Below are 69,797 nucleotides of genomic sequence, written 5' to 3'. Positions count from 1 at the left end.
ATTTGGTCTGTCACTCTCAATATTGACACAGCCAGCGCCCCCTTCGCCTTCACTCCATTTTCTCCAACATCCCCATTTCCTGCCTGGTAATAAGCACCTGAATACATAAAAGATGACGCTCAAGTCCTTCCTGTTTATATTAATGTTTTATTTAGTGTTTTGTATTATCATAATCAAAGTTCCAATAAAAATAACAAAGTAGAATAAAATATACATATCAAGTGACAGCCTAGTTCCGTAACCTGTCCCGTGTGGAATCTTGATGTTATGTTAACAAACAAATTAGCATTTAAATGAGTCCTGCATTTTATCCTTCAAGGTTATGGTGTTATGGATATTAAATTAGAGTGTGCGGATTTGCTTGTGCGCGCACTTGGGTGTGTGTGTGTGTGTGTGAGTGTGTGCGTGCGTGAGAGAGAGAGAGAGGCGGGTGTTTGTATTTGCCTGTGTGTGGTCCGTAAGCTGCCAACCGACACGTCCCCCAGAGAGGTGTTACAGCAGGTTTGTGTAGGATTGGCTTGGGAGAGCCGAGTGAAAATGTGCACGTTCCGGTGTGCACGTGGGTTCGGGTCTGTTCGCTCTCAATGGAAAAGCAGTCCGAAGGCTGTCTCGAACTAATTTGATATGCTTCTCTCCTGGCGTGAAAAAAAAAACAAAACTACAAAACTACCGCAGATAAAAGTTTCCGTCTGGCTACTGTAGATGCCCAATATTTCATTTCTCCAACCAGATCGGAGTCGGCACACTGGTTTCATTCATTGCCTGCCTTGGATTGTGATCTTCAACGGCCATAGATTACAGCGAGGATGCCCCACACACGGCACCTGGGCAAAAATGCCAACATCAAATAAATCAACACTGTACCTGCCAGACTGCTCCACTGCATGTTTGTAATGTCAATTTAAAAACAGATGCCCCAGGGGCCCTTTGGTTTCTCAGGTAGAGCAGGTGACACATGCACCGGGTATCAGACCCTTTCTGCATGGGCCCACTCTTGGCTGCGGTTGGAATGCAGCTGTCACAACAAAATTAAGTGTAACTGATACACTGAATCAGGATAAAGATGTTCTTCATCAGCAGCTTTTCCTTACTGTAAATACGGTGGAACAGTTTACAGACGTGGTCAAACTAAACATGTACGTATGTATGTATGTACATACATACACTACCGTTCCTATCGTAACATATCGAACTTGTGTCACTGATATGGAATGTGTTTTTTTAAGTATATGCCCTGAGATTATGTTTATTTTCCCTTATCTGAAACAACTTTTGGATGCCATGTGGTAAATGGTGCTGGTTTGCTTTATGGATGATTTTTAACGGTTTTGAGGTCGACCAACTCCTTGATTTTTAGTTTATTCAGTTTTTAGTTTATTTGATGAACAGTGGGTTTGTTTGTTCTCAGTAGGTGGTTTTATTCACAATTGTTATTGGTCTTTTTTGAAGTGTGAATATTGATATTATGAATATAATATAGATTTGTCAATTCAATGATCTGCATCATTCTGCATCTGGCAGGAGGAGCCGTAGTCCTAACCACAAAACTTTAAAGAAACTGGTTAAAGTTTAGAAAGCAGTGACTAAGACGCACGTCACCGCTACACTTGCCGACGCAACAAATCAACCATCTACAGTTTCTCCATACATGGTGTATTTGCTTGGAGGTTTCATCAAGTCACACCTTCAGCAGGCTGATGATATTGTACCAAGTGCAACCTCTACTACAAACTAATCTCTTTAATATAATAGATTTGCAAACATGCTCAGATACATGTTTTTAATCTACCCCTTGTCAGCTCAGCAACTACAGTAAAACGTGGATTAATTTGTAAGCTAGGTGATATGTGGATGCCACTCCTTCCCCCATATAGGATTCTTATGGCACAATGTCTCCTTCAGTTCGGTAGTGAATATGTATGCTAATACAGTTGCTCATAAAATCTTTTTTTTTTTTTTTTTAAGAAAGAAACATCTGTCTGTGGTATTAAAAAGCAGAAAAGCTCGTATTCAAGAAAACAGACACAGTTTCACGTGTTATTAAATAGACGTGGCGATGACTTTGCCTGAGGTGAGTTTAGTGCTTGAGTATCAAATACATTAAGCGCCTACATGACTTTCCTTTCTGTCGTTTACATCATTTTCAAGGTAAAGCCCAGTTAGGACTGTCTTGAAGTTGTTGCAGGTGTTGGAGGAGACGATTCACAAAAGTCACTTTATTTAAAAACAACTCAAACATTAATTTAACTTCATCTTAACAAGAGTTATTTCAGATTTTTTTTCTCTTCAGCTTTATGAAAGCGGTTTCACTGAAAAGTGAGGACTAGGGTTCACCAGTAGATTAAGGCCGTACAGGGCACACTTGGACCACTCGGGTCTATTTTTACTTCGTTATCGTTGACTGCAGATCAAGATTTGGGTATTTCAAAGCACATTGATCCATCACAGCGCCCGTTAACCTGGAAGCACTCAGCGCCCAGAGCGAACCATTTCCTGACGGCCCCTACCTTCACCAATTGCCCATGTCAGACATCATTTATTTATTCTAGCCTTTCTTACCCCGTGTAGTTCTGGACCATGAGAAAACTAATTAGTAAATTTATGGAGCCTGGTTTCAAGCGCGGGCCTATGTGGCCGTGTGTCTGATATGTTTTTGTGGGTTTGTGACAGGAAGTGAAGATTTACAAACGGAATTCGCTTTAAGACGTTCCAGAGTTAGGTGGAGCGCTGTTACTTCGAGGTCAAAAAAATTTAAATTCCTACTCCGCCCCTTTAAACATCCAGCAAGCCCTTGTGTACCTTTTAAAAATCAGAGTAAGGGCTCTGCTGCATTTTCTATGTTATTAACACCCTTGAAACGTTACACAGCATTTTGATGCAATATGCAGAAAAATCTTTTATGCGCTTCAAAAGGTCTGGCAGTGTCAGACAGACACAGACAAATGCAAATTACATTTTTTTTGTATTATTAAGAAAACAAAACAACAACCTGATCCTTGCACCTGCTTGCAATGGACGTGTTGCTGTAACATCCAGCTTTGACCTGAATGGAACAGTGCATGTGCATAAGGGAGCACAAGGGTTAATGGGAGTGACCGTACTCAAGAAAATTGCACTTGATAACTAAAGAGTGTCTCTTAATGCGATAAATCACAAATGCACGCACATTGTGTGCAAAAAAACTTTTTCCACCACTGCATTTTAAAAGATCCATAAAAAAAACTTGACAGAAAGAACAACTGGCAGAAAGAGTGATCCGACTCTTATGTCATTCCCAGCGTTGTTTTCAGTAAAAGTGGTAAAAGTTTTTACAACACTTTTACTACCCTTTTTTATATTTGCATTATGTTCTTCTTGAGCAAAACGGCAACAGAGGGTGGAAGCAATCTGAGAATGAACGCCGGCCACCATATACACACAAAAATGTGCGAGCGCTCAGCTCAGAGGCGTTCACTCATCATTGAAATGCAAAGGATCCTTTTTGAATGCGCGCTGAGGAAAAAGGCACACCTCCTCCTGTTGGATCTTTCAAACCCATGTTTTGGTCGCCCACCGCCGCCCCCCCCCCCCCCCTGCTCCCAGCTCCCCATCACACATGCATAAAGCACTACGGCGGGACTTTAAAGGCCTGTTTGAGGTGTTTGAACTCATCATTACCGGCTGAAGCCTGGGGAGCCGCTCAACCCGGCAGCCTTGTTGATAGATTGTAACTGCACGCTGCCAATTGATTGACCGCCCTGCACTCAATGTAATATGCATTTGTTGGAGGTTACAGGTAAAAAGGTAAAGCCAGTAATGACTTCCCTTCTTGTCCTTTGGCAACTGACCCTGTGCAAAAGCTGACGGACACTTAAAACCCACACCGAAGCAGCCGAGCGGGATAGTTGTGCATTCCTCTCTTAATATTCCGCTTACAGGGCGAAAGATGTGGGGTTTTTCCCTTCTTTATAATCAAATAATAATTATTCCAAAAGGAGAGGGACTACACTCCTTTGGGGACACTTTCTCTGTGTGTTCTTTAAAACCGGTATTTTTTTCCTCGGCCGTCACAGGTTTGGCGCAATTAAACCTCCGTCCATGTTCGGAGACAATCAGCGCCTCCTCTCGCCTCACTCTTTCCAGTCTTTGGCCCTCTGTTTTCTAAACGTGTAAATGATTACCACCAAACTGAAAATCAGGTATTCAAGAGTGCGGAAAAATACACATATGGCACGGTCTTTGAAAAAGTGTTGCATTTGAAGTATAAGGAGCAGAAAGAGAAAAAAAAAAAGAGAGGCGGATGAATGGAGTGAGGCTCAACGTACAGTTGCACAGGTGCGGATAATGAAGCTTCTAGAAGAGAAAACAAAATGTACAGCAGAGAGTCAACACCTCTTTTTATTTTATTTCAGAAGCCAAGACTGCGAGAAAAATATATTTTATTGCCAAAGTTGTGTGCACTGGCACGGAAGCACGCGCTGGGAAATATCCGGTCAGTATAGGTCGTTTTATATTGTACAGTACCTCTGTGTGTAATTTATTCAAATTAATTAATCTCACTGAATAATGAAATATAAAATAAATGAATGAATGAATCTGATTAATTGAAATCCCACAAGATCTTTGCTCCACTGTGTCCAATCTGGATTTGGAGATCTCGGTTTAGTAGTCTAAGGGTGTGTTCTTGTTCCACTTAATGACATCTCGCATTTTTGTTCCTGTGTTCTGGACTCTTTTGGCACCATCACCTCGAGTTCTGCTCTGCTGGGGAGAACCCTGACTTTAAAATTGTTGGAGATCTCTGACATGAAGAGGCCCCCGGCGGGACTGAGACCACGCACCTGCTTGTGCGATCAAATGCGAGATTGACTGAGGCTCGCCCACAAGACACATTAAAACAAACACTCATGTTATTGGCGTGAATCCACAAGTTTTGTTTTGGTTTTTTTGTCATTTTACATTTTTTTACTGCCATTGTCAGAGCTTTTTTTGTTGACCTTTCCGCCACTCTCTGCTCCAGCATTTACTCTTGTGTGGTACCTCAGTGCAATAACAACCATCCATCTAGATATAGTGGTGGGCCGGTCATCGTGTGGGGAGCACAGGACACAGGGGAGAGCTCGTGAGTTGAAAGCAATACCTAAAAATATATAGCGATACATTCCTGTTGATTTTTTTTTTTTTTTTCTTTTCATGCCTTTTTGTTGACCTTTTGTCTGCTGGATGGAGAGATTAGTTTCATACCGCCAGCTAACCAAGATATTTTAGCACTTTTTGTTTTGTTATCATAGACTGTCCAACACATATTAGAGGCGTGGCTTATTTGCACATTATTATTTTAAGCCTCAGCCTCTTGTTCCGCGTTGCTTGTCCCAGAGGACGGCCGGCACCGAGTACTAATTGGTTCCAAAGCGAAACATAACACAGGCTTCACCAACGAGTGTCCGCCTTCATCACCACAGGACCGTAACGAGTATTTTGAAAACAACGCAGAGGGGCTGATAAGAGGCCAGGTGGGTAATTGATGTGGTTACTAAGTAGCTCATTTACATTCTCGAACTAAGGAATCAGAAAGAGAGGAGGGGAATTAGACAAAGTTGTGGGGGGGGCTACAGACAAAAATGACAAAATGAAGGAGAATTCAGAGTGCAAAGAACTCTGAAGGTAACTAAGTGGGAAGGTTTATGGACAAATTTCTGAAGAAATTTTTTCTTTTCAAATTAATGTGTAAAGTCCAATACCAAAAGCTATTAGACCATCAACGTAACAATCCACATCATCTTTTTCATGTTGTGTCCACACAGGCTGGTGCTGCCAATCAGAAGGCTCTGAGCTGATGTAGCCACTTTCGTTGTAGCCTCACCCAAATCTTAAATGTTCCGGTTACTATACAAAATGAAAATTGGGAAGTTGATGGAGAAGAAAAACCTTTTAAATGATACCAGACTTTGTGTTCTGACTCACGGTGTCCATCACTTTCATCACATCCCTAAACATCCAATTATTCTGCTTGCAGGCCCCGTTTGGACCAAAGCTACCAAGTGTATTGTTACAGTATATACCAGCATGGTGCAGCGCCACATACACTGTTCAAAAAGTAAGGGAACGGTGCCACAGAGGTGCCCCTCTCTCCTTTTCTTTTTTTTAATAACTTTTTTCAAAAAACAAAAAGGCCATCTGCACCAGATGCTAGCTGGAATCATTAGACCATGAGCTAAATGAGTGGTGCCATCCCAAACAGGAGGGCTTTGTGCAAAGCCCACCTGCCCTGGGACAAGATTCTCTCTGGGACTCTTGAGCTCAAGGCAAAAGAGTGGCAAGGCTCACTCTCCCAGATGAAGCTAAATAGACCCGTGGTTATTTATCAGTGCTGGAGCCACTCAACTTGTCACTCCTCACTCTGCTTCCTCTCCGTTCGACCATTCATTCATCGAAGCATGTCAGCCCGGACAAAGGGAAACGGGTTCATCAATCAGGACAAGTAGCCTGGGTGAAAGAGGCCAAAATTGCATGTCCAGCTGGCCGATAAGGCAGATTAGAATACAGCGTCGGGTGCCACTTTAGGGGTCGTCTCGTGACTTTGGCTGTACTTTGGATTATGTTGAGACTCAAAAACTTTAGAAGCAATGACACAAGGTTGCAGGTTGTTGCTGCTTATAAAAGGCATTTCCATTCAGACAAACATTTGAAGGCAATGCAGGCCAAGGCTGTTAAAAACTATATAGCAACATCTTTGTGAACCATCCAACTGCTGCTTTCCAGGAAAGCTTGTGAATTTTGCTTGGACAAATGGACCAAACACAAACTGCTTTATCAACAGTGTCCCTGGTTCTCCCTGACCCAACAAAACGGATGAATCAAAAGCCGGTTCGTCTGGACCCGCCACCAAGCCTTATGACCCACGTACCATGTGACCTTGCCCACCATCGTTCTTTGTGCTGGATGTGAAGAAACACAGGCGGCATGTGGAATTCTTTCTTCTCCACACGTTGCCAATAGCAGGACTTGTTTGCAGCAACTTAACTAGATTTACAATGTAGCGTGCTGCAGTGCTGTGTACGACGCCTGTAAGGACGCACAGAGATCTTTTAAAAAATCAATTTTCAAAATGTAGGAATCGTTCATAATCGTAGAGGATTAGAATCGCGATTCTTCCTTAAATTGATGTTTTTCCCCAACCCTAGTATAAACTCCCTCTCCCCCCCAGGCTACGGGCTAAAATTACAAGCTTTAGAATTCAAGCATTACTTGTTTGTAAACATTCTTAGAATTCTCACGTTTAGGTGGCTGAATCCAAAAATAGCACTGAACAATTGAGAAACAACAGAATTCATGCGAGAAGCATTATTATTCTGCACAAGGATGACATTAGTTGTAGCAGTGAGTGTGGGGGCGATCGGTGCATTATCCATCTCACAGACCAGCTGAACGTCTTCATTTGTGGCCTCAGGCCATTGCCTCAGGTCAACTTTGCAGGTTGTGCTTAAGTGATAGTGAGTCATAATTTGGCATCATATAATGAACGCTTTGGTTAGGGAGCCACGGCATAAATTGTTTCTAGCGTCTAATGAAGGTTTTTTTTTTTTTTTTTTTTTTTTTTTATGTGATAATACAGGTTATATAATCAATAGATGCTAACAGAGATGCGCTCTTCGCTTAATGTTCTTAGAGGTGCAATTTAAAACACAGTCATTAGCGGCAGGCATTTCCTTTAATCAGATTTTAGCCTCCTTCAAGTGAGGGATCCCTTTTGGACACTTGATTGGCAGGCGCTGCAGCGTGTTCTGCCTACTGAAGCTGAATTAGTATTAATAATACTATTATATAATAGTATTTTGTGTTCTGTATTACATTCACCGTTGAGCATATCAGGAGAATTATGAAGTATAACTGAGTGCATTCTGTTTTTTAAAAAAAAAGTATTTTATTCATTTTTACTAATTTATTTATTTATATCATTGGCGTTTTAGAGAGACTTTGCTCTTTTCATTCTTTGTTTTTATACAGCATTTTGTTTCAATGGTAGTTAGAGTTCCTCATAATAATGCTGAAAAAAATGATTATTTCTATTTACAATTCAAAATTATGTGTCTTCATACAACTTCATTTTTAAATTATCAAAATAAGAAGGTTTTTTGCAGGCAGGATGGGATGGGTTTTTTTTAACATATAAATTCTTACCATTTCAGAGGGGGTTAACACCGGGGATAACAGATCCTTTCAAAATGATGTTCAGATGCCCACTTTGACCTTCTTCAGCTGACAAGCAGCACTTCAAACGGCACAAACACTCATCATCGCATTGTTACTGCTGAACAACCGGCCGCAGTGATTATACAGAAAAACACTTAATAAAACCTCCTCCTTCATCAAGTGTCTAAATTACGTTTGTACAGCTCAGTGATTACTGACCATAGGAGGGTTCTGGAGCTGTAAAGAATATGGAGGCTCGTAAACGGCCCCATCGAATGGGTGACCACTCACTGGATGAATCACGTCCTAATAATTAAATTGTATGGCATGCCGAGAGTGTTAACTTTAGTGGATGCAGTTTTGACTACTCAATGGGCTTTTAAAGAAATTAAGTGATGGACTTAAGACATAATTTCTCTTTTCCAGGACACTGATTGTCTCTTCTTTTTTTTTCTGCTTTTCTTGGCTCTGCCGGCAGAACTGCCTTCTCCATTTGAGATGTACATCAGGCACATCTCTCATTACTAATATTGTCTCAGGTCCAAAAGCAAGTACGGATGAGTTTAAGACACATTCACCTACACTATTCACACATGTTAAAAGGTTAATTGATTTTTTTCCCTCACTAAATTCGCTACAAGTGATTCGCTCGATGAAGAGCTGAGATGAAGACAACTCAGAGCAAAAACCGAGACAAAAAATATGTACATGTCTATATATACATAGCTATAGTTGAAGACATAATTATATAGTTATAGAGTAAAGACAACTCACATGAAGAGACACAGAAAGGCTTATTTTAACATTTGCCACTTAATTTCAACATTTACATTTCATTTAATTGATTCCAAATGGTACAACTTACACTTACTTCCTGCAAAAGAAAAATAAAACCATCTGCCTATAGTAATTGGAAACCAGTCACCAAAGGGCAGGTGAGTTGCCAGAATATGAACAGTAACACACTGAAACACATAAGAAAGCCATTAGAGAGATTTTTTTTCTTCTCATTACACCCAAATTTGTCTTCCACCTTTGACCTCACTTAATTTCTGTTAACGTGCAGACATGCATCCACAGATAGCCTCAAGATTTTTTGTAACAGAAGGGGTTCTTGTGCTGCAGACTTCATTCAACTACCTGAATCCTTTTAAAGTTTTTTTTTCACTTCACAAAGCTGCTGGAAATTCATAGCAATCTCAGTAAATTAACATCTGCACTCTACCGCTGCCTTTGCATGGCCGTCTCTGGAAAACTAGAGGACAGACGCTTCCTTTTTTCTTTCACTGAAATTTTTTTCAGCTATCAAAATGGGGTTAGACATCAAGCTTATTCCGGATCGATGAACATAACTGTAGGCTAGTGCCATTTATTACACTAAAAATGGCCTACCTGTCTCTTCTGAAGAGTGATAGATGCATGCAGTCCAATCTAAAATTACTCATAAAGAGTAATTGGGTCCACATCAAAACTTTCCTCTTCTGAATCTTGTACATATCATCAAAAAAAGACTGCCTGGAGTCGAGCCGCCGCATGATAGACGAGCATTTCTAAGTATGGGGCCACAGCATTGTGCGTGCCATGAAGCTTATTTTATAGGGTCCATGATAGATGTTGTTTAGAACGATTTAAACGGCCCTTATGCTGGTGTCAGCATCTGACCCCTCCGCAGTGATAAAGCTATCAGAAAAAGAAAGTAGAACCACAAGTGAAATATGGAGGGAGGGCTGCGTGTGCCAGATAAACCCCGGCAAACTGGGCAGCCGCCCAGCTCCAGGAGGGGGAAGCCTACCGTCTGATCTGCATGAAGTGCAAAGAACAGAGGTGAGGGGATCTGTGGGCAAACGCAAAAAGTGGCCTCAGCTGAATTACCTGCGACGTCCACTTGGGCGAGGAATATCAAGATGGTTCAAGTCGCAACTAAATGCAGGTCTGACACCCGAACCCTCTTCAACGTGGCTCAAAAGTTGCAGAAATGTCAGCGTTTCTGATCACGTGTTGAAGACTCCCGGAGATGCAAGACTGCAAGTATCACAATGCAAAGACGTGCGACCTCGCCTGCAGTTCTAACACGCTGACTGTGTCACTAGTGTCAGTGCTGTGATGTGAATCTGACGCCGGGCAAAGTAAAATGGTCTAGTGATTAAGGTTATTACAAGGTTTTGCATTTTAATATATTTTAAAAACCACCAACCGCAAGCCGGATATACACCCACTGAGTCATGCACTTTTATTGAAATCCTCATTGACGTGACCATTTTACTGTAAAACCACAGGCTGTGGGTTTTTTTTCCACAGCAAAGTTTCAGGAAAAATATCTTACTTCGTATGTATGGTTTGTCCAAGTGGGAAATTGTGTATCACTCGTCTCCTCAAAGTCACACTCTTTTTCATATAGAAATAAAAGACACTACGACGACTGAAAGAAACTCCTTTGATCTTGAAGAGACAAAGAGTTGAGGAAATTGCAAAAGGTGAGAGGAAGGAACATCGGTGGAGGAAAGGGTTTTACTCCTGCTCCACTCAGTCCACTATTCTCCATCATAAAGACACTACATGGTCCAACTGAGAGAACGGTGGTGCCAAATGAAAGTCAGATCTGCTATAATCTGGATGTGCAGTGTATCAGACCTCTTCAAGCAACGAAATAGAGAAACATGAGGGGGGAAAAGTCCCTCACTGGTGTGAAAGAGAAATAGAGACCATGGGTGAGACATGGAAGCCTCGGATCTGACGGACTGTCCAGGTTATGATGACATTTATGGACTCGTGAGTTAACTCAGTTCATATAATACACTTGCGCCACCTAGTGGCAATAGTCTGTACAGCAGTCATGGTACAAACCTACCGGTAACTGTAACAGCGCAACAGCACAGACCCCACATCTTCAAACAGACTTGGGGAGAGACAAATGGTAAAAGACGTGTGTGACGAGGATAAACATTTCAGTGGATGTATGTGTGGATCTAATACTCATCAATGTAAACATTAGCCCTAAAGACTGGCCCACAATTAATAAAATCAAACTATGCTTGAAAATACAGAGGATTGTTTTGCACCTTACAATGCACGAGTTATGTAATAAATGTGTTCAATAATGTTGAATAAACTGATTTTGACTAGTGTCACATCAGTCATAGTCAATATTAGTTATTACTTCACACTATCATGTTTTTGACCGTTTAAACAGAGATTGAATATTATATTGAATGGGGAAAATGTATTGTTTCAAAGTATAGTTATAGAGTGTAGCACAAAGAAAGAGTTAGAGTTAAAAGCAGCTGTAATGTAAAGATGAAAACAGAGAGTAGTGATAAAATGGTAAATAACATCTGACCAAAACTCTGTATTGCACAGTTTTATATTAAAAAAAAAAAAAAAAAAAAAAAAAAAAACCTTAATAATAAACCTTAGATAACCCTAGAAACTAAAATCTATTTCCACAAAAAATGTCTACACGAGTCAGGTTCAATGTGGGTCAACAACGCCATCTAGTGGGTAACACAGCAAAACAAGTCTAAAAACCCTGTCAAAGCAATGAAACTACACAGGCAGGGCGGCCAACAGTAGCATGTGTAATACATGCACCCTCACACAAATAGCCTGACTTAAACCAGGGCAAATACACACCATAAAGGGTCTCCACAGCCATTAGCCTGCCACCATCCAACCCCCTCATCCTCTGCATCCTTTTCTCTACCACCAGCTCACTTCATGTCCTCTTTCCCTACGTCCATGAATCTCCTCTTTGCTCTTCCTCTCAACCTGACATTCCCAACCTTAGCATCCTTCTGCCAATACATTCACTGTCCCTCCTCTGGACATGTCCAAACCATCTCAGTCAGGCCTCTCCAGCTTTATCACCCAAACATTTATGATGCACTGTCCTTCTGACGGCCTCACTCCTGATTCCCACCCAAAGAGAAGCTCAACATGCTTCTCTTTGGTGGTAGCATAGCTACCACCAGCTTTGCCTCATGTCTTTTCCTCAGTGCCACAAAATTTTACAAAACCGAGTAATACTTTATTTTGAAAAACAAATGGACACAGGATGTGGCTTTTTTATGGCTTTTTTTGGCTTTATTGTGTAGCTTTACAAAGAGGAAGACAAGAGCAACAAGACATAAATAAAGACGGGAAAACCAGAGCCGTGCTGGATTACAGATTTCTCGACTTGGCCACTTTCCAGAACTGAAGTCATCATAAAACTAGTGGCAAAACTAGTGAACTAGTGGAATGTTGCTATTTGTTGACACCAGTTCCTTGTAGCAACATTGCAACCGCCATGAGCTGGGCTGATGTGAGTCCTCGTCTGACTCACAGAGCTCTGGTGGTCACAGCAGATTGCATCATGCATGCCAACAACTTAAATTTATTTATTGCATTTCTTTAGCACAGCTACATAGCAGGAGGAAGTCATTTTCTGGCCATTTTGCCCCCTGAGAAAGACAACTTGGGACTGACACAATGCTTTCAGAATTCTGAGGATATAATAAAACAAACACACGTGCGGGCACACACAAACACGCCACATTCTTTCATCAATAAATCATCTAAATAAATTAAAAGGCTCAGTTAGTAAAATAATCAATTGCTGCAGCCCTTCATCACAATTCTGGAAATACTGGACTCAGACCTTTTGACTTTTTGCAGCAGCAACAATGCCTAGAGTAGGATGGTTAATTCCAAAATATTACACCCTGGACAAGTGACCACACCTAAATGTATTTTCCAACGTGTCTGTTGTTGGATAGTTGGTCAGCCATCAGAATGGATTTGCAGCTCAGAGCTGTCGTTGAGATTGGCAGCGCTGGGTAGGCTGAAAGCTAACTCAATCTGCTGACTGATGATTTCAGCCTGTGGTTTCTTGCCTAGTGAAGTCTGTATTACAGACTGATCTCTGATAGTGTCGAGTCCCATGATGATTGTGTCTCTGAAGCATAAATAAATATGAGTCCTTGTCAATGCAAGACCATTACTTTCAATCAGAAATTATTCTCTTGCATTTCTTTGTTTCACTGTTTTGTGATCAGTGAGATAGAACACAAGCAAAATCCCAGCCTGAATGGACAGCCTATTTTAAAAAGAGACATAAATTTGCTAATTCCGCATATATGCATGCAACACACTAACTTTAACTCTCTGACATTCATTTATGCCTGCTTTACGGAATGTGGTATATCCAGCAAATTTCAAAGACAGACTAATCCACAGTTCAAAACTCTAAAGAATTAGCCTGGTGTCCTTGGGTTAAAATTTCAATTGACAGGACAGTGGCAACAGGCACAGCCAGCGGGCCAAAGCATGGGATGCAGGCAGTGCAATTATCCATCTAGAATAACCTGACACCCACCGCACGCACAAGACACACAGCTGCAACTGGTTTTATTTCTGCAAACTACAGTGTGAGGGGATTTGACACCAGTCTCGTGCAAATAAGTTTGCTAAGTGAGATGTGAGCCTGGCTGCGCAAATTGGGTGGCAAGTTTCAGCAAACTGGGGTATCTCCACGTGCATCGTTTCAACATCTCCACTGGAAAATGTGTGCGCAGAATACAAAATGTGTCATGCAGCGTCTCTCGTCACCTCACTAAGCAGAACTCAGGGCGGGTAAATAACTCACATTGGCTGTCAAACTGTGCTCTTAACACACACAGTTGCAGTTTCTTTCTGAACCTTTAATGCTATTCTGGCACTTTACAGTAAGCCAGGGGTACAAGTGTAGTATTATTTAAAATAGCTATGATCTAAACTTGGAAAGGAACTGGAGTATATTAGGGTTTGGAGGGGAATATATACAACATATGGAGCCAAAGGAGAGAAAATATCACTCTGCTTCCGCTTGGCTTATAGGCGACAGTTTCCATGCATTCACGTATTTGAACATTTCATAACATTTAAGTAGGTTTTTTCCAAGCAGGATGCAAAGAAGGGAATCTCTCAGTTGCCATGGCGACAGCTATGTCATGGTTCCAATAGAGTTTAAAGGTGGCACAGCATTTGGTGTAGCCTGCATTGGGAGTGGGCAACTGATGGTTCCTTGGCCTAAACGACTCAGTCGGATTAAAATATGTCTGTCCTACGCCAAAAGTAAGTAGGAATTGGAGTTTAAAAAAAAAAAAAAAGAATAAAAATAAATAAATAAATAAATAAAAGTAAGAAATATAGAGAACGCTGTGTGGCTAAATAGAGCCATTTTTGCAGTGTCATAATTCTAACAACAAGCATCCAGTACAGAGGAGCATTTATAATCAGGACAGAAATGTGCAAATACAGCACTACAACAATCCATGCACAAGCCACCTGAGCAACAATTGGGAATCTGCAGAGCAGCGCAAGTGTTTCGGATGCACTTGTGACCGTGTTTGCCTGTGGACCTTTGAGTGTTGCCACCAAACGAAATAAACAGCAATAGCTTGAAACAGTAATTTACCACTTTGTTTGGGGAAACGGACGTCAGCTGCCAAACGGACAAGGGATAACCCAAATCTCCCAGCAGGCTGTCGGACATGCTTAACGGTAACAACTGGAGAAGTCTTACCCTCGCGCCGCTTGGTTGGTCGAATCCATCGCCAAACAAATTTCAGCTTTGTTTCCCGACAAGAAAATGTAGTGCTTAGTCGGCCTTTGTCATCCGTCCTGTCGTTCTGGAAGCTGTTTTAGCCTTCCTCGTTACTTCAATTGGGTTACTTTCTCCGGTTACTGTGCCATAACTGTAAGTGTTTGTCGCAGACTTTTCCATTCGCACACCTCTTTCTGATTGTTTCTTAATTGTGCCGCGCGCCGGTAGAAGCGCCACCATGTGGCAAGAGTGCAGTCCAAGGACTCTCTTTTTCCCAGCAGCCGGCTTTAGTGCGTTCCAAAAGTGAAGACAACAGTGGTAGGAGTCTCGTCTCGGTGCCTTTTCTTTCTCTTTGTGTCTTTCGCTTTCAGAAAAGTCTCAGCCTTGGAAATCCCCCATACTGTTGTCAAATATGTGTGCTTCTCTGAGGTTTAACGTGAAGAAAACTGCTCTGAACTTTTACGTAGTAGATGTTTAGTAGACGGGTGTTTTTTACTGCCTAATCGGTATTGATTAATTTATCATGTAAACACACAGAACGATTCTTTCAGTCCTTCTCAGCCTGGATTGTTTGGACCAAATAAATACTTGTGACTCAAAATGTTCCCTATTCTACTTGTGTGAAAATGTGATGTTGATCTGTGAAGAATCACAGAACCAATGAACTGTTCCAGTTTCATTATGTGTCCTGGTGTAAATCCTATGCAGTCACAGATTTCTAGTTTTTGAGTCAGAGTTACTCTCTGTTTATGTCTTCAACTCGGGTGTTGATTTTTTTTTATTATTATTATTAATTATTGATTAGGTAGAAATTATTTTGATAGCGAAATCAGTCAAATCTAGTGTGGTAACTGAGCAATTTTCCTTTATCCTAGTTCTTCTAACCGATACATGGTGCAACTCTGAATTGAAATAAATAGGGGGAGGGGGGATCATAGGTACTAAATAAATTCAAATGTATTCGTAAATATGATTCACTAATCAAAACCCTCTCAGCAGATTCCAGTTAAAATCCGAAAGGAAGGATGGATTCCTTTCCCGCAAATTTATTGACTGACTCTTGACATCAAAGGATGCAAAAATTTGTCCTCTGCATTTGACCCATCATCTCCTGAGGGGGCGGTGGGCAGCGGCGGTGCCGCGCCTGGGAATCATTGGGTGATCTAACCCCCAAATTCCAACTATGAATACCATGTGCCAAGGAGGGAGGCAATGGGTACCATTTTCACAGTATGACGCGGCCAGGGATCGAACCCACATCCTACCAGTCTCAGGGCAGATAGTCTATACACGGGATCTCTCAGCTAGTAAATTCAGCATTCAAGACAAAGTACAATTTCAGAGGGCATATTCATAATTTTGTCACTTCAGTATCTGGAAATAGGAGCCATGTTGCTGAATATGTAATAGTGTGAAGCAACTGAACTGAGTTTTCTTTCATTTTTATTTCTTGCTTTCATTGTGTGGTATTGGTCTCCTCCTATGCATCAATCAGAGCTATTCTAGCAAGGCATCCTGGTTTGACAGGTTTCCCCACACTTCTATTAACGACTTTTAATTTATGCAGGACAAAGCAATCGTTTTCAACTTGTAACAGTACTTTTTCGGGTGCTATAAATAGGGTGAACTTCTGAAAAGGTCCATTAAACAGGCAAAAGAGTGATACAGTTTACATTATTGACAAGGACCAAGATGGCAAGTGTCATCTCCCAGGCCTTTACACTGTTGTTGCAATTACTCATCAATAGAAAAGCATTTTGTTAGGTTCAGGATTAACAACTGAGTATATTAACAGTTTAACTTCAAGTCTGTTTTTTAATGAAAATGCATCCAATCAAGCACAAATACATTTACACTGAATCATGGGTAAATTGTGACACACAGGAAGGTCTGTCTATTCTGCATAATGTGCTGAATGTCTTGTGAGCATTTTGCCCTATAATTATGGCATTTTCTGTCGGGGGAAAAAAGTATGCTCAGATACATTTTCTCTCCTATCAACCACTGATTAATTTGTGGAATTGTGGAATGTCTTTCCCAGTAGCTACGTTGTTCAGTAGGTTCTGTTTTCATCAGAATTAAAATGAAGGAATAAACATGAGACCAAGATGCAAATGTATTATGTCAAAGGAGCTCATAAACATCCCTCTCCACGCTTCTGCGTATTATGTTTCATCATTGTAAATTTTCACTTACAGGAGATGTTGTCACCCCCAAGATTACACAGTCACAAATCAATAATTCATGACAATATGCTAAATCAATTACTGGTCACGTTGGGGTGATAACAGTGTCTTTGTGAGACAAATTCAATTATCTGGTGCCAAAGGGCACATGTAAAATGGAAATTGGACAGGCCTTAATTGCTTGTCTATTTTAGCATTTTGGAATAGACAAGTTTACGTTAATAGTCCTTCACAACAGACAGCAGTCATATTGACAGGACATTGCTGGAAGACGTAGACTGAAATCAACAGTTTGTAGAGTGGCAGTTTTAAACCAGTAAACCAACAGGTGCAAGAAAAGCCAATGACATTGTTTGTTTGTGCTTACCTTAATGGAATGGGGTCCACACAGAAAACACCTGTGTTAATTAATACAACTTTTTGGGGGATCGATAAGGTTGCTATTAAAACAACAACAACAAAAACAACTCCAAACATCCAACATTAAATAAAAATAAGGATATAGGAATGCTTTATTAATCACACACTGGGACAATTTGCTTAATTACAGCAGCATGCACAGTGTATGAGATTAAAAAAAAAAAAAAAAAAAGATAAAAAATTTGACATTTCTAATATTTGAATAATACTAAATTTTATTAATGACACCAATTTGTAACCCCGTAGAAATCAATACTATGGTTTCTTAAAAATGTGCCAGTCGGTTCTGAATGTTCTGTGAAGTCACTGAGGCTGGACTCGAGCTCGAGGTTACAGTGGGTCACAGGAAGGGACCGTCTCAGCTGGTGTCTAAACGCAGGCAGGACATCAGGCCTATCCTCTCCCGCTGACAACTTGGGCTGCAGAAGTGCTCCGGCGAGCAGACCATTTGTAACCGGGGACTATTTTTCCTTCTTCTTCTTCTCCGCCGTACACTTGGGCCGGGGTAAACAGCACCGCCCCGACGGCTGTTTGTTCGAAGTGTGGAACGATCTATCGCACAGCGCCGGGCTCGATTGACACTGTCTGCTGATCTGCTACTGCGGATTGCTCAGAATAACAAGGCTGCTCGCTAATTCCCGTCTACCGTACCGGGGCTTTCGCCGAAACAGCGACAGAGTAGGGTCCTCAAAAACAGCAAATAAGGCAGGCAAGAAGGCTGCGCCGGCGGAGTCCGCACCCCAGAATGGCTTCGGGAGACCTTTACGAGGTAGGATAGAAGCTCGTCCGAGAGACGCGCTCTATAATATTGACGAATAATGGAATTAGGAAGTAAAGGGGAGGGCGTCGCGTATGTAAAAAGCGGTGTACTAAGCCCTTTAACAGGGCGAAACTAACCCCCTGGCGAGCTCCGCGGAGACAGCGCCTGTCGGCGTGTGCTTCCGACTTTACGTCGCTTTCTGACACACTTTGGACGCGATTGTTGCCGACTGTTTGGCGAGCAGGCGAGGTGACACGTTCCGGACACACAACAACTCCGCCAGTCGCCGAGTTGGAAGTGGTGGTAAAGTGACAGCGGCGCTGAGCGGGCGACGTGCCGAACGTTCTACGCGCTGGTCGCGGAGGTGCGCGGGCATGCCGAGAGATATCGGTCACCAACGGCCGACAGCGGGGTGGCTGTCCCCGGGCACACAACTCGCGTGCGCGAGCCCGGCTTTTTGTGTGTGTTTGTGCGTGTGGCTGTGGCTGAGAATCCGTGAGAAAAGTTGCTCAAGGTCCCGCCGCCCCTCTTGCGCGACATCATCCTCGTGTGTCTGTGAAGGTTTTCTGTCATCCAGGTCATCTGAAAGTAGAAGGGAACAACTGGACCTGTTCTTGCGATCTTGTGAGGGTCTCAACGTCGCATGAACAAGTCCAAGTCCAAACCCTTCTACCATCGCCTTCGCACACATAGCAGAAAGTCACCAAGTTAACCCACTGTCTTTGGGGTTATATATACATGTGTATATAGTGTCAACGTGTGCGCTTGCTGTCACCTGATGGTGTTCACTTGGGCTGGCAGTGTCTCGCCTCCTAAGGCCAGCCAGTGATAAGAATGTGTCGCGTCTCCCCCCAAAAAAAGCTATTTTTTGCCAAGAGTGTCAAACTTGAAAATCCCCTCTGCGTGTGTCCGACACCAGATAACAGTATCTGCTCACACCACTGACACTGTCAGATGAGTCAGGTAGGATAACTAAACAATGAGCAGTGAGACACAGCCAGCCCCTGCCTTCCTTTACTATTCTTATTATTGTTCTTTGTCACAGACATGTCTTTGATGTCGGGATGGACGTTGAGTTCACAAGTAATCCCGGTTCGTCCTCCCCTTTTTGTTTTGTGTCTCTGACTCCTTTTTAGTTGGTTTCAAGGGAATCGTTTACTGTATTCATGTTTGGCTACCATGCGGCGATTCCATCCTTTTGTTTTCTGGAGTAATTGTTCAGTGGCTAGCACTGTTACATGCCAGCTTTTGTCAGACGTCACAATTTGAATGATGGCAGCCGGTGTCGCAGGTCACTGGCTCATTCTCGTCTGAAACTTGTTTTGTTGTTGGGTTTTTTTTGTTTCTGTCGTTGTGTTTGTAACACTTTGTTGTATGACATGTGCTCACTAATATCTGTGTGGCTCTTGTTAGTGAAATAACCACTAGAAAAAAATCCTTGGACCTGGAAAAGGCACACGTTTATTTGGTGGAGGGCCACAGCAGCAGGTTTTTGAAATCTAATGAAAAGTTAGTAAGCTAACTGAAGTTAAACAATATAAAGTGATTCCTATATGTGGACTAATGAGTTGGCTGAGTTGCTTTTTAGGCCTTTTTGAAAGAAGGTACAGTGGAAAAAGGCGCATTGAGCAATGACTGCATTGTGTCTTCATAGTTAGTACTCCAATGAAAAAGTCCTCCCACTGATGCATATTTAAAAATAGAAGTTTTGGTGAAGACACAACATGATCCTAAGGCCCAAATGCTTCAAAATATATTTGTGTGTACAAAGCCTTAACATTAACTCTATGGATTAGTCATAAAGGTTTATAACTACTGACATTCATGACAGGCCTGTGAATGATAATTTTGCAGAGTACTCCTACGCGGCAATTACGGACGCTAATTGTTAGTCTACTGTGTTATGGGGCTGAGTAGGAAATACTGCGTGAGTCAACGCTCCTTTGTATTAGCTTTGACTTGGAAAATGAGGTAGAGGATTCGTGATGTTTTGGCAATTAAATCCGAAACATGTTGCATCATATTGTCAGATAGACCACATTGGCTGCCCATGACTGCCGTATCCACTACAGCGTTTGTCATATTACGCCGTATAATTATTAGATTAACTGAGGCTCAAGTTCTGTCCCTTGACAACTCTCCAGTGTTGCAATGGCCAATTATGATGTTTCATAAATTACCACATAAGGTGTGTTGAAACCACTCCACATTTTAACGTCATTCTTTACAAATAATGTGTTTACACAAATAGTGTTTGTTTGACTTGACTCATTTGAAAAAAAATCTATACTTTTAGACACTTAATCTATGTAATTGTGTTAAATGGCTAGGTTCATTGTGTTGTGTTTCAGCATCAGGCGTGGCAGGTGGAACAAACTCAATTAGAAAATGAGTTTTAAATAGCAGCAATTAAACAGGGTCATAACAGTTCTAAAACAAAGTAATACAAATAAACGAATACAATTTTTGGTTGCAACTTCTCGCTGCAACCACATTTACTTTCTCTGATTAAACTTTTGTTTTATTTCGCAACATATCTAACCAGTTCTCAGCCTTTTGTATCCATTTATGCCTCTTTTTTTCCCTCAAACCCTGGCCTGTGCCCACTGCTCATGTGACAAACTGGGTGCATGAGATTGGGATCAATTGATAAATTGAAAAATATGAACAGACGATATGAAGTATTGAAATATATGAAGCTGGAGTTCACGTGTGACTCATGAACCTATGTGGACTGCTCCTCCACACAAATGGGCAGAGGCTGGTGAATGAAGCGATGGCAAGCAGCTGTCCTTTTAACACGCCGCTAGTAATCTCGTGGCTTTGAAGTCCCCAGACTTTAAAAAAAGAAAATAAAAGAATACGGCTGAATTTTGAGATTGAAGGAGTCACAGCCTGGGAGGAAATCACTAGCAGTCGGCAGCACTGGTGTCCACAACCAATCGCCAATATTTAATCTCTCCTGCCATGATAGCGTAGCCTCAACTATGTCGGATATATGCATTCACACTTTTGAGATTTCTTTTGAGACTGAGTTCAACAATAATTTTCGAAACATCCGTCCTCTTTCCGAAGCCAAGTGTTTCACTCCTCAACGTCTCTTTCTCTTCTCTAAATGTCTCTCTTCCAACAACAAAAACGCACAATAACAGTGACAGTTTCTCTGTGTAAATCTCACTTTACTAAAGTCAAACAGTGAAGAAAATGCTCATTCATTGCTCACAGAAAGGGAAACGCAAACCCATTAAAGCAAGGTAGTGTGCAGAGGTAAAACATGTAGGATGCTGTATCTAATCTATTTAACTATAAATCATTGAACCTCTGTCTATTTTTTTTTTTTTTTGATCATGCATGGCAGTTGAGCACATTTACATGTCCAAATTGATAAAAGCCAAACTGCTTGCATTTTGTGCCTGAAATGCTGGTGTACATTAATTTGATATATGAGGGGAAATGACCATGTAGAAATGTGAATGACATCATCCTTCCTTGTTCATTGGGAATGATTTTGGATTCTGGTTGAGATACAGTCGGCTGAGCTTGGTCTCAAGTGAGACTGACCTTTAAAACCCCTGACAATAGCCAGTGAGCCTACGCTTTTAACATACATATCTACATATCTTTTTTTTATCCTGTCAGCTAAGTTTAAAGCTTGACAGAGATCTTTCTGAAGAACTGGTGTGTCTGCACTCCCTCTGTAGCAGAGTCACCAGAGTCCCCCCCCCCCCACCCCCCCTCTGCAGCTGCTGATTCATCAACTTTTTGCAATTATTCACAAAGACATTTGTGATTCCCAAAGGACAAAAATCTGAAGTTGTTTGCTGGACCCGAGTGTCTCTCTTTTGAAATATGTTAAAAATGTGCCACCCCAAGGGACCTGAATGGCTTCTCAGTGATTGTGCCCTCATGGGGCCCTGGCAGTAGACTGATTGCTCAGCAGCTACTGACTCACACTGCCACACAGCAACGTGATGTGATGTGATGTGATGTGTGACGCCACATCCGCTTTGTTCTTCTGTCACCTTAAAGTTGGATCAGTTGGACCGAGTGAGGCATTTTAGTTTTTTTCCACTTTGTCACGATCAGGTCGCAACAATTATGCCTGTCTGGGTGTTTTTAAAAATGAGGAGTGTCTACTGGAAAGAAACAAAAAGAACCACTGTTTTCTCACATCCCACTTCATCTCCCACCTTTCTTACACCAGCTCTGAAATCAGAGTCAAGTGACGAAACATGAGCAGGATCCATAGGCTGGTGTCTGGTACGGTGTCGTTGCCCTTTTTACAAGTGGAGCAGCTACTCTTGATAGAATGTTTGATTAGCAGCTTAGAAATCAGCAGCTCACAAAAACACATCTATTTTTTTCTCTACGCTAACAGATCCTTGTAAATATTACAAATTAAACACACACTAAACCTCAGGTCCCCTAAACCTGTGCCCTCATCCTCGTCTTCACACCGTTCTTCCCCTTAGCGCTGCATACTGCGAGCATGGAACTCATAGCGGTGACATCACTGAGCTCAGAAATTACACAAAAATATAGTGAGGTGCAGACTGTGGCACACAGGATTTAAGGATGGGTGTATCATTTACGAGCTTATCTCATTCTTGGGTGTGGTTCCAGGTACAGTGATGACCTAATCATTCAACCAACTGATCACACCAACCATGACCTAATCTAAGAATGATAAAGGATGCATATTCCATGCCTCTCTTGGCTTTCTCAGGAATATAGATTTGGGGTATATGCTAAAGATAAATTTGGCAGTGGGAGAATATGCAATCTTCCTCAGCACAAAGCATTACTAAACCAAAGACATCGGCTCTGTGTGAGCAACTCGGCTTTTCCTTCCCATCTTCTGGTGTCTATCTTTTTAAGGGCCCCCCTTTTCTATCTATCTATCTATCTATCTATCTATCTATAATATCAGGATAATAAAGTCATACGTTAAAATTCTAACAGTAGTTTATTCTACTTTTTAAGTCCTTTTTTTCTGGGAAAAGATCTCATTTCATACTGGCCTGTCCAAAATACGCTTCATTCCTCCGCCACTGACTCTGTAAAATGTAATCGACATTAGGAAAATTCTTTTACAATTCCTAAGTTAGAAAGTCCATTGTGATGCTCCAAACAGGATCAGACACATTTAGGATAGTTTTCTTTGAAAAGTTGTTCAATGAAAAGTGTTTATTGTTAAAAGAAAGCCTGGCCAGTGAGGGCAGATCTTTGCATCCCTATAGTTTAGAAGGTGACCATGGATTACGTCGAATTAGTTTATCTATTCTTGTTCTCCTAAAATCCCTTACCAGGCACAGTCATGAGGGAGACCTGTTCCCTTGTTTCGGCCACACGTACACTGCACATTCAAAAATATGGTGTTTGTTGAGTAAAAAAAACAAATTAAGACGACAAAGTTGCTTTGTATTAATGTTTGGACTTGAAATATGAATTTACTCTCATGCTAATCTGTTGGTTTGTCCGAATGTATACTTGTCATGCGATGAAGCTCAGGTTGGTGCTGTTTGACTCTCAGCCAAGGCTTTAGGAGACCTGTCGCTTTGCGCGCGCACATTTAACCCATCCTGCGCACTTCCTCCTAGTCTCTCCCTGCCTTTTCTTTGCATCCCGGTGAAGTGGCACATTGTTTGGAGCCGCCCGTCGAGTCATTCATCAAAGGCTGTTTACTCAAAGTAGAGCGCACGGCTACAAGCCCTTGTTACCACAGCTTTAGCAGCACTGCTCCCGCTACGGCTGCTACTAAACATTCACACGTTGCACTGAATCCACAATTCAGATAAGACTGGGAAAAGTTTAAAGAAATCACGGCGTTATTGCTGAAAAGCAACGGATGGATGGATGCCTGCACGTTGGTGGAAGTGTTGTGGTATGAAATGGTTTTGTCCGTTCAGTGCGAAAGAAATGTTTGATGAAATGAGGCTTCTTTGGATTTGTCAAAGATTGATGATTAGTCTTATATTCAGGGGTCAAAGGTCAAGGTCGCCAGTCTTACATCAGCCTGAGACTAATGAGCACAGAGTCTTGGAAATTAGTAGGTTGATATCTGATACACGATGAATGGACAGTGACCAGCTGATTTAAATGCGTCAGAGTTTCCTTGGCTAATTCACCTAACCTCTAAGGAAATGTGGTGGCAAGTTAATAATTGAAATCATTACTTACTAAAAAAAAAAAAAGAAGAAGCTTTTTATGGGTGTAACAAACCCATTGGCATCGCTGGAATCTACGTGACACAACAAGACACTGAATTGTATCGGCGTTACATTTTCACATTTACTTTGCTCGCTAATCATTTAGTCTGCGAGTGTAACAACACGTGATAGGCCTCAGACAGTTACGACAGCTCCATTCAGTATTAAATGCAAATAAGTATTGATTAAAAGGAACATTAACAGTCGAGGGGTGGTAGAAAAAAAATAAGGCAAGTTTACAACAGCGGTCGTGAAATGAATTAAACAGATTCCTCAATAGGAATGGTAATTGGTAATGGTAATAAAATGCAAGTCGGGTAGCACAGGGCTACAGCAAAACTGGCCGAAATGTTTCTCTCTGATAACAGCTTGTAAAAATAGCTTACAAAATTTACCATAAAACTTTTATATGCCTCCAATGGGATAGCTAAGTGAAAAAAACACACATTAAATATGCATCTGTCTCTGTGCACTTCAGGTGGAGCGAATTGTGGACAAGAGGCGGAACAAGAAAGGCAAGTGGGAGTACTTGATACGATGGAAGGGCTATGGAAGCAAGGAGGACACGTGGGAACCGGAGAACCACCTGCTGCACTGCGAGGAGTTCATCGACCAGTTCAACAGCTTGAGGCTGCACTCGCAGAGACGGCCCAAAGTTCCGAAAAGTCGACAAGAGTCGCTCATAACCAGTCAGCCATCTGCCGTTGAAAGCTCCCGACCTCGGTCGGAGGCCAGGAAAAAGAAAAGGACTCTCAGTCCGGCTGTAGGGGTGAGAGGCGGAGGAGTGCCGGGGATCGACAAGCCGGGCAAAGTGGGCGTCGGGTCGGGCAAACCCAGCGTACGGCCGAGCAAAGCCATGACTTACAAACCTGTGCCGGGGCTGGGCGGAGCTCTCCTCGACCCAGGAGTCCCTCTCCCGTGTAATGGACTCCAAAACGGAGAGACGGAGCCCCTGGCGTACACGGCAGCGGCAGCGGCGTCCCACAGAGTGCCTTTGCACAGGGCGGATGGAGTTCTAGCAGACGCGGATGCACCCGGGCCGCAGTTTACCAAAGAACTGGGTAAGAAATGAATGAATGGATGGTTTACAACACTGAAATTGTGTGTCAACTGTCAAGTGACAAAAAAGAAAATAGAAAAAAACTGACGAACAAATTTGCACAATATATTCTCTGTAAACAAAAGGAGTTGGCTGAATTTGCCTATCTTGTACAATCTATGACATTATCCAGAATATCAGTAATACAAAGAACATAAAAAACACAAAAAATGCTTGAAATTATTCTTAATTATATCACATTGTCATCATTGTCGTCATCATTTTGCCCTTCAATATTAAAAAAAACACAATTTAATTCCCAGAGAAGAAACATTGGTTCTCACATTATTTAATTCAAAAACGCTCAAACCCCCTAATGTATATTTAATTTCTCTCGGTTTAAAAAAAAAAAACTTGGACTTGGAAAACCCGAAAGTCTGCTGTGCCGGGGCTTTTATGTTTATGAAGCGGTTATGTGTCCTTCAGTTCGGATGGAAACTTCTGAGTGCCTTGTCTCTTAATTTTTGCAAACTCCTCTGTTTTTCCCACGGATCGAGTGGAGCATACAGGCCCACTTTTACACCAGACTAGTGGCGCTCTTCTGTGGACCTTTACTGCAGGAGCAGCTGATAACGCCTTCAAATCTCATCCATGGGTCACAGTCCAGAGCTGTGCCTCTTCAAGTTAATCATTACAGATGTTTGTGTAAACGCATCCTTCGTCAAACAAAACAACTCGTGTCACATTGAAAGTCTTGAGTGTCATGTGACTCTACTGCCTGCAACTGTAGCCAACTGGGGCCCTGTGTGTTGTGGCTACGTTGGCCAATTCTCAAATACGGGATATTTTTGAATGTGCGTATTCAGATCGTTGTTAACTGTGAGAATTTTGACGTGGAACCTCTGTATCATTATATCGTAATGATAGTGTATGAGGAGATGATGGATGCTTGGTGCTTTCACCTCACAGCGTGAAGGTCAAGTGGTCAGTTTACTCACCCAGGGCCCTTCCTGAGTGACAGTCGGCATCTTCTGCCTTTGTCTGCATGGATGGAGACGTGTTTGCGAGGCCAATCAAGAACCCTGAGTTGTCCGTAGCTGTAAATGTTGGTTGATTTTGGTTGACTGTCTCTCTGTGTGGCCCTGCGATGAACTGGCAAGCCCGCCTTCACCTTCCCCAAGACAGCTGGGGGAGGCTGCAGCAAACCTGAAGTCACTGATGATGTTCAAACCATTTTCATTCATTTTCTCTCTGCCGAGGCCTCTGGTAGTCAGACTGCGTTCTGTGTTTTTGTGAACGACTTGTCAACTAACAGGAGTCGTCGGGGGGGGGGGGCACTGTGTGATCGATGCTTTCATAAAGCCAATTACAAACAGCAAAACGACATTACCGCTGCCCCGTCTTTAGCTTCAGACAAGATGCCGCCTCCCTGATTTGGCACTCGGAGAACAAAACAATATCGTTCTAATTTTAAATCCAGGATGTCTCACTGACTCCCCATCAAAGTCAGTAAATGAAGCTACCTCTGTGATGATGATGATGATGATGATGATGATGATGATGATGATGATGATGATGTTGTTGATGATGATGATGATGATGATGATGATATTAGATAAGGGATGCATACGCACCAGTATATGACCCATTTCCACTCCAATACCGCAGTTTGTTTTTTTACGAGAGCAGCAAATGTTATGGTGAGTGAACCATGTTTATCATTTCCATCTGCGGAAATGAAGCTCCATATAGTTTTCCTATATGTCTCTCACAGAACCCAAGATGTTTGTGTATGTGTAATTATTTTCTTTTTTTTTTTCTTTTTTTCATTTTTCATGTTATTAGTCCTTGAGCAGCATGGGTATATGTGGCCTTTATGGAGGATTATCACCGAGCAGGAACACAGTATTCATTTTTGGACAGTCTTCGCACGGCCTTGTTCGCGTCACCTCTACCAACAGCTCCTCGCCGACAGTTAAACGTGGCTAGACACTTTTTCTTATTGGGATTTTTGCAGTGAAAAACTCGACCCTCATTCCGATGATGGTCGTGATGAGGATGGTGTGTCGTGCTGGGACAGTCGTGTCACAAATCTGTGGCAAGGTCTTTCAAAACTTCCATCTGTGTGACGAATTATTCATTTTTGTTCATATGAATAATTTGAAATCTGCTGAAGAAAACAACTAGTTTTGGCACATGTCGTTCTCTCCATTTACACATTTTCGTGCACTGACTGACCAGGAGGGACGAGACGTTCCCTGTCTCGAATGCATTTGTAAAGTATCAGATGCTGCGATGCAGAAACCAGGTGTCTGGGGCTCGCGGACGGTGCGGATGCCAACAAGACAATTGTCAATGGGACGAGGTGCAGTTGGATGCTGACCTTCCGTCTATGGTTTAATGGCATTTGTGTTTTTGCCCCTCTGGCCTTTTTCAGTACTACGGACAGCGACACAAACACCACACTTTTAGCTACAGGTGTGCACCAATCTCACCAACCTCAAAAATACAAACAAGATTATCTATCTATCTATCTATCTATCTATCTATCTATCTATCTATCTATCTGTCTGTCTGTCTGTCTGTCTGTCTGTCCATCTATCTGTCTTGGTTTTCAAAAGTCTCATAAAAAGCAATTCATCAATTCGATGGTTGGAGTCCCACTGCCTCGTCAAATCAGACTCTGTGCTCTCACTGTGAGTTCTTAATACATTTTTTTTTTCTAAGCGTCCATTGAAAGCATCATGTTAAGACTCTTTATGCCTTCTTTGAGTCGGGAGTTGTGTCGATATTAGAGGGGCATCATTGTCTCCGACCAGTGCCTTACTTGCAGTTAGATAAAGCTCTATTGAACTGTGTTTCTATGTCTTGGTCCTTGATCCAGCTGGTACATGAATGAGAGCCACTCACTCGGCTTTCACTGAAGCCATAAAAGTAATAATTATAACAAACTCATGTGAGAAATTAGAAAATTTTTCCAGGTGCTTGTAAGTGGGCCAGAGATCAGGCTCTCATCTGTCAAATTTGTTTATTGTGGAGGCATCTGAGCAATGATGAAAGTAGCTCATTTCAAAGTAAAATTTTGTATTTGGTTTGTGTTTGTTTGTTTGAATTTGAAAATGTTTTTCCCTCAAAGAAAAGAATGTTATTAAAAGCAAAGTTTTTTTTTAACTAACCAAAACAGATATATATTTTCAGAAATGGTATTGTTTAATGAGAAATTAAATGAGATACTTATACCATCATTGCTGCTACTAGGAAACTGTCACAAGAAGTCACAGTTTTCTCAGACGCAGGGGTGCAATAGTACTCCCCAATTTAAACTTATATAATATTTTGTATTGTTTCAACACAATTCAAAAGGCATTTCTTATTTATTTTAAGTATTAGTATTAGACATTGTAAAGTTTTAGCAGGAACTCTACTGATCAAGAACCTTGGCTTTTTGGACCTTGGATTTTTTTAATTTATTTGTTGTTACAATATTCTGAAAGTTGTATTCAACGTGGCCTGAGCCATATCTTCATACCTGCACTTGGAAATGACTAATTGACCAGTTTTGTCATCCCTCCTCGATGTCAGGTTCGTCCCTGGCCAACGGGAAGATGCATCTACACAGCTCAATAAAGCGGAAGCTTGTCGAGGAGAAAGGCTACGTGTTTGACAAGCGGCTCAGATACAACGTGCGACAGAATGAGAGCAACTGTCGATTCCGCGACATCGTGGTCAGGAAGGAGGAGGGCTTCACGCACGTCCTGCTCTCCAGCCAAACCACGGACAACAACGCTCTCACGCCTGAGGTGAGAGGTGGAATAACACACGCATCCATTTTTTCCTTTGATTCCTGAGCTTTTTTGTGGCTTATTTTATGTGTGACCACAGCTGGTGCCGTTGTCCCATCTCTATTTTATGGCGAACAAGATCTTCTTCGAAATCCTTTCAGTTGGTCGATCGCTGTACCCCATTGTCATTTTGTATAAATGGGCCATAACTGCACTGCTGTTCTCAAAAGGCATTTTTACAAGATACGTTTATACCGGGCGGCAGTGAGGGTCACTAACTGGCAGACTTTGGTCCAAGTCTAGATGAGGAGCAAAGTCTCATTCTAGAACAGCAGTACGAGGCTCTGGAGACTTTTACAGTCCGTGACGAGGACACAGAAAGTGAATGAGCTCAAAGGCCCAGTGTGTGTAAACTGGGGATCCTCTCTCTTCTTCCCTCAGCACGGTAGCGGGCATGCGAGAGTGCGCACTGAAAGCTGCGGTGCATTTTGGGACAATGTTAAAAGTCTGCTACAAATAGAATCAAGAAAATGATCTGATGTTTTTGCTTGATATTACCTTTCACCTTCATGACCTTGACTTACAAATGCAGGGCAAGAACAACTCTGGGTGGGATTTGGCTGCAGCTCTCTGTTCTTTTCATCCTATATTTCCCAATGCTGATGGAAAAGTGGATTTCTGCATCATGAAAGAGGGGTGGCCCTGTGTGCAAACCTGCACCAAACAAAGCTCCGACACACAAAAAAAAACGTGTAATAAAAAGCGGCAGATGGAAAGGAACAGTGGCAGTTGAATGGCTCTTTATCCATTTTGTGACCATCCACTCGTAGCGTCAGCGTTTGATTGGTCGCTCATTGCCACACTGCAATCAGCAGAAAGCTGCTCTCAGCGATATACTCAGGAATTTGCTGCCACACTTGAGCAGATTGCGAATATAAATGGATTTTAATCTAAAATCAAACTTTTGTCTTGATTGTCCTTTCGCTGGCTGCTTTGGCATTGTTTCAGAAGTTTGTTAGATTGCAGTTGGCCAACTTCAAGCGGCAACGCATTTTTGACAGCAGCGATAAAATGGCTACGGCTCCCTTGTCCTTCAATTTCATTTACAGCGAGCGTTATTGCACGGAATTCAAGATTGATCTTCTCCAGCTTAAATATAAAAATCCTGGGGATTATTAAGACTTGGTTGGACCTGAGCCTGTGCCATGAGAGGAATCCTTCCCCAAAGTCCCAAAATGTATCTTAAGTTTTGATCCAAGAGCCCATTCAGATCTTTGTAAAAGGAGCAAGAGGTCCATTCAAAATGAACTTGGAAGGTGATGAAACGAACCCTCTCTCTTTCACGTTCAAATGGACCAGTCAGGTATCTGAAGCCCGAGGCTTCCTAGTGGTGTGACACTTTTGGAAGCCGGTCAGGAGCTAAAGGGAAAAACCTGTTTTCCACTGTGGAGTGAATGCCTGTGGTGCCATTCCTGGTTCTTCTTTGTAATATGAAAATGGCAAAACTTATCTGACGGGTAATTCTGGCTACTGCAGCATTCACGCTAATCTCTTTAGCAGCAGCTAGGCCTCACTATTTCCTCTTTGTGTTCCTCTGGGAGCCTCAGTGCCAGCGTGGAAGGAAGCGAGCTGGCAAGTGCATCCCGAGACCCACTTGCAAAATGAAGTAAATAAACACACTTTGTTCAAGGCTGGTAACTTTGATGAGCTCTGAACCAGCCTCCCTGCTCGCTCGACGCTCGGGATCCTTTCGAGTTCACCAAGAGCTTTCGGCAGATTCTGCAGAGGCATCACTATCTTTGCCCTGTAGTTCATCAAAAAAATCTAAACAAACAGGCTATTCCTGCCCTCACACTGCGAGATGACTCTCAGATCTTCGGCCGGCTGCTCCTGGCTTTGATGCAGCTTGCCCGAGAAGCCCTGCGCGCCGCCCGTGCACACGTGTGCGCACTTTCTTGTGCAACGGTAAGCCCGTAAGCTGTGAGCTTATCACACAGCTCTGATAGCTCCCTCGCCGTCTCCCTGCCTTTGAAAGCCGCAGGGACAAGAGAGTGCGCAGAGGAGCTCCAACTGTGGAAGTCATCCAAAAATATTCTTCTGTTCTCCCTCTGAGTGCGCTCAAGCTTTGTGCGTATGTGCTTTTGTTTTGTGGCTTCTTTTTTTTTTTTGCAAGTGGTTTAAACGTCAAAGCAGCACATCGCAACAGAAAAGTATTTAATCTGTTTTTCAGAACAGATTTTTTTTTTAGTAATCTTTTTGTATTTGTATATAGCTAATGTGTTTTGGATAAATATCCTGATTCGTGTAATTCTAAAACTAAACGAGGAAGTTGAAATAAAAAAGAACACTGAACTTAAAGGAGCCATCCATGTGAAATTCAGTTTAGTCGACTTCAGGAATAAATGAACACGTACCGAACTTGTGGTGCTGTGACATCTACATAGAGTGTGTGTGTCGTTTTACTGCTCCCTGTTCACCAGCCATGCTCTTGTACTGTATGTGTGATGATAGTTTTGTATGTAGTTTCTGTACAGTTTTCTTCTACTTGTTCAATCGATGAACAGAGACATACACGGCTATATTAACCCTCAGAGGGAAGTAAAGTCCTGGCAACACTCACCATGGCATCTCAACACAAGAAATCACTTTGATTGCTGCAAGGAGGCAGCTGCATGTCATCGAGTTATGTATGCACAGTACTATGCATTTTAAAGATTGAACGAGCTGCGCCGTGGCAAATATAGTTTTACTTTTTAGCAGGACGACATCAACCTCACAAGGCGTTTCCACCGCAGTCCAACCGAACGTTGACAGCAGCTGTGCACTGGAGCTGTTGCGTTTGAACATGTGTGAATGCAGGGCGGTAAATCTTTATTTTGCGGTAGGAAATTAATTATAGCCTCAACACACGGGAACAGTGCGGCGGCCTTTTGCAAGTTAATATCAGCGACACGTTTGTCAACATCAAGCGGACGTTGTTGGGCTTGTGCAGACAGCTGGCCTAATAAAATCTTGTCTGGATCCCCTACACACTGACACACACACACACACACACACACACACACACACATACACAGAGCCACATCTCTGTCTGCACTCAATCTGCACAACTCCGACAACGTTTTAATCAGATTATCACCTCTGACCCATATTAACCATTCAACCTTATTCCACATGTCTCATCAAGCACATAATCTCTTCCCAGTTGCCACGTGTGTGTGTGTGTGTGTGTGTGTGTGTGTGTGTGTGTGTGTGTGTGTGTGTGTGTGTGTGTGTGTGTGTGTTGCAGTTGTCCTTCCTCAGATCGATTTTGGACCACTGGACCACTGCTACCTCCGTGGCTCCGTGTAGCCAAATGAGATTTGGTTGTGGATAATTTGGAGACTTTAAGCTCTTTGTCACGCTGCCTTAGCGTCGCTGGGCCGTTGTGTGTCGTCACGTGACGGGACACGTTGTCCAGGCCGGGGAATGATGTCATGGGCTTGTGTTGCTGGGGGCCGGGGGGGCGGTTTTTCCAACCCTTGACGTGAAGACGGCATGTACGTGGGAGTCTCTAGCTCCGTGTATTCCGGGCCTTGTCCAAACACACGTGGGATTTTCCTAAAAATGTCATCTTTCACCCAAACGCAAACAGGTTGCCAGGTCTTGGTTTTCAGAAAGCTCTGCTTCACAGAAAATACAGAAAACAGACACCCTCCACCCCATCCAACCCCACCTCCTGTCCCTCCTTTTGCAGCATATTTTGCATGTAACTTTTCTTTATGCAGCTTTATTTTAAGCAACAGCGGATAAAGTAGTGAAAACCGATAAAAAACATAACCCAAATGGTTCCAGTTTTAAACTTTTCAAGTAGATAGACAGTAGAAAATGTCCATATTGCATTTTTTTTGTATCGAAGTACTTTGTTTTCTAATGTAGCGTTAAAACTCAGCATCATTGTCCAGTCATTTCCGTCTGCTCGTCCGTACCAGGATTTGGTCTTATTTATTTTTCTAAACATGCTGTTGTAAATAAACTAATCTAGTTCCTACACTTTTCCTTCCCAGATCATGAAGGAATTGTGCCGAGCTCTGGGCAATGCAGCCACCGACGACAGCAAGCTGCTGTTGCTCAGCTCGGTGGGGACAGTTTTCTGCAACGGCCTGGAGCCGTCCTACCTGATCGGCCGCCTGTCCACCGACCGCAGGAAAGAGAGCAGCCGCATCGCCGACGCCGTACGGTAATGAGACAGACTGAGAGCTGCTTCTCGGGTCTCTCCGCCAGTCCTGACCGAGTTGCTGTCCGTTGCTTCATTGGACCACTTTAGAGAGTTTGTGTCGGCCTTCATCCACTTCAAGAAGCCCATCGTGGTGGCCATAAACGGGCCTGCGCTGGGCTTGGGCGCCTCCATCCTGCCCCTGTGTGACGTGGTGTGGGCCAGCGAGAGGGCCTGGTTCCAGACTCCATGTGCCGCCCTGCACATCACCCCGTCAGGATGCTCCTCCTACACCTTCCCCCAGATCCTGGGCGTGGCCCTGGTGGGTACCGAGCGAGAGCGGCACCACAGCAGCGCGGCTCCTCGAGTCTCGTCCTTTATTTGTAATAGATGACGCTTCTTGACACGCTCAGCCTCTGTCCGGCAGGCAAACGAGATGCTGTTCTGCGGGAGGAAACTGACGGCGCAGGAGGCCTGCAGCCGAGGCCTCGTCTCACAGGTCTTCTGGCCAACCACGTTCAACCAGGAAGTGATGCTGCGCGTGAAGGAAATGGCAGCATGCAACGCAGTGGTGAGTCCCAGGCTGGGCAGTCAATCAATCAATCAGTCAGTCAGTCAGTCAATCAATCAGTCAGTCAGTCAGTCTTTTCATTCATATCATATCAGCTTTTATTTGTACAGCACAAAATCCTCAACGAAAGCTGTCTCCAAGCGCTTTGGACAACTGTAGCTCAGGAGGTAGAGCAGGTTGACCAATGACCGAAAGGTTGGCGGTTCAAATCCCACTCCATCCCAGACTGTCGTTGTTGTTGTCCTTGGGCAAGACACTTAACCTTAAATGGCTAGTTCTCACCAGCTTCCTCCCCACTGTCCAAAAACACCACCATCTTAATGTCATTGATGATACTGAATGACGCTCTCCGTTTGCCCTGGAAGGTTTTGGAAGAGTCGAAATGCCTGATGAGGAGCATCCTCCTGTCGGTGCTGGAGGAGGTCAACGACAAGGAATGTCAGATGCTGAAACAGCTGTGGTGTTCGACCAAGGGACTGGAGGCGCTCTTCAGTTACATGCACAATAAGCCGTGCGAAAAGTGATCACTGCAGCCGGGCGGACACCCAAGTCGATGGAAAGCCTGCACGCGCACACTTTGTTCCCTTCCGTCAGCAGACTGGATTCCACTGGATTCCCTTTGCGCTCGCGTCTGCTGGCCGTTGCCTCGCCATCGTCTTCAGTAAGTGTCGAGGTGTTTCTCGTTTTGAAGTCTGGTCTTTGCTTTGCTTCAGGGGAGGTACAGTGTCTCTGTATGTAATATGAAAGATTTATGTCGTTATGAAATCATCAAAATGTGCAACATTCATGTGTGTAGGAGCACACAGTAAATTGGCGGTAATTTATATATTAATATATATAGAAATATATATATATTTATTGTTGCTTTGTGGACTTAACTTGTTTTAGATTTTGCTTTGGTTTTTTGCTGCTTTGAGTCAAAGTGTAATCCAAAGGTTGCTTCAGGACAGGACCGTTTCTTGCTTCGTACGTGCACATTCCATGCTGCATCCATCATTTCTTTCCAGAATCCTCTCCAGAAAGTCTTTTTGTGCCACATTAAAGACTCCATCCATTTTCTCCATTATCATTATCATAAGCTCCCAATATTTCACCTGTCAACATATATTTTTCTGATATAACATATGTTTCAGGTCTTATTCATCCTATTAATTTCATTTTTTCAGTTTGGATACACTTTGAACTATTTTTGAATCATAAAGATTACGGAAAATGAAGAACACTGGACGTAATGTAAAATCAAGCACTTAATTAGTTCTTTATTGAATGGAATTTTAACTTGACTGCCAACTGAGTTGTTGTTTTTCTTCTTTTGTTTAGTTTTTCATTTGAGCTGAGTAGCTTTACGTGATGGCGCTGTTGGTGGTTCATGTGTGTAATTCTACAGGTGGTCCTGTTGCTTGTATGCAGAGCACACAAACCAAATTTCTTTTGCTCCTCAGGTGATCAAATTGTGACAACAGTAACTGTCAGTGAATGGTATTGTGAAAAATCAACATTTTCTGCATGTGGTGATTTAGCATTGAAAGAGATTTCTGTTGCAATTTATTTATTTTCTAAGGGATCTTTGATGGCCCCCCTCCCCTCCCCACCACCTCCCAAAAAGAAGAGAAAACACATGGAGTCTGTGAATTTTCTTTTGCAAAACTTCAAATACACGTCATCCTTGGCAGATGTACCAATGCTGGAAAATGTGAAGTGTTCCGTGGGACACGTTGCATGTCAAGTGTAATATATTGTACATATAAATGTTGCCTGTCTGCAAAACTTGTGCTGCAGGGTACGTTTTTGTACCTACATTGTAAGTATTGTTTGAAATGGGGCAGTTTATTTTTCTATTTATTTGGGTGGATGTGCTGTGCCATTTGCTGCCTTGAAGCAGCCCACTCCCATTTTGAAATCCCACCACAACTTGAGTGAACAAAATGGGTCAGGAGAGGAGCACATCTATACAGTATGTATATAAGACCAAATGTGTTTACACTTAGGTGTTTGCATATTTTCAGATTGTATGATCCAATTAGTACTTATTTCTGTAAATTATCAAAGGGATGTGAAATACTGTATTATAGTATTGTGCTTTATTGAGCTATAATCTAACATTCAAATAAAATGACCCTTGATGTGTTTCATAATTGTCCATTATTATGCAAATCACTTTAATTGTAATTTATCAATTTAATCATTTAATATAATTCATTCCAGGCCTGTTTGTGGCAACGGCTACCCAGTGGTTGATGTATTCTAACATAATTTCAATATGGAAAGCATTCCAAAGTGTGTTGCCGTGTTAACTGAGAAAGAAGAAACTGATTTGTAAAGTATGTCAAAGATGTTTAGAATTGGACTCTGTCCATATGTAATAGCAACAAATCTCATTATGAATGTCTGCCGGCGACATTTCTTCCCTTAAAACCCAGGTAACTGGCATTTCTTGGAGTTCGTCTCGTGGATGCAGCAGAAATCTCTGCGGTGTTTATGGTTCAAAAGAACAACAACCTGAAACTGAATGGCTGCTAGACGCTGATTCTGAGTAACCTTTTCTGTGTCACATGACCTGGGTGTGACCTTATCTTGTGACCACAGGTAAACAACCAAAAATAGAACTCAGTGAACCACTGCCACCACTAGAGGTCACCATGACTTTAGAGGAGGGGCCAAATGGCACAAGATGACATGACTTTTTTGCCCCAAGAACTTCCTCAACAGCACTTGCTGATTCATCTTGATGGGATGTACAGTAGATAGATGCTCTCCATTTTTTTGGGTTCTCCAGCACCCAGGGTGGGTGGAACCTATCACAGGTGTCACTGGGCAAAGGCGAGGTACACTCCAGTCTTATCACCAGGCCACATACCAGTGGATTTGTGAGTCTTTGAACTTCAAATAAAATTCTTCTGTGGATTTTCAAAAATACTAATAACTAAATGTATATTCAATTCCTCATGAGGTTTAATTTTCTTAAATTAAGAGTAATAGTAATGGAGGGCACAACATGATAGCCCTATAAGCATACAATATAGAATTCCACATTGAAGGACTCAAATAAATTCAAGTCTTTCACTGTCTGTCACACCATTAGTTGCGGTGCATGTCACAATGCACTCTTAAGCAGTTGGGGTTTATTCTGCTCACCAAAGAACTGCATTTAAAAACTATAACTGTTACCCATAGCACACTAAGGGGGAAAATAACGAAGCTGTGAATTTATTCTCTAATGTCTACTTTAAGAAAGATGATTGAACTTTTCAAAAACATTTAATCTGATTCTTGACCTTAGTCAGTTTTACATGAAATCAAAGCAAAAAAGAAGCTTTTACATAAACAGTGAACTTTATTTAGATTACATGAAACGAATCAATATGATTCTGCATTCAGACTTTTAAATAAGAATGACCAAGTGTCACCTGCATGTTGATTACTGTGTTCAGATTGAGTAACACAGCCGCTGCTCTTCCTGGTTTTTATTTATTTTTTTTCCTGCCTGCTTTCATAAATAACCCCGGAACCAAAATATTCCTGAGATGTTCTGTAACTACAGAAGATGAAAGGCTTCTGCTACCATCAGCCTGAATTCCTTTCATGAGGCCTTAGCATAGTTGTAACAGAGGGGAAATGGATGATAATGGCCAGCAGCAATACTCAGTCAAAATGAATAGATGTTATTATGTTAATCCAAATCCAAACTGCCAGAATTTTACGGTAATTTATGTTCTGTGTAGATGATGAAGAAGAAAAAAAACAGTGGTCACCATTACACCCCCCTCACTACATCTGAAAACAGCTGCAGTTGCAGCACACCCTTGTTGCAGCATCCTGCCCAACCTCCCAACAACACAACATGTGAAATATAAAGTTCCAGTGACTGTGTTGCAATTTTGCAAATTTCCCCATCGTGGGATCAATAAAGGTATTTTTCTTCTTAAAGGTCTTCTTCTTCAATGTTCAGAGCTCCTTCCTCGGACCTTCTTTCAGTCTCCTCCTCATCTCTTGCGCATGCTGTTTGCTCCGCTCCCGATGCTCCAGTCTCTGTGAAGTAGAAAAATAACGAAACAAAAAAAAAAAATAAAAATCCATACCCGCGCACATGTATGTAATGTTCAGTGATAGTTTATAACGTTTTGGAATGTTTAATGTGTTTTTTGTATTTAAAAAAACAACAACAACAACAAACCTCTATCTTCAGGCACTGACGCATGGCACGGTCCACGTCATTGCACTTCCCAAAGAACTTCATGACGTTGTGCTACGATAAAAAACAAAACAATGTTCACATTCCTCTGTCGTGCGAATGGGGAACAAGGACGTGCAACAGGGATGCTGGCAGCAACGTACCTCAGTGTGACACTGCCTCAGTTGAGTGATCAGTTCATTACATTTGTCCGAGTGCAGATGTGGAGACAAGTCGGGGTGCATGCTGAGTTAAGGGCTTATTGGAGTGCTGAGGCAATACTGAAAACCACAAACAGGAGTTAATATCTGACAGCTGCACGATTTTCCTTAGTTTTGTCTTGTCAAATTTGAAATGTCAAACGTGTAGCTTGTATAAAAGAGCGGTCTATTCCAAAAATGTAACAAAAAAATATTCACAGTATTACAAATTACAACCGAATCTCACATTTCAAACACACAGTCACACAAAGGCTAACATGTGCTCTGAAGGATACTAATGCCTCCCCATCCCTCTCCTTCCTGAGCTGTCATACTGATGGTGGTAGTTTGTTTTCCCCAGGAAACACTTACCTGCAGAAAGACAGGCACAGGTGCGAACGTTCAACACAACGACAGATGTAGTAGCGTGGCTTTACAAACTAACAAACTGTGTACGCGCCGTGACTCTTCCACACACTCGCTAAAGCACCGACCGGACCAGAGGACTCTGGATTTTTTTTTAGTGTCGCTTCAATAGACTTTGTGTTGACTTTAACCAATGACGTGTGTGAGTGAAAGAGGATGCTACACAGAATAGCCATTGTGAACGAAACAGAAACACATAACTTATATGCCATAAACTTTAGCCAGGCTATTGACAAGCCTTGTCGGCCCACTTAAATTCAATGTGGCTCCCTTACCAATGAATGGAGGTTAAGGCAAGTGAGAAGTTCTCCAGCGAACCTCCCAAGAAAAGTCACGGTAGCTAACGGCGAGCTAGCCTGTAGCGAAGGTTGATTTTGTAACAGCCTCTAAATGGGCAACCTGCAACTACCGTCCTGGGCGTTCCGTCTTTATCTCCAAAACTACATGAAAAATACCTATTTATGCAGACAGCCGTTCTCGCTGCAAAGAGGAATAATCTGAATAACTCACAAACACATCAGGGATTCAGAGGGCACGCTACTGTCGACCTGCTTCATCACGTTCTTTGAATGGTGACAGCGACCTCAGTCAAATACAAATCAGCGTCCGCTGTTGTAGCAGCAAACCAATGATATGGCGAGTCCTTATCAAAAGGCGGGACTTCTAGACAAGCGGAAACAGAACGACATCGGTTTGTTATCTTGCTGGATTGAAAATGATTTACATTAGGAGTGTTATTTTTTATTTTTTTATTTTTTTATCATTTGTTATTGCGTGTATTTTGTCTGTTTTTCATATGAATTTGCCAATGTTTCAGTGGATTCTCTCAGCCAAAGGTCTGCTGCCATTCCACCCCAGCACAGAAGAAGGCGCTAACGAGAGGACGTGTGATTCTTATGGCGACATCTTATTGGTCGATTCGTGTACTCTTCCGTTGGCGGTTTGTTTGGAAATTTTCACTCCTCTTGCCTGGATGCATTTTGTCTCTTAAAGTGTACGGCTTACGTCGCAAACTGATTCCAAATACAACGCGATTTGACTTCATTTTTGGTTACTCGCCGGGAAATGATGGATAACACTATGAAACAATTACTACGACGACTCATTCGACGGATCCCAGCTCAGGCGTTACCCTCGACGCTGGCGAAGTGGGGCCGTCTAACTGCGGCGCAACGCGAATCCATCGACTTTACCCAACCCAAATGGACCTTGGCGGAAAAGTTATTAGATATTTGCGAGGTTTGTTTTGATTTTTTTTTTTTTTTCCCCCAGAAAGAACACATACATAGTTAACCCCTTCTCGTGGCGCTTCTCTTCCCGTCTTTCTGTTTTCGTGTATTAAATCTGACGTGCTTTTGCAGGAAAACGGATGGACAGTCAAACACGTCACCGAGCTCGAGATGACATGTACGCCTAATTTCAATGTTTTCTTTTCATTGGAAGTTGATCTGCATTTGTTAAGGAAGCAAAAATCGCCTTTTAAAAAAAAAATTAAACATGCTGTCCTGTATTTCATTTTCCTTTAGATATTATTGACAACCCAAACCATGGAATGTGGTATGCCTTACAGCTCATGGACCCTGAAGGTATGTTGTTACAACACCTTCATACAAATCATCATAGGTGAATTTGGGAACATGCCTTTACTTAAAAAAAAAAAACAAAACAAAAAAAAAAACATTACTTTTATTGTGTCCCTCACAATTTGTTGACACCCTGTTTTTCAGATGATGCTCAGTCTGTGGAGCTGACACAATTTAAGGAACAATTCAAATCCCACCTCACGGAACTTATGAAACCTGTAAGCACAACATCCACATGGCTTACAAAAACTATACTGCAGTTGTGTAACTTGCAGATCATATTAAAAGTGCATGCTTGATTTTTTTTTTTTTTTTAGGTATCACTGAAAATAAAGAAGCACACAGATGAGGCTGTGTGGATCCGGATTGCATGGGGAGAGAACTTCTCTCGGCCAAACCATCTCAAACCAACATACGTAGTTCACCATCTTCAGACTCCTTATGTCTTTGTGACAAGCCTGACTTCAAAACAGAAACCTCCATTATTTCAGGTAAGAAAAGAGTTTCATATGTTTGTAAGGTGCTTCCCTAACCCTTCCCACTAAACATTAACCCCCTTTTCAGGCCTTGGTTCTGTCAACCAGACATCAAAATGTTAAGGATGCCAACCTCAGTGGAAGGAACCTTACTGCCATTAGAGCTATGCTGATGAGACAGTATCAACAGGTATGTGGTATATGTAAACTTAGTCATTTCTTAAAAGATACTTTAATTTCCAAGGTTCAAGCAAATCAATTAATTACGTGAGGCTAACCTTTAAACATTAAATTCATCAAACTGTTAAAACCGGTCCTCTGTTTACTTTGAAATTTGCTATTTTTATACATCTAATCAGTTATGTTATCAGTGTACCTTTGGTACAATATCTAACAATACAATTACAGTTGATGGAGTTGGAGTTTTTAATTTATCTCATCTCATAGGCGGTTTGTGATGTTTTTTTGTTTAGAAATTGAACACTGAACATATGAACACTGAGTCAAGTGGAAAATATTTATACATTTTCCTACATTTTAATTGCTTTATTCTTATCAGGTGTTCCCTTCAAACCATCCCAGCCCACTTCCAGGAAAAAGTCAAAAATACTCAAGTACGTTAAAATCGTTTAAAGAAATAGTCTTGCCCTTTTAATGTCACTGTAATATTTTGTTGGAATGATTTCTGATCTAATTTGGTTTTTGTCTTAATTTATTTGACCAAATCATCAGTTTGAAAAAAAGCTCCTATATCTGTTTTTCTTGTATGTTTATTTATATTTACAGACCCAAATATAGAGAACGAGCAAGCTGAGCTTGCTGAAAAGAGACTTCACTTGGCCTGCGAAGCCTTTGGTGGTGGGACGTTACCTCAACTACAGTCTGCAACCTACAATGTACCTGAAGCTTGTGTTTATATTGAATAAATACCAAAGTGAAAGATCTTACTGTCTTTGCATCAACTGGAAAGTTTTGTGTGTTTTTCAGCTGGAGACAAAATTTAAAGACCCGACGAACAAGACCATGACAGAACGAGAGGAGCCTCTAAGATGTTTGGTCAGATTTACAAGCACAAATCTTCTGGAGTCATTCCGACAATGTGCATCATCGGGTAAGACTTGGTTATTTTCCTCTCTTAACATGAAAATCATGTTTTCTGAAGGGAACCTGGTGAATATTTATGAAAGTAAGTTTTGTTCTAAAATTGTTTACAGTTCCATCTTTTAACACAAGAGGGCACATTTGTCCTCTAAACAGCCATGCGTTAGTTCAATGTGGATTTGTCATGAAATAATTAATGTTCCTTTGTAATCAAAAATCATTTTCGTTTTATCGATCAGTGTGTTTTTTTAAGTGATTTTTCTTTTCTTTTTTGTTTTCACAGGAATTGCTTCCACACCTGTCACACCGCTGCTGTCATCTATTGTCCTTAAAGGCAGAAATCATTTTGTCATCACAGACAATGGCCCTGGACAGGCCTCGCAAACAAAACTACAGCAAAACTGATTGATGATGCACTGCTTATTCAAAAGATTTTTTTTACGTTGCCTATGTACCATATCTATGGCTTGCTGTCATTATTTATTGTTATAAATTACTCACCATCTTCTCAGACCAGGATGGTACTGTCATTAATCTAAACTGAACGCAAATGCAGGATTTTAAAACTTATTTTCACATTTTGTAACTGTTTTATTTCTTTAAATCCCCACATAAATAAATATTGATAATTTTTTTTTTCCATTTCCTGTTTTTAAGTTGTGTCTCATTTTGTACTTCTGAAGCATTCTTCTAATGCCATGCAAGTCTATGGGGTCAAAAGTCAACTTTCTCCTAGAGACATGGGGCCACTTACAGGTTCATCGGGATCCCTCAAGACACGGCCATGTCAAATTTGGGGCTTCTAGCTGTTGGATCAGAGAATTTTCTTGTGTCGTGCTGCTGATCCGCGTGTTCGTTGAATGAAGAGTCTCAGGAGAAGAATGCCAATTTAAATATGTCTTTAGTAAATAAATCAATTCAGGATATAAATATACAGAGCTCTGGGCCGAGTTCAAAACCCTAGCAACAACAAAGTATTGTCAGGGCATGAAGTCTGACTCCTATCTGTCCCTTGACCCAGTCCTTTTATACAAAAAAAAAAACACATGCAGACGGCTCCCAGATGTTGTCCTCCTCTGACTGGCTTCCCGGTCTCCAGACCCCAGCCGCATTGGATGTTGAGGCAGCCTTTGATCCAAGTGTCTGATTACTGATTGCAACAGCAAACAAGTCCTTCATGAGTTGGGCTTCGTGGATCATGAGTTCTCCCCCCTGTAAATGACCAGGTTATAAAGTTTTATGATGATTGCAGAGTCAGTTAGCTCTCTGTCCATCCTCTGGTCCCCCAGGGTCACCAGTTTGTGAGGAATGTGCCTCCCACTGTTCCTTCTTGAGCTCCCTGCGTGACTCCTGCAACAATGCCTTTTTCCTATGAGTAGGTCAGCTCATGATCTAAACAGTTTATATTAATAATCGTATTATTACAAACAAACATCTAAACTAATGATATTAATCAACACAAACATCTAAACTAATGATATTAATCAACACAAACATCTAAACTACAAATACTAATACCCACAACTAAACATAATAATATCATCATAGCCCATGAGGAACCCCAAAACCCCAACCCTAATTCCAGCCTTATCGCTAACCCTAATGCCATGAATGCAATGAAAAACTTTCTTCCTCCAAGGTGGGGCGTGACAGAGAAAGTTTGAGAACCACTGTTCTAGAGGAAAGATACATTTTTATCATCAACGTTTTAGACGTTTAAATAATGCATTTTGGTTGAATCATCTATTGAGAAACCGATTTAAAACGAAACAAAACATTGGGAATTATAATAAGTCCCTCCATATGCAGTATAATAATTTAAAAAAAAAAAAAAAAGAAGAAGAAGAAATCGAATACTGATACAAAGTCAACCGCGCTGGCTTGATGAAACGGAAGTATCGAACAGGAAGTGACGTTTGCCCAGAAGTCCGCAGTGTCTTGTGGAAGGCGGAGGAACAACCTTCCAGGCAGCGCCGAGGGATCATCGTCCCATGCAGCAGCTGCCGTTGCCGCTGGCGGAGCTCTCCACCCCGGCCGACTCTGGAAGGGCTGTCAACACAGAAACATGGCTGCGTCTGAGGCGGCCACGGACAGAGGTTACACCGCCGCGGACAGCACGAAATGCCGCCAAGTGTCTCTGCCCCAGTCATGGGAAATAATCAAACCCACCATCACGGAGTTGACCAAAGAAGTGAGGACGAACATCCTGTGCACCGTCGAGGGATGTGGGAAGATTCTCCCCAACACGCCCGCTCTGAACATGCATCTGGTCAAGTCACACAGGATCAAGGTAAACGGGATTCTTCTTTCAAGACGCCGACAGGTACCATGCGGATTTTGGACCACGACGGGGAGGAGGGGTCACAAATGTCGACTTTGGCGCTGTGGGAACGTCGACTCCCTGTCACGCAGCAGGGACACACACACACACACACACACACACACACACACACACACACACACACACACACACACACACACACACACACACACACACTCACAAGTCACGACTAATTCGTCGCAGCTAATTTTTGCGTTGCCTAGCCAACACGGAGAGCAAACACAGCTTTGAATGAAGCTTCAGCACTAGCTGTAGCACTAGCCGCCGTAGCACAAATTGGTAAATAACGTGTGCCGTTAGCTTGTAATGCTAGCCAACGCTAAGACTGCCCACTTGCACGTGATAAATTGTTGCCGTGCCTTGTTACATTTTATATTACGTCATACGTGCATCCAAGCGACACCACGTTGTGACACCACCTTGGAATTGGAGCATGAACGCTGGACACATGCAGGCTGACTGACTGAATAGTTGTCAGAGTGGCTCATCTCGGAGATCACATGTGAATTCGAACGCGAGGAGAATAACATAAGAAATGTTTATTTATAGTTATTGTTGAAAACTGCCCTGGAAGTTGGTGTAGGTTTTTTTTTTTTTTTTGGGGGGGGGGGGTTAAAATTGAAAATACATAATTATATTGAAAAGCTTTGTGTTGCATGCACTTTTGCATTCCTGGAAATTCTCCGAGCCTTTTCAATTGCCAATTTAATGTCTTATTTTCAACACTTACGACCTCTATTCAGGGTCTGCTTAACATTCTTATGGCGTGAACTATTTGGACTCAGAAGTCGCAATTGTCAAGTCAGAAGTTGTCGAGTCCTCACAACTAACATCCGAGTTCGGTTGAATGAAATCCTCTCCGGGGAAAACACTCTTTTTGTCAAACGTTATGCTAAGCTCTTTGTTTCACATAGGTGAGGGTGAGAATTTAAATGAGTTGTAAAAAGTAGCCAATGAATCCCAGCTAGTTGAAGCCGTGCTTAGGTGCATGCGTTCGTTGCAAAGTATTTTACTTTTCAAATCAATTGGACCTTAGTGTCCTCTCTGAGAAGTTGAATTTATGCCACAGAGTCGCTGCGGACATTTGGGACACACATGAGCAAATTCATATAGATCCACATGTGACAAGACAATACAACAACTTGTCTACACACAAGAAAAGGCATTTTTGAGTGACACCAAAATAAAATGCACTTTGTGTTTTTGTTTTACTCTATTCAGCCACTTCTGCATGAAACATTTCTTTAGTGCTTGCAGTGTATCCTGTTCAAACATTTTCTGCATCTATTGCATAATTAATGCCGTCTGGCTGCAAGAACAAGAGCTGTGATGAAGGACGCTGCTTCATCTTGTTTGGAATGGACCTCAATCATCCTGCAGCACTTTCGCATTTCTGAAATTCGTGAAATAAATATGTTGATTAGTCCTTGCCTGTGTCTTACTGTCCTTACAGTATAATGACTATGGATGCTTGATTTGAGCTCGCAAGTTAATTGTGTCTGTTCTCAATTGACGTCATCAAACCTCAGAAGAATCTAAATGGCCGAATGCTGTCAATCTAAAGACGTCCATTCTCCTTATGGATCACCCAGCACAGTCCAACAACCCCTTGGGTCAGAGCGTCAGCCCATTTCAGCTTTTTGAGCGTGACTCGGAGGAGTGCCTGAGCGAACGCTTTTTAAAAATAGTCTGTTTATGCCAACTTGTCGTGCTTAGCCAGAGGATGTTTGTCAGCTGTGGTTAAATAAAAGAGCTTGACCAACAGCACGCTGGAGCTGTGTTTAATATGTGGTGTGTGAATCTGTTGTTTTGCTGTTTGTATTTCTCCTTTGAATAAAACATGAGGTCGTGAGAGCAGCTTTGACAAGGTTGCGTAGAAAGGAGACTTTCCACATTGGTGTGGCTCACCATCACTTTGTTGAGATCGCAGTTGTGGATACCACTTGCGTGCGTGTTTGTGTAACCCATCCAGCCATTGTTATACATCAGTTTAAAAGTATTTGCTGAATCAAGTGTCGGTGGTTTCCCCTACGAATGGAAACCTCTCAATTTTTGTGTGTGTGTTGGTCTTAGTAGCACATAGAAATGCAAATGTGCCTCTGCGGCATCTTTTTTTTTTTTTTTGTCTCTGCAACTCACAAGTGTCGTCTTCCTCAGGACGGCCTGGTCAATCCCACGGTCAAAAAGGACATGAAGGGCTTTCAGCAGCTTTACTGCTGTCCTATTGAGGGCTGCCCAAGAGGGCCCAACAGACCCTTCTCACAGTTTTCTCTGGTCAAACAAGTAAGCTTCTCCTCCAGTCACTTGTAATCATCTAAAAGTCAAGTTTAAATTCACAGAATCTCACTGCCGTGGAGCTGCTTAACGTGCTCGTCGCCACTAAATGTTACAATTATTTCTGATGTACAGTTTAAAATTTGCTCTCTGTTGTTCTGTCGAAGCACTTCATGAAAATGCACGCAGAGAAGAAACACAAGTGCTTGAAGTGCAACAATGGCTACAGCACAGAGTGGGACCTGAAGAGACACATAGAAGACTGTGGGAAGACCTACAGATGCACGTGTGGCTGCCCCTACGCCAGCCGGGCGGCTCTTCTCTCCCACGTCTACAGGATGGGTCACGAGATCCCCACGGAACACAGGCACGTGGTGTGATGCTGTCATTTCTATGAACATTAAAGTGTCCGTCTCAAACCGTTATTTAATCATGATGTTGCTGACAGGAACCTAACGCGTTTCTGCCAAGTCTTCTTCAGTGACGGTTGAAACACATTTGTGTTTGGTTGGAGATGCCTGTCAGTGGCATCATTGTTAAATAATTGTTTGAGATGGACACTCGGGTGTTGCTGGCTGTTTTCTTCTATTCTCAAGATGCTTGCAGAAATGATGGTTTGCTTACTTTCTCTTCCTGTCATTTTTTTCAAAAAACAAATAACAGAATCCCTCCGGTAAAAAAGCGAAAGATGGAGAAGCTGTCAAGTAGCTGTGAAAAGGTGAAGCCCAACGAGCCAGGCGGCCAGAACGTCCCAGCGGCCAAAGAGCTGCCGGACACAACATGGTACTCTGATAAAACTGTTCTGGTTCAAGACTCTCTAAATCACAGCTCAGTGCCCCCGAAGGCCCTCCAGAAGCTGCTGCTGCCGAAGCCCAACGTGGCTCTGGTGAGCGTCCCCCTGATGCAGCTCGCCCACCTGCCCGTCCTCCTCCCGTCGGCGGACAGCGGCGCCCTGCGGTCGGTGGTGCTGGCGGTGCAGAGCCACGGCTCGGTCGGCTCGGTCGGCACCCTCCAGCTCCTGCCGCCGGCCGCGGGCGCCATCGTGCCGTCCCAGCCTGACGCCAAGACGGTGGGCTTCAGGGATGGCGCGTCGACCTCGCGCTCCGGCCCGGAGCCTGTCAGCGTCGGGGTCCAGGTCAGCGCCGAGCCGGCCGGCGTGGCTGATGCCGACCCGGCGGCTGCGGCGCTGCAGCGCGGGAGAAGCAGCTCCGCCACCATCCAGACGGACAAGTCCTACCTGTCCAACATGCCCACCGGGACGACGGTGGCCGACGGAATGGTCCTGTGCCCCGCGGGCGAGTCCTCGGTGTCGTCCTGCTCGCAGACGGACATCAGCGTCGGCGCCCAGGTGCTGCTGCCCATCAGCGTGGAGACCCAGACGTTCTCGTCGTGGGTGAGAGCCACGTCCTCCATCGCCGCCCAGACCGACGGCCAGGCGCCCTGCTCCCCGCCGCCCTCCGCGGCTCCCCACAGAACCACGCAGACCCAGACCCAGAGCGAGCAGAACCGGGCCATCACCTGCGCCGACCTGTTCGACGGCGGCGGCGGCGACGGCCTCACCGTCTCCACGCAGACGGCGCTGGACGTGGACGACGACGACGACGACGGCGTGTACGAGGAGACGAAGGCGGCGGGCGCCGTGTGTTTCGGCGTGAAGGCGGACGACATGAGCTCCAGCAGCGTGGCGGACAACCAGACGCAAACCATGACCTTGCTGAGCGACCTGGAGAACATCCTGTCGGACAGCATGTCGGGGCAGCAGGTGGGCTCGGTGCAGGAGCAGAGCGGCGCCATCGACTTCGACTTCGAGGACTTCCTGAGCGCCGTGCACATCCAGACGCAGACGGAGGAGTGCGAGCTGGGCGGCCTGGGCGGCGACGCGCCGCTGGAGTCGCTGGACACCCAGACCCAGACGGACTTCCTGCTCATGGATGGCGGCGAGCAGGGCCGGGGCCCAGCCAGCGACCTGGAGCTGTTCGACATCCAGACCCAGACGGACCTCAACTTCCTGCTGAGCGCCGGCAGCCACATGCCCCTGAGCAGCATCCTGCGGCACCCCAGCTTCTCCGTGAGCACTGAGTCGTCGGACACGGAGACGCAGACGGACCTGCCGCCGTTCGGCGTCCCGGCCGCCCAGGCGCCCGTCGGCGCGAGCGAGCACGCCAGGCCGCAGAGCAGCACGGAGACCCAGACGGTGACCAGCCAGGCCGACAGCCTGGGACACCTCTTCCTGACCAGCATCGAAACCCAGACCGCCATGGATGACTTCCTGTCAGCCGAGCCGGCGTGGAACGTGGTGTCGCATTTCAGCTCGGTGGAAACTCAGACGTGCGAGGAGCTCTGCGCCCTCTTCCAGCAGCCCGACAAGCCCAACAGTTGAAGGAACCTCCCACCCAATGACGCCTGAGCTTCTGCAGTAGTAGGTTTCTCACATTTGCTTCTCTCCCGTGCGGGTGCCCTGGGGGGATTGGGGGGGGGATTAGCTGGCGCTGTCCTCCAGACGTGCACGGTCTTCTTGCGTGCAAAATCTACAGGAAGGTCTGACAACATTCAACTGAAGCGAACGTGTCCGGAGCCTTTCCAAGCATATATCCTGAGAGCAGGCCGCACTTTATGAGCTCCACGGGCATGAGCTATCAGCTACTGTTTACATCTTTATTGCACATATGGTGAGGTAACATGGTCTCTGTGTTTTGTCTTGATTGCCAGTTTGGTTCGATGGCGTAGTGAAAATAAACACTGCGGCTGCTTTCCAATGCCGCGGTCCCAACGGCAGCAGTTCAGCGTTCGCTCGGCAGTCCACCCATGTCCCATCGGTGCTCACTGGAGTCTTTCACAAAAACAGCTGCCGTGTATGCTAGCGTTCAGATGCCAACACTAAGAATCCATCTCAGCTGTTGTCTGTGAATTTATCTCCCTCGTCAGCGACCGCTCTACATTCCCAGATGCATTCTCGAAACGTCGCTCGGCTTCAAAATTAACCCTATAAAGCCGTCGGCCAGCAATTAATCACACAACACTTCGTGAGGAAATGGCACGAGTAGAAATGCAGTGTATCTCGTTGCTTTTATTAAAACGTGATAGTTAATTTATTTCTCGTCCAGGCATTTGTTCAAGTAGGACCTTGGTTGTGGTCCCTGACTTATTTATGAGCTAGGTGTCAGTGTATACAGCAGCAGTACTGTGTGCTCAAAAGAAAAGGCAATGTTACTGTACAGGCAAGGTATAATAGTAGGAGAATTAGCACTAGTTGTTGTGTCTTCATCCATCCATTGTTTTGTGTGTTGCATTTAAAATCACTAAAGTGTAATTCCCCCCCCCCCCCCCCTGAAATAACTAAATGTAATGCTCTAAGTTTCTCGGTTTACTTTGTCACTGACCTCATCCTGAAAAGGCACCACTACAGTGTTTTACTGAAGAACTCTGAGTCTTTTCGTTATGGTTATTATAATTATTGTATAATTGTTGATATTTGTTTGTCATTTTTGGTGCCTTAGCCTGAGTGTTACCTAAATTTGTGTTTAATACTATTTGCTGCTTCATTGAAGTCTTAACAGAACTTTTTTTTTTTTTTTTTTTTTGGCCAGGGTGGGGGAATCAGGATACTGATATTTATGTTGCATGTTTAATTTATTGTGTCTGTGTGTTTCCCAGACTGGAATTTCCTTAATTATTTTTCGTAGGTTCTGTAGGAATGATTTCGGATTTTCACTTGAAAATAATGCTATGCAGTGATAAGAAAACCAATTGAAACAATCTCACTATTTTTCTGGCTTAATGCTCGTAATACGTTGAACACTAGGCACAAGTATAGCTCATTATTATTTTTGCACAATTTCCAGACAAGTCAAGGATAAACCTGTTTCGGTTTGGCCACTGTTGAGTCTTAAGGTTTTTTGTTGTTGAGGTTGTAAATGCTTTGCTCTGAATGGAACCATGTGTCGGAAGCCTTTTGAGTCTCTTGTGTCATTCGCAGTGCTTTATTTTTCTCTTTTCAAAGTGCATGTAATCATGTAAACCAGCACTGGATCTGTTAAAGCGGAATGAGTTTCTGTTGCCTTTGTGTGTGTGTAGAGTTAATGGCTGCCTTGATTAATGTTAAAGCTACACTACATATCTCCCCAATAAAACTACTGGAATGTCTATTTTTTTTTTTTTTTCTTTATCCATGTGCCAAATGGTCGATGTGCTCATCCTCGTTATTTTTTTTGTTTGTTGTCGCTCAATAAAAGCTTTTTGTACATCAGTGCAGTGCAAAAATATTGATCAAATCCACGTTACAAAGCAATGTCATTTTGGAGGAAAAAAAACAGAAAATAGGTTTCAAGAACAAACGCATTTATATAAAAAGTGGGTGCACTTGTCAGGCGACCATATTGCACCATGTATTCCAGAACAGGGACCTGTGCTGTTTTGTTATTTCCACCCTGAATTAAAAGATGAAAATAATCTTTTTTTTTTTTTTTTCAAAAAAAATGTGTGGTACAGCGGGGCATCTGGAAAACTGGGATTAACGTTAAGGTTTGCAATATGTTTTGTTTCCACTAGATGCCACTAAACTGCACACGTTAGATCTTAAAAAATGAAATAAACAAGATCATCTCAAACTTGTCTCGCCTTGGAAACAATATTCTATACCCCTGATATTGCACTAAGCACGATTAAACATTCTATACAATAACCACATTTTTCAATATTAATCTGAGGTATTTAAAATGATGTGTGATAGGGTGGGCACAGATAACGGGCCACACATTATAGTCCATGGTCATGCCAAATGGAACAGTTCACATATACAAACAGGGTGTATTTCTCACATGGTAACGTGCTCTTTTTAAAAACAATATCAATCGTGACATTTAAAAAAAGAAAACTTGGAGGTGCGGCCTTTAAAGTGGTCCATGCAGAATCCTCCACAGGGAGGCATGTGACTTGATGTAAAACCTGCTATATAAAACCAAGTTCAGCCTTAAAGACTGAGTGCATACATAGGAGCTGCGTCGTGTGCTCCGCTGCCAGAGTAAATGGCCCTCTTGCCCATTGAGGCGTGCGTTTGGTTTGAGGACAGAGACACCTGATAGCGACTGGGGATGGAAACACTGAAAGCGGACAGCAGCTGCGAGTTGCACTGAGAGACGTGGAGTTTGGAGTAAAGGCCCGAGTCGGGATTCATGACCGTGTCCACTCTTGTCCCTTTCATTCCGCCCTTCTTGTCCAACGCAAAGCTGTTTTTCTCTGAGGGTTCTCCCTCCAAAGGCCTCTGAGGGTAGATATGCTCGTTCAGCAGCTGAGGACTCAGTTGCAGCTCCTCGATGGGTGGTAAAAAGGTGAACTGTTTGATGGGAACCACCGTGTTGCTGCACCTGTGGATGGATTTTGAAGTCTTGGCCGACTTGCTCTTTGGAGGATGGTCCTTGTGGCTCGCTTTCTTCTTTGGGTTCTCCTCCGGCAACATCTCTGGCATGTTCCTCCAGAAGGCATCGAAAACGGTCGACTCCGAAGCAGCTGCCGCCGCCGCCGCCGCCGCCATGGTGTCGCTCCAGGACGCTGAGGACTGCCTCATCTCCGTGGACTTCTTAGCCGATCTCTCTGCATTGTGCGGCGCTAGGTCAACAGACAGGCGGCCCGGGCTGTCAGCCCGCTTGGTCGTCCGGTTCTTGTTCCTCTTGGGAGAAACAAATATGCTGCTGAGTGGAGCCGCTCTGGTCCAACCTCGGACCTGTTTGAACATCGAAAGTGACGTTAAAGCTATTGGTAATATTTCTGATGATACTTCTTAATCCTTGGCAAAGAATGTCTGATATTTACAGCTGTTAGATTATCACTTAAAAATAACAGGATACAGTCATGTTTTACGGTACTGTTGGAATCATATATTTAGTTTAGATGATTGTGTTGAATAATATAATGAGTTTAGATGTTTGTTTATAATAACATGATTATTAATATAGAACTGTTTAAATCATTTGGCTGACCTACTCATAGGAAAAAGGCATTGTTGCAGGAGTCACACAGGGAGCTCAAGAAAGAAGGGAAGAACATCCCTCACAAACTGGTGACCCTGCGGGACCAGAGGATGGACAGAGAGCTAACTGACTTTGCGACCACCATTAAACTTTATAACCCGTTCATTTACAGGGGGGGAACTTATGATCCATCGGAGGCACGGGGGAGAGGAACCTGTGACCTCAGGCATGTCGTGCACTGTATTATTTCAACAGGTCACACTGGAAACAATGATGGATCATTTGGCTCCCTTCCAAATAAGGACTTGTTTGCTGTTGCAATCAGTAATCAGACACTTGGATCAAAGGCTGCCTCAACATCCAATGGGGCTGGGGTCTGGAGAGCGGGAAGCCAGTCAGAGGAGGACAACATCTGGGAGCGTCTGCATGTGTTTTTTTTGCTATCTGTACCTTGACCCAGTCCTTTTATACAGTCAGACTTCATGCCCTGACAATACTTTGTTGTTGCTAGGGTTTTGAACTCGGCCCAGAGCTCTGTATATTTGTATCCTGAATTGATTTATTTACTAAAGACATATTTAAATTGGCATTCTTCTCCTGAGACTCTTCATTCAACGAACACGCGGATTAGCAGCACGACACAAGAAAATTCTCTGATCCAACAGTACCCAGGGATCGTTTTACACATTGTACATATACAGAAAGCGTGTCGTGTGTGTGTGTGTGTGTGTGTGTGTGTGTGTGTGTGCGTGTGTGTGTGCGCGTGCGGCATAAAAATCACTGTACTGTGCTGTTATATATTTTATCCCGTAAATACCTAAACTTAATGCTTTTGTTTCTCAGTTTTCACTGACCTAACCTTGAAAAGGCATCAGAACATGCAGACTACATCTCTGTGAGTCTTTCTGTCATGGTTACATTTGTTGTTATTTGTTTATCACTTCGGTGCTTTAGTCTTGAGTATTACCTGAATTTTTATTGATTACTGTGTGCGGCTAAATTGTTATCCAAAGTGGAAATGTAGATTAGTATACTTACAGCTTCTTCCCAGCCAGAGTAGGGATGATGCTCATGTGGCTCCAAGTCCTTCAAGAATCCCTCCTCACTGATATCCAGAAGGTTGTCGACGTGCCTCCTGTCTGGTGTCTGGAGAAGCTGCTCCTCAGCTGGACCCCCCTCCGTTGAAGCTTCACTCGCGGCCGTGCGGTCTGCTGATAACCAGGTCGCCATCGGAAGGACTTTTCACTACATGATCTAAAAGAACAAATTTACAACGAAACAAGGTCGTTCAGGTTGACTCGAGTGGACCTAAAATGTTAAAAATAAGAAAATAAATAAAAATAAAATTAAAAATAAAATAAAAACCTTCGAAATCACAGCGTATTCCACAGCCCTAGAAGTCAGTACAGTCAGTCGTCCAACCTTCTAAAGCGCAAATTTCTCACGTTTCTGTATTTTTTTTTTTAGTAATTTTCTTCCTGCTTGCTAGCCTTTTTTGTCGCCCCTTAACAAACTGATTTTCTGTTTGCGTCTCGGTGAATTCCTTCACGGTCAAGCTGTATTGCTGTCGTCATAGTAACGTCTGCTGGCTGGACCGGAAATTGTGACGGGGAGGGGGGGGCTTAACTTTGCTGTGTACATTACTTCTCGGCTCCTGTTATGCCGCACGCTTCAGTTTAAAGCACCATGCACTCGACGTTCAAAAGCACCCCGTAAATGTCGTGGAGACTTTTGGGTGATATGTATAGAATAATATATTATATTACACAATATAATACAGTAATATTGCATGCATTTAAATGATGTTCGAAATGAAATCATTTTTAAACCGCTACATTATTTATGTGGTTGCGGAGGTATGTAGGCACGTTAGAATGCACAAAATAGCCCGAAAGCAAACATTTAATGGTTGCGAAAGAGGCAACTTCCGGTTGGGCGCAACGTTCAATTCGGCACGTAGGCGCCACGCTCCGTGCCACGCTGCTGCTTCTGACGTTCGCACGTTTCCAGCATGCAAACGACAGTCAAGTCTGATGCACGGACACGTTTCTCAATGCAAACGCGACTTGAGGCTTGGACGGTTATTTGTCAGGCGTAATAATTTGCACGTTATTAATTAATCGACCGTGCAGAGAGGAAACCCACGCACTTTGCAGCCCTGCCGCACGTCTTGACCACAGCCTCGCTCATTGGTCCAGAGCTGCACAGCGTCACCCTCTGACGCTGTTATGCCGAGTTCACGACATCCTTTTAGAATTGCATTATCTGGCGGGAGCGCGCAAGAGCAACAACTTCCTTCAACGAACAACAGAAAAAATAGTCCGGGTAAATTTTCATATGTACATAGCCCGTTTATGTGACAATGGTAATGCTTGACAGTATATCCTACACAATGCAGCAATATCATCCCTCTGAATTCAAAGTTTAATAGATTAACAGCCTCGTAAGTCCACCAAATGTCTGTCAGACCGGTGCAGTTTTCCAAGCAGTTTTTTCTTTCTTTCTTTTTTCTTTATTTTAATGTGACTTGATTGCATCAAACCGAATGTAAATCTAGAACTCTTACTTTTCTGCCTCTTTTGGTGAAATAGATGTTTTTGGAACACTTACTAAAGTATTGACTTACTTACAAAAGTAAGTCAATACTTAAGTATTAACTGAATACTAAATCCACGTTTTTAGGGTTCAATCCATCAGAATGTAGCTCTCTCAATGACACTGTTTCTTCGAGGTAGCCACACCTCTGACTTTCATCTTAGAACTCCATGAGCTAAAGTCAGAATTTTGACTTTAAACTCAGAATTCTAGAAAAAAAAAAAAAAATCAGAGGTCAAGATGGGAGATGGTGAAATAATTGAACCTTGTATCACTTAAGTCACACAACAAGAAAGAAAACAGTGGGTCACAGAAATCGTGTTAATGGGAAAGGTCTTCTTATTGACTAGAAAGGTGAAAATAGCTGAGACCTGCTTTAATCCACCAGGTATCAGTGTATGGAAACAGGATAGAGGGCAGCTGGAGGGTGTGGCATTTTACTGGAGTTAATGTGTCATTTTTATTTTTATTCATTGTCTTGTTTGCCATATTTTGTTTTGAAGACTTGAATGCAAAAGTTAAACAACTGGACTGGTTTTTGGTGGCTTGAAGACATTTTGCTTTTCATCTGAATGACTTTCTGAAAGGCAGAGAGAATCAAACCATTCTCATTCCCGTGGTGGATTCTTTTTCACCGATGACGCCTTCTGGGTGAGAGGCAAAATGTCTTCAAGTCACTGGAAACCTGGCCAATTGCCTTAGCTTAACCTGACAATCGAGTTCCTCCATGAACATATACACGTTTCTCTTGCTATGAATGTGAGCGGATTGTGACCTTATGTTACCCATTATGTGTGTCTCTGCTACAACATATTAATCACTCAGAGTTAATTCTTATTTGTATAGTGACCTGTGTAATAAAAAAAAGTATTAAAGAACCGTATAGTGGCAATCTTATAACATACAACATTACAACATAAAGCTTATACAGTAGATCTATGCGATGCCTAGATGCAATCCTTTCAAGTAAGAATAAGAGATTATTTAATATTACAGGAGTAAAATAAACAAAACGGACTCAAAAGCATTCTCAAACACTAGACTTGCTAAAATTAGGTCTTTAGGCCGTATTTGAGCGTTCACTTTTGTGTGCGTGCGCGCGCGCTCCCGCGAGCTGCGCGCCATCATTTTGCGTGCAGCCAGGAGAGGCCATAACACCGGTCCCCGGCATCACGACAGCCACTTGCTTGCTCCGCAGTGCAGACTCTCGCTCCTGACTGCGCCTGGAAGCAGAAGCTGCGCACCCCGCCGCGGTCATGCTGCCTCCGAAGAACTGCCTGCCGAGGAACTACAGCTGCATAGCCGGACTTTTCGGGAGCCTGGCAGCGGCCAACCCGCGGTTCGAGGATGGGGAAGAGTTGGAGCGGATGAACGGCACCTGCGAGCCCACCGAGATGCCGGTGGTGGACGAGCGACCGCGGGGCAGAGAGACCTTCCTCAAGCCCCCGCAGAGCCCCAGCCTGCGCCGCAGGTGCAAGTCGCTCCCCACGCCCACGGAGAGGGCAAAGTTGGAGATCTGCAGGAGCAGGAGTCCGACGAGTCAGAAAAAGGTCCGGTTCGCGGACTCCCTCGGCCTGGAGCTCATCATGGTGAAGCACTTCGACGACGGCGACGAGCCCGAGGTGCCGGAGCGCATCCTGGCCAAACTATCCAAGGGACCCCTCAACTTGAACCACCTGGAGACCAAGTTCCCGCGGCCGCCCGCGCAGTCCGTGTTCATGGAGCTGCAGTTCACCAACCCGGGGACGCTGCCGGGCTTCGAGCACAAGGTGCGCGAAGTCAAAGTCATGCTGGAGAGCGTCGAGGCGGACGAGTTCAGCATGTCCGGGATGGTGCGCGTCCTCAACCTGGCGTTCGAGAAGAGCGTCTCGCTGCGCTACTCGCTCAACAACTGGATCACGCACATGGACAGCCTCGCGTCCTACGTGCCCAGCTCGGGCGACGGCGCCACGGACAGGTTCCGCTTCAAGATCGTCATGCCCACCTACCTGGACAACGGCGGCACGCTGCAGTTCGCCATCAAGTACTGCGTGGGCGGCGAGGAGTTCTGGGACAACAACCACGGCAACAACTACAAAGTGCGGCGCCACCGCTTCAAGATGTCCCCGCCGCGTGAATGGGAGAATGGTTGGATTCACTTTATCTGAGAGTTGTGATCGTGCTGCGGCGGCGGCGCCTTGCTGCATGCGTGTGGTGATGGTGATGAATTTGATGATGATGATGATGATGATGATGATGTTGATGCGCAAACGATTCCCCGGGTACCTTAAAAACACGACTGTAGCCTATTATTATTTTCTGCCATTGTCAGCAACACACGTGGGGGCGACAGATGAGAGTATTTTCTCCCCCAATTCCACTCAGTATGAGAGGTATTTGACGGTTTGGGTGCTGAGGAGCCGCGTTATGGGATGCTGCGAGACAGAATTGTCCTGATGTCAGGGCTCCCTCACAGCCCGGCTGCCCTTTGGGGGCGCATGCTCACGTTATGTAATGTAGAAACACGTGCCGGCGAAAACGTGCACCGGCAACCGGCCACTTCAGGCATCACTGTTCCTGCGGGAGATGCTGCAGGATTTGTCTGATGGCGTCGCTGAGGTGCTCCAAATTGTTCCGATCACTGTGCGAAAACAAACAAACAAACAAAAAAATTGGAGCTAATGGGAATCAAAGAGCATCACGTCCCGGTTTATGCAAGGAAAAACGTGCAGGAGCTGGGAGACATGATGGCAGCCACAAATATCAAGAGGGTCCTTTCATTCCTTTCAGTGCAGAATTTCCCATGAAGTGGGGGTGGGACAAAAAAATGCCTTATTTGAAATTATGGTGTGGAACGTTGTGCATTGAAGTCATCCTATTCCATTTTCTTTCAAGTGATGCCTGCGGGCTCCATCACCTTGTCTGTGTCCTTAACCTGTAGGCTTTCAATCCAGGGAAAAGTTGCATACTTGCATTAGTCATAAGCCTGCTTTTTATCCATCTCTAAATTGAATATTTGATTTAATTATGCAAGCAAAGAGTATTTTTGCAAAAGTATGGAACTTTGGAGATGTCTGACTCAGACAGGAAGAAGCTATGAGTGCATCATGCTCAGCCAAGCAAACTGTCAGAGCCATTTGTCTGCGACACAAATGAGCTCCGACAAAGGCATGCAGTTATTGTCGGCCATTATTGTCTTTACCATTTCCAAAGGACAGAAAAGGACAAACCGATGATCCAGTAGCGATTTGCTATGGCCAATGCTATTCTGATGACTTGGACTCTCCTTCAGGTTGGTAGTTGTAAAACAGAAGCTATTTTCGCAGAAATCGTTTTCAAACAGTAACAGAAACTATTGTATATTTCCGGAGTCAAGTCAGTCATTCGTATCGCTCAAGTTTGCTTTATGTTACTACTAAGATGAAAGCAGCTGTACACACACACAGACATGCCGTTCATCATTGTGCTGCTCGCCGCCCCTCCTCCCCATGACCGAAAGCGGTCGGTGCCACCTGACTCGCCTGTGTTTCCATCCACAAAATGGCTAAATGTGGTCTTTACTGTATTTCTGCACCTTAAGCCTTGACTGATGCTAAACGACCGGTCTGCCCCCTGCAGACAACTTAGCTGATGGTGTTGCATCTGTGCAATACTCCAGCTTTTCTTCCAAAAACGTGTACTATACATTTGGTGTGAATTGCTGTTCATCACTAGAAATGAGTTTAGCTCAGTGCAAAAACCACCTGGATTTTCTCTTGTTATAATTTTTAGTTGTGTGCAGTTAACATGCATGTAAGAGGCTCCAGGCCAGAAGGCCGAGAGGACCAACAAACAGGAGGCGGGGCTTTTAATTCCAGCACTGACTGTAATCCGAAACATCACTTTGCCCTGTGCTTATGCTAGTGCAGCCCAGGAGGGAGGCTCTTCATTTAATGAGGGCATCAGTTTGTGATGTGGAAAAAGTCTATTCCTGTAACCACTTATGTCTTGGAGCAGCTCCACTGTGAGTCCATCAAAAATATTTTCTCAAAGTCTGGGACCATATGTTGTTCCTGATACAGTCAGACTAGTTTTATTTATTATTATTATTTCCCTTTCATTCTACCATATCCTTTGTCACAGTGCATTGAGCAGCATGTTGTATCACCTGTAAAAGTGAAAGGCTGAGCTGATCCTGCTGTGTTCTTTTCAATGCGTAGCACTTTGACGGCCACGTTGCGTTAAGAGTTTTCACAAGTGTCACAACGCCACATTTTTTTCAGCAGGCATTAAGTACTCAGCTGAAATGACTAATGTGGTTAAGTCGGGGACCTATCACCAGGGTCACTGCCAGCACACAATGTGGTTTTGGTTTTGTTTGTTTTTCCCTGCACTTTTTCGCACTGGGCACGATCGCTGTGTGGGGTCACCTATTTATTACATGTTGTGACTGTGACACAAACGAGCATTTAAATGTGATGCACTATCAGTGTTCCATCGACTCTCTGGTTAGCAGCCATGCTGCACACCTTTAGCCAGGTAGCTCCCACAATGCTTTTTTGTCTTTGTTTGTTTTTTTTTATTTTGCTGTCGCGTCCCCATCTTTTAGAAAACCGAAAGGGCTTCAGGTCTGATTCGATTTTCACCTCAGTGTGCGACATGATCTGTCACATTTAGAACTGACTTGTAATTAGACGTCTAGGTAAACGTATTAATGTCTCATACTGAATGTCTTCCTAGTCTGCTGTTTGTCTCTGTTTTTGTTTTTTTTTTTGTTTTTTTTAATATAGCTATAATGAAAGAGGTGATTTTGGTGTGATGAAAGTTTGCCTTGTGACGACGTGTGTGTAGCTGAGAGATAAGATGTGGGCCTCGAAACTGAGTACTGCCAAAAGCACACTTAATATATCTGATAAACAAACTTCTACCTTGGGAGCATTTATCGGCCACTTTATTTGGTATACCAGTTCAACAATGCAAATATCTGATCGGCCAATTATATGGCAGCGAGTCAGTGTATTGAGTCGCCAGCCAGAATGACCCGCTGAAGTTCAAAATGAGCATCAGAATGAGTGTCTTGTGTGAAATGAGGCTCCTTCTTTTTTCTTGGAAACAAAAAAATGAAATATGAACCAAAATTGAGTAGTTCATCAGAAACAATTATGTTGGAAACCGGTTCTTCCCCTGTGCACAACTACGAGTAAAATGTATGCTATTAAAATCAGGCAGAATATATGAAGCTGAATTGAAAACAAGCACTGTGACTGACTGTGGCAGTGGCACATGTGTGGACATGAACTGAACTGTCAAGAAGCACCTTGGTGTGTGTGTGATGGGTTTTGTCGCGAGCGACTCTTGATTGTAGCAGACTAAAGTCGACACAGGATTAAAATGTTCTTTGGCGAACTGTGAGGGGACAGAGTTTGAAAGCTTTGCTGTGGATAGCTGCTAACCAACGTTCTTCTTTCCTCTCACTTTGGGAAACCCGATTTTTGCTTACTTGTCTTATTTGTAAGCATTATCTTGCACCAGATTTTTTATTTTATTTTATTTTGGCCTTACGTAAATCCTATGCAACATCTTTTGTGTTGTAGCACCTTCCATCCGTGTCGACCTGTAACCGTCTTCCATTTCTTTCTCTCGCCATTTGCCGTGAATGTTTATCATGTTTGCACGTACAGCTGTAACAAACCTTTATTTTTATGTTTGGATTTTAATGTAGCCTATATTTTGTTAAATTAATGATTAATAAAGGCATTTGTGAATTAAACCAAATACTCAAGTCTGTCTGAAAGGTAAATTTGAGTTTTTGTCCTCTCAACAGATACTTTTCAGTTTGATATTTTTATGCATCTTCTCCTCCCGTTCAACTGATAAGGACTATGGACCTTGACTCTTGTCATAGTGTTTACGGTTCTGCATAGTACATAATAAGAAACTGCTGTGGAGAATGGGCATACATGCTCACATGAGTCCCCCTAGGTCTCACACTGTGTTTATAAAGAAGAAACACACCCACCCACACACACACCCACACACACACACTCAGCAGGTTCGCACCGTTGTGGACCAGGCTGCGGACGTGCCCTTGAATCGATTAGATTGTGACACCCGCTCTGTTGACTGAGGGAGGGGTGAGAGCCTGAAGCAGCTGCAGCGTCAAGCCAAGGTACCTATAAGCAGGCTGCCACAGAGCATTGCTAAAGGCTGCTGACAGCACAGCACTTCTGGACTTTTGGCGTTTTAACTGCAGCCAATGTATTGGCTACAAAGCAAAGCACCACTTTAACAGCAGGGAAGGTAATAACGATTACATTAAAACTTGTCTGACTTTCCTTCTAATTATCATAAGTATTTTTTTGGGGTGGCAAAGTAAGCACACAGTACTGCAAACAAGAGGACGTCCCCCCTTCATATTTCTTGGATGTCCCACTTGGTATTTCCTCTGTTTTGTTTTGTTTTCCTGTGAATTACAGAAGACGGGCCAAACATTCCAATGCCGGGGAGGAAGAGGAGACTTGATTTGATGAATGAATATGGTGGACAGCCAACCTACAAACAGAGCTGGACAACAACACACAGATGGTCTGTAAAATAACTCTGTGTACAGAAGGTGCCATAGCGACTCTCTTCTGTACATTTGTTTTCCTCGTATTTCGCTCCTTTTAGCTTATAGGTGGTCTGCACATGGAATATCTGTCACTTTGAGGTCTTACAAAGTCAGGTTGATAAAGGGGGCTAACATGGGGTACATTTTGATTCGATAACGTTGTAAACACAGTGTGCTGCGTCGATGTGTACATCCAGCAGCTCTTTGTGCCGTGTTGGGGGGGATTCTGTGTCAGATTAGGAACGCGATCCAGCGTAATCTTCATGTAAACCTTGGGTGGCGTTGACAGAGCAGCCTTGTCAGTAAGTTGGACCCAACCCTGCTTACTTCTTGCTTGTGCTGAAAACATGCCAGGGCTTCCAGCAGCTCTACATTCAGCACTTTCACAGCCGGTGGGTGTGAATCCGCGCAACCACTCAGTAATGCCCTACCGTGGCTGCTAATGAATTCATAGTATGATTCCAGCTGTTCGGCAGCTTGCTTAAAGAGAGCGGAACGATATTCCTTTACACCGAGATTAAAGGAGAATGAAAATATCCAATAACTGTAAGTGGCGAAGCAGGAAAATGAAAGGGCTGCAGTTTGTGCTTTCATTGCAGCAGCAGGGCACATTTCTCACATCTGAGTGTTGAGTGACTGTGACAGATTTCTTTTTCAAAAAAGGCCTCAAAACAGTCCTCTCGCATTCATCAAGCCACAATAAGCTGCTGCTCTTTGTCTGTGTAATTACCAAATGGTAATCAGGGAACATTGTCCTGCTGCATAAAAACAGATGCTTACATAACTGCTGCGTTCATGCAATGTTAATGGTGTGTCTGTGTGTTTATTTTTTCCATTTCACTCCCCTGCCGGCGGCCGGCATTATGATGCCGATATTATCCCAGTCACACGGCTCCTCCCGCCTCAGCTGTGCCCTTCGGCTCTATTAACATGGCCAAGGCAACGCTCACGAATAGGTTTCACAGCTTCTCTTCCAATCATTCATGAGAGAAATGAGAGAAATTGTGTGTCATGGGATTAATCCCGACTCAGCAGCAGACCTGGCTGCGGTGTGAGGTCCGACAATCACTTCAGTCAATGCTGGACCTGAATAACCCATCAGATGCATTTCTATTCATAACTATATGGTACATAAAACTTCTAAATTACCTTCATGGACTGCGAAATGATGCACTGTGAAAATACCATATTAAAGCTGTGGATAGTTTCCAATGTGAACGTTCTACCACATGTAGTTCCTTTCCTCCTTAAAAAACATGTAGTTCCTTCACTATCACAGCGTTAAATCAAAATGCTTGATTTAACACTACTTTTGGTGTATATGAACGATAAACTATTACACATAACTTTGACCATTGGTGTAATTTAAGGGTTTAAGTAACTGAAAAGGCAAAATATTAAAAAAAAAATAAATAAAAAAAAAAGAAGTCAAATCATTCATGAAGATATTGTTGAGATTGAATATGATTTTTTTTTTTTACCAACTTAGATTGGACTTTGTTGACCCCACTTAGAAAAAACTTCTTTGCTACTCTGTGCAGACACAATAACTACTACTACTACTAACAACAACAACCTGCACAAGTCTGGAGTAGCTTTTTAAATCACCCCACATGTTGCTTGTGATGCTATTCATGCTGTCTTTAACAGCAGCAGCAGCATGCTGTCTATTGTCCGCAGCAGTTACATTAAGTTTTCCATTGAGTAAAAATTTTTTTTATTTACTTTCAAAGTACCCTAAAAAGCAGCAAGTCAGGTTTCCGTGTATGAGACATAAATCCGAAACGAAGCTGAGTTGCTCTGTCGGACTATCGGTGCATGATTACAATGCTGCAGACCTTCCCTGACTGCTGTACCTTGTAGCCCTCCGGTAATGAAATAGCCTTTTTTGATGGTCTGCTACAAAGAGGATATGGCTCAGGATAAAAGAGGTACAACGTTACTGCGTCCATTTAACAGAGTGAAGCAACGTTTTTTTTTTTTTTTTCCTCTGTTGCCAATCAGCAAGAAGCCGCCGCATCCACTTGTCAGTATCGAGTCCAGATGAACTCTCGTGACCTCCCCTGGGTTTGGCCTCCGCAAGCCTGCTTTCAACATCTGATAGATGAACGGATTGATTTTTTAAGAATTTATGTTCCACCCATTTTGTGTTTCATTATTCATTCGTTTCTGTCTATTCTATCAGTCATGAAGTGTTTTTCTGTGAAATGACTGCTTCAAAATGTTTAACCTGATTACCTCCTTGACCTTCCACCGTCCCTATATCTTCACTGCCCTTCTGTTTCCTCTCTGTTGAGAGTTTTACTGATGCAAGGAGCGTTCAAGCTGGAGCAGACGCACTAAATTTCCGTCAGTGGCACCAGGAAAGTGCTCTCTGCCAGAGGCACGGTCATAAATAATCCTCAGACGCTGCCTGCATGTATTCTTTCATCATCTCTGCATCAAGTCGGTCTGGCCCAAGATGAATTAAACATCAAGCTGACAAACAGCAGGTCAGAAAAATACTTACAGGTATATACTATATATAAAACCCCGTATCGGACCAAAGTCCCCATAAGCTTCCACAAGGGCTGCATGGTGAGAGGAGATAATCAGCTAAACATTTGGCTTCATCGCTTTCCCACTGACAGGTCCGGTGTTTTAAAAATGGCTTGTCAGTCGCACAACGCGGGGTGACTAATAAAGGACAGGATCAGCTCAGCCTGCGGCCTGTGACGGGGACGTAGACACTTCACAGGCACCGTGGTCGGTGGTCTGATTGGCTGCAGTGTTCTGGTTTTGCAATGGAATTACAAACAGAACAAATTTTTTTAAAAAATGACATAAAAAGTTATTTTTCTCTTACTAATAAGGCAAAGGTGGAGATTAGAAAGGAGAGCAAGACACTGTCCTTCCCCAGTGACTCACTGCTACATTATCTCCCATCTGCAATCACCACTGCAGAACCAACATGCTAGTGAAGGTTCTTCAGTGAATCTCATAGCCCTGAAAACTAGCGACCCAGTGACAGCAACGCTGGGGTTAATTCAGCCACACACGCCATGTTCTTTTTTTTTTTTTTTTTTAATCTCAAGTAACTGCATCCAAAAGAAATAGTTTAAAAAAGATGAGAAGCCTGTCAGTTAAATAGGTGATCACAACTATGTTTAACCAATTGGTAAACTCCCTCGGTTGAATGCTGCCTTCAAAAAAGACAGCATCAGGTTCAATTTGTTGTAAAAATTGATTACTTCTATTGAAACAATCACAATTTAGCAGTTGCGACAAACGCTTGTTAAAACAATTCTTTGGTCCGCTGGGCCATTTCAAACCAGTTAATGAGATTAGTGATCTGGCTCACTGGCCATAAAAGCTCGCTATGTGGTTGAAATCAATAAAGCGTGAGCATTAACAGGGTCACCTTTTACAAGACGGATCATGGCAAAGAAGGTTCGTCCGTCCCTCCGGTTCTCCTGCAGGCAGAGCCGAAACAAAAACACCCGCCTGTCTCTGAGTGCGTCACCTTGGATGCCCATGAGGTGACAGTCGCCCTCCCTCAGCTCCTGAAGGGTGTCATGGGCCCCGCCGTGGTGACTGACTCCCACCCTGAGCCTACATTTTCAACTGAACAGCCCTGTCTGGTGTTTGGAGGACAGCGCGTGCGAGTGATGCAGCAAAAACGTGACTGCTGTCAGAGCGGATATTTGTCAAATCCTTAGGGGGGCGTCTCGTGCCGGCTGCAGAGTGTGTGTATCGAGCATGAGATGTTGTGCCGTCACACGGCAGCACGGCGAAGCGTGCTGTGTGTGGCTTCACCGTTCTCAGCATCGCTTTGCAACCCAGCGGCTGAACCTGCGCGAGGCCTGTTGCCTCGGGGAGCTGGGCACTCACAACAGGTCTCATCAAATAATAATGTAGCTGCACTCTCACACCTTCCGAGTCTGTGTGTGTGTGTGTGTGTGTGTGTGTCTGGCGTCTGTCTCCAATCTCCCAGGCCTCTCAGGTCCTGCCCAGCAGACAGCGGCAGGTCACATGGAGCAAATGTGTGACTGCACTTGATCTGTCAGAGACCCTTGAATCAGCCGCTGACGCAGACGCTAAATAAGGCATCCATCCATCCATCCATCCATCCATCCATCCATCCATCCATCCATCCAGAATCAGTTCAGAAGGGCTACAAATGCATTACAAGTCATGCAAAACATATTGTCTCACATTTTCTCTGACATTCAATCACTGAACTTTTAATTTGTAAAAATCTTTGGTAGGTCTTGTTATTATTAAGAGTATTCTGTCTCAGTAGATGTGTTCAAATTCCACATGGCTATGGTAACGCTGATATGTTATGCAGTTGTGTTTATTTCCATGGGAACAAAAACAAAAAACAATAATAAAACAAGCAAACAAACAGGTTCCCTTTTCCTGCACATGCTTCAGAGCGTGCCAAGCTTGTGTTTTTTCTCTTTTCATATTTTAAGTCACATGTACCATGTGCAGGAGAAGGCGCATCTGCGTGATGAACCGAGGACTCGCTTTTCATGCATGTGTGCACTCACACGCCCCTTTCAACAGATAGGCTTCATAGTTGAGTCTCTGCTGCCCTCCTTTGTTCAGAAGTGATACCACATGGCCGCGACGTCTACAACGGTAGACAAAAGGAACAGTTTCGAGTTTGACACACAAGGTACCACACCTTGATGAATGTGAGTTGAAGTAGGTGATATGAGAGAAGTGTATTTGTCATTTTTGACGAATTAGGTTAAAATTATATGTGTGTGTGGGGCTGATTCATCTGGGATTTATGGCCCAGATGCCTTACAATGGAGAAGAACTCTGAAGTGTAATCTTTGTACCTGTGTTATCATTATTATTATTAATACTACTACTACTACTAATAATAATAATAATGATACTACTACTACTACTACTACTACTACTACTAATAATAATAATGATAATCATTCCATCAAACCTACTTTTGAAGGCATGGACTGTGGCTGAAAATTGCATTAACAGAGGACCTGCAACAGTCTTTAATTCAATTCCAGAGTCTCCTGGTGTGGCATCAAAGAACTGAACCACTGTGTGACACAGAGCAGAGAAGAACCGAGTCATATAGCTACCACACACCCCTCCCCCAACCCAACCCAACACAACACAACTCGCCCCACCCCACTCCACTCCACTCACCTTGTTTTCTAGGCTTGTTCTAAATCTCATTTGTTTCTGTCACGCAGCAGGTGCCTCAAGGGCGGAGTTTCACCTGATTGATTGCACCTGGGCCCGTTGCTCCCATTAGCTTATATAAGCCCCACCTGTTGGCTGGCTCACTCTTTTGCTTTAAAAAATAAAAAAAAATAAAAATAAAACTTGGTTGTTTAATTTATTTCGCATCACAAACTGCTTGCACCCAAACATCCCTGCATGTGTTCCTCTTGTTGCTGAAAAACGTGACCTCATATCTGCTTTTTGTTGTTGTTGTTGTTGTTGTCTTTTTCCTTTTTTGCTGAGCATTTGACTCCACCTCTTTATCAATCTTAATCATCTTTATCAATATGTTCTGAGCCAAATTGAAACTATTTCTACATCGCAACTAGTCTATCAATGTGCAGAATCTTTTAAAAGGCACGGCAAATGTCAAGGATTGTTGACAAAACAAGTGCAGTATGAGCAGAGGTCAAAGTGTAGAGGTCAAAGGTTACAGTGCCTGAATGAGGAAATAAATTTCTCCCAACGGTAGCAGTGTATTAAACAGTGAGTTTGTTATTGGACTGTAAAAACTATACAGGCGGCGGTAGGGGGGGAGTGAGTCGTCGTCTGCCATGCCTTTTCCTGCCTCACGGTGGGAGCAGAGTGACACGCTTGGCTCGTCTTCACAGCGGCAGCAGACTTAACAAGGAAAGAAAGTGTAACCTCATCCTTTGCGCCTTTCAGGGGTCTGGTAAAACTGCTGCATAAAAGCACTCCTGTTGGCTGCCTCGACCCTTTATTCTTCTGTCTCCCTCTCCGTCTCGAGGGGGGGATTGTAAAAAAAAAAAAACCTTGCTAAGTATTAACAAGAGTCTGGGAGGGAGATGTGTTGAAATGAGGCCAGCTCAGCTCTCCATCTGAAGAATGTGTTGGCATGGACATGGGGCGCCACTCAGATGGAACTTTAATTCATTTAAGTGAAAACCAGAACAATTGCAAAAACAGACCTCGGAGCCGCGAGCTAACGGTTTAGCTAATAAAGACTGGGAGATGACATCCTTTAACCTGGGATTTAGCCCTATTGGACGACATTAATTTCTCCTGAGTGTTGAATGGGAGGGTGGTGAGTGTGTGTGTGAGTGCGTGTGTGTGTGTGTGTGTGTGTGTGTGTGTGTGTGTCAGATGTTGGAGGTGGCCTGTGAATGAGCCTTTTTGATGTTGCCTGCCAAGTTTCCCCTGTGGACAGCAGCTGTTATGATAAACACGCTGTCTAGTAGCAACAGATCCTCCTCCCGAGATTTTCCCTGCACCCTCATCTCCTCTCGGCTTCTTTCCCACTTCACTCTCTCTTCTCAGTTCAATGGAAGGGAAATGACAACACTTGCCTCTGTCCATCTGCGGAGCAGCGGCGGCGGGGGCCGGCTGCGGCTCGGGGAGAGGGCGGGAGGAGACGCACAGTCTGGTTTCTGTTAGTGGCTGTCCAACGGAGGGGGGGGTGGGGGGGGTGGGGGGGTGGGGGTGAGGATGATTGCGTACGGTACGACCATCCATATCCTTGGCCACAGCCAGCAGAAGAAAGGCCTTCGGGCCTCACCGACACTCTGGACGTGCTACTGATGGAAAGCCGAATCTTCAGCGCGAGCCAACTTTGGAGGGAGCCGCAGATCACAGTTCGCACAGGTTCAGCGGGAGCCGTTATATTTCCATCACAACATCTATTTTTGTGTCATTTTTTCCATTCCAGGATGTGTATTCGTATCCGGCTCACTCTGGCCTATGACCACTCTGACAAAAGGGAAAATATTATACGTCAGTACATAGGTCCTCGAAAGAAAACAGATATAAATGCTGGGATGTATTTGCAGATCATTAAATGGAGGATGTTTTTGGCATCCATCCATCATCTATGGCTGCTAATCCTGCACTCTGGGTTGCGTGGCTCCTGGAGTCCATCCCAGCTATGTTGGGGTGGAGGCGGGGTTACACCCTGGACAAGTTGGCAGTTTATCGCAGGGCCGACGCAGAGAGACAAACAACCATTCACGCTCAGACTCACACCTATGGACATTTCAGAGTTGCCAACCCTAAAACCTGTGTGTCTTTGGACTGGGACTCAGACACAGGAAGAACATGCTGCATAAACTGCCCTAAAGATTAAATATTCTAATAAATGACCTTGTTTCAAACATCAATATGTTGTTGTTTATTGTTTTTGATTCTGCAAAGTTTCCTGCTGATTATGTGTTAGGGTACTTACAGAACTCCCACACAAGTAACGTGAAGCCATTAGTCACTTCTGTCTTATTCAAATTCCCGGCCGTGCGAGGTTACTCATCAAAGTGCTGCCAGGCCTTGTAAAGTGATGTCACTGAGCTTAAGGTTTCCACCGTCGTGCTCTTGAGTGATGGCGGAGAAAGAGTGAATGGACAGTAACTTGCACGCACGCACGCACGCACACACATGCGTGCATGTACACAGACGTACACAGACGTACACACACGTACACACACGTACGCACACGCACACACACGTACACACACATATACTGTGGTCACGACAGGCCCTAGCCACAGGCACCCATGTGGAACAAGTTTGTGAACAGACCCTTATTCCTGCACTGAGCTGCTCTGTGAGGAAACGACATCACTCAAACGCTTTCGTCTTAATTCTCTCGAACTCGTCCCGTCCTGTACGCGTCGCCGGCACTGTAACCACAGAATACCATCCACTATTAGAGACATATCTCAACAAATTGCTGTGGTTCTGCTTATGTATAATCCGCAAGGTATGGGCGATGCCCCCAGTGTCCTATGAAGGAAGTGCACAGATGGAGAGAAAACTTCAAGGTCTTGGGGTGCGGGAAGTATTTTGCTATCAAGTTGTGTGTAATACGGTTATTGAAGACTGCCATAAGAAAAAAGAAGCAATGTTGCATGACAGCAAGTAGGTTTTAAGTGATGGCCTGCTAAGCTATAATATAAAAAAAGAAGACGAAAATGAATGTATGTCTCATAGAGCTCTGTCAAAACAT

General features: G+C 43.5%; 6 protein-coding genes across 11 annotated transcripts; 4 read left to right on the top strand and 2 right to left on the bottom strand.

Annotated features, from left to right (window-relative positions):
- Positions 1-17,694: 17,694 nt before the first annotated feature.
- On the top strand, positions 17,695-36,031 carry LOC142886377 (chromodomain Y-like protein 2). 2 transcript variants are annotated; one of them, XM_076023491.1, is made up of 7 exons: positions 17,695-18,109; positions 24,788-25,370; positions 28,931-29,148; positions 33,177-33,349; positions 33,437-33,647; positions 33,753-33,896; positions 34,262-36,031. In XM_076023491.1, exons 1-7 carry the CDS (start codon positions 18,086-18,088, stop codon positions 34,418-34,420), a joined length of 1,512 nt encoding a protein of 503 aa, XP_075879606.1. In that variant the 5' UTR covers positions 17,695-18,085; the 3' UTR covers positions 34,421-36,031. The 2 variants fall into 2 exon arrangements, with proteins under 2 accessions (XP_075879606.1, XP_075879596.1); XM_076023481.1 differs by lacking the exon at positions 17,695-18,109 and adding an exon at positions 19,133-19,192.
- Positions 36,032-37,357: 1,326 nt separating this feature from the next.
- Positions 37,358-39,306, bottom strand: cmc2 (C-x(9)-C motif containing 2). 3 transcript variants are annotated; one of them, XM_076023512.1, is made up of 5 exons: positions 39,204-39,306; positions 38,232-38,348; positions 38,071-38,142; positions 37,825-37,925; positions 37,358-37,763 (listed from the first exon to the last, which is right to left on the bottom strand). In XM_076023512.1, exons 2-4 carry the CDS (start codon positions 38,310-38,312, stop codon positions 37,842-37,844), a joined length of 237 nt encoding a protein of 78 aa, XP_075879627.1. In that variant the 5' UTR covers positions 38,313-38,348; positions 39,204-39,306; the 3' UTR covers positions 37,358-37,763; positions 37,825-37,841. The 3 variants fall into 3 exon arrangements, with proteins under 3 accessions (XP_075879627.1, XP_075879618.1, XP_075879635.1); XM_076023503.1 differs by having other exon boundaries at positions 38,969-39,275; XM_076023520.1 differs by lacking the exon at positions 39,204-39,306 and adding an exon at positions 38,640-38,960.
- Positions 39,307-39,568: 262 nt separating this feature from the next.
- cenpn (centromere protein N) lies at positions 39,569-42,489 on the top strand. Its single transcript, XM_076023469.1, has 10 exons — positions 39,569-39,932; positions 40,055-40,100; positions 40,220-40,279; positions 40,421-40,494; positions 40,594-40,767; positions 40,841-40,942; positions 41,312-41,366; positions 41,539-41,648; positions 41,740-41,863; positions 42,137-42,489. The coding sequence occupies exons 1-10, from the start codon at positions 39,759-39,761 to the stop codon at positions 42,256-42,258; spliced, it is 1,041 nt and encodes a 346-aa protein (XP_075879584.1). The 5' UTR covers positions 39,569-39,758; the 3' UTR covers positions 42,259-42,489.
- A 1,429-nt stretch (positions 42,490-43,918) lies between these two features.
- Positions 43,919-50,611, top strand: atmin (ATM interactor). Its single transcript, XM_076023424.1, has 4 exons — positions 43,919-44,143; positions 46,352-46,477; positions 46,636-46,835; positions 47,132-50,611. The coding sequence occupies exons 1-4, from the start codon at positions 43,919-43,921 to the stop codon at positions 48,846-48,848; spliced, it is 2,268 nt and encodes a 755-aa protein (XP_075879539.1). The 3' UTR covers positions 48,849-50,611.
- A 328-nt stretch (positions 50,612-50,939) lies between these two features.
- On the bottom strand, positions 50,940-55,173 carry cunh16orf46 (chromosome unknown C16orf46 homolog). Of its 3 annotated transcripts, none has more exons than XM_076023437.1 (3): positions 55,001-55,173; positions 53,473-53,688; positions 50,940-52,187 (listed from the first exon to the last, which is right to left on the bottom strand). In XM_076023437.1, exons 2-3 carry the CDS (start codon positions 53,662-53,664, stop codon positions 51,438-51,440), a joined length of 942 nt encoding a protein of 313 aa, XP_075879552.1. In that variant the 5' UTR covers positions 53,665-53,688; positions 55,001-55,173; the 3' UTR covers positions 50,940-51,437. The 3 variants fall into 3 exon arrangements, with proteins under 3 accessions (XP_075879552.1, XP_075879570.1, XP_075879560.1); XM_076023455.1 differs by lacking the exon at positions 55,001-55,173 and adding an exon at positions 54,584-54,710; XM_076023445.1 differs by lacking the exon at positions 55,001-55,173 and adding an exon at positions 53,857-53,996.
- A 707-nt stretch (positions 55,174-55,880) lies between these two features.
- Positions 55,881-60,762, top strand: LOC142886345 (protein phosphatase 1 regulatory subunit 3E). The gene has a single exon (XM_076023409.1). The coding sequence runs from the start codon at positions 56,286-56,288 to the stop codon at positions 57,174-57,176; it is 891 nt and encodes a 296-aa protein (XP_075879524.1). The 5' UTR covers positions 55,881-56,285; the 3' UTR covers positions 57,177-60,762.
- Positions 60,763-69,797: the final 9,035 nt, after the last annotated feature.

This window comes from Nelusetta ayraudi, unplaced genomic scaffold, assembly GCF_046127955.1.
Source record: "Nelusetta ayraudi isolate G7.1 ecotype Tasmania unplaced genomic scaffold, CSIRO-AGI_Nayr_v1 ptg000002l, whole genome shotgun sequence".
Taxonomy (NCBI): Eukaryota; Metazoa; Chordata; class Actinopteri; order Tetraodontiformes; family Monacanthidae; genus Nelusetta; species Nelusetta ayraudi.
The sequence above is the reverse complement of the archived record's forward strand: the minus strand, read 5'-3'. Positions and strand labels throughout refer to the sequence as shown.

Excerpts from the sequence above, each read along its gene's own strand:
- LOC142886377 (XM_076023481.1), top strand. The coding sequence starts at position 19,148 with ATGTCTTTGATGTCGGGATGGACGTTGAGTTCACAAGTAATCCCG. Across the intron at positions 25,371-28,930 it reads GCAGTTTACCAAAGAACTGG|GTTCGTCCCTGGCCAACGGG; the intron begins GTAAGAAATGAA and ends CCTCGATGTCAG. Across the intron at positions 29,149-33,176 it reads ACAACGCTCTCACGCCTGAG|ATCATGAAGGAATTGTGCCG; the intron begins GTGAGAGGTGGA and ends TTTCCTTCCCAG.
- LOC142886345 (XM_076023409.1), top strand. The coding sequence starts at position 56,286 with ATGCTGCCTCCGAAGAACTGCCTGCCGAGGAACTACAGCTGCATAGCC.
- cunh16orf46 (XM_076023437.1), bottom strand. The coding sequence starts at position 53,664 with ATGGCGACCTGGTTATCAGCAGACCGCACGGCCGCGAGTGAAGCTTCA. Across the intron at positions 52,188-53,472 it reads ACTCTGGCTGGGAAGAAGCT|GTCCGAGGTTGGACCAGAGC; the intron begins GTAAGTATACTA and ends ATGTTCAAACAG.
- cmc2 (XM_076023512.1), bottom strand. The coding sequence starts at position 38,312 with ATGCACCCCGACTTGTCTCCACATCTGCACTCGGACAAATGTAATGAA. Across the intron at positions 38,143-38,231 it reads TGAGGCAGTGTCACACTGAG|CACAACGTCATGAAGTTCTT; the intron begins GTACGTTGCTGC and ends TTTTTATCGTAG. Across the intron at positions 37,926-38,070 it reads GTCAGTGCCTGAAGATAGAG|AGACTGGAGCATCGGGAGCG; the intron begins GTTTGTTGTTGT and ends TCTACTTCACAG.
- atmin (XM_076023424.1), top strand. The coding sequence starts at position 43,919 with ATGGCTGCGTCTGAGGCGGCCACGGACAGAGGTTACACCGCCGCGGAC. Across the intron at positions 46,478-46,635 it reads AGTTTTCTCTGGTCAAACAA|CACTTCATGAAAATGCACGC; the intron begins GTAAGCTTCTCC and ends GTTCTGTCGAAG. Across the intron at positions 46,836-47,131 it reads GAGATCCCCACGGAACACAG|AATCCCTCCGGTAAAAAAGC; the intron begins GCACGTGGTGTG and ends AACAAATAACAG.
- cenpn (XM_076023469.1), top strand. The coding sequence starts at position 39,759 with ATGATGGATAACACTATGAAACAATTACTACGACGACTCATTCGACGG. Across the intron at positions 39,933-40,054 it reads AGTTATTAGATATTTGCGAG|GAAAACGGATGGACAGTCAA; the intron begins GTTTGTTTTGAT and ends GTGCTTTTGCAG. Across the intron at positions 40,768-40,840 it reads AGAAACCTCCATTATTTCAG|GCCTTGGTTCTGTCAACCAG; the intron begins GTAAGAAAAGAG and ends CCCCCTTTTCAG.